At 47.4% G+C, this 72,089-nt stretch overlaps 1 protein-coding gene across 2 annotated transcripts; it reads left to right on the top strand.

Moving 5' to 3' along the window:
* The first annotated feature begins 20,108 nt into the window (after positions 1-20,108).
* On the top strand, positions 20,109-55,192 carry LOC138251428 (uncharacterized). Of its 2 annotated transcripts, none has more exons than XM_069205649.1 (3): positions 20,109-20,194; positions 31,451-31,574; positions 52,588-55,192. In XM_069205649.1, exons 2-3 carry the CDS (start codon positions 31,490-31,492, stop codon positions 54,675-54,677), a joined length of 2,175 nt encoding a protein of 724 aa, XP_069061750.1. In that variant the 5' UTR covers positions 20,109-20,194; positions 31,451-31,489; the 3' UTR covers positions 54,678-55,192. The 2 variants fall into 2 exon arrangements, with proteins under 2 accessions (XP_069061750.1, XP_069061751.1); XM_069205650.1 differs by lacking the exon at positions 20,109-20,194 and adding an exon at positions 20,214-20,795.
* The last annotated feature ends 16,897 nt before the right edge of the window (positions 55,193-72,089 follow it).

The following is a 72,089-nucleotide window of genomic DNA, read 5'->3' on the forward strand; positions in this document are numbered from 1 at the left end:
GAATCGACAAAACGTGCGATTCATTTCTCGTGTGTAATTCATGTTATTCATTGTGCGCTACCATTTCTTGGCATTTACATGGTGGCATTCAAATCGGCAAAACGCGCAATTCATTTCTCGTATGTAAATCATGTTATTCATTGTGCACTAACTTTTTCTGGCATTTTCATGGTGATCTTTGAATCGGCAAGAAGCGCAATTCTTTCCTCGTGTTTTAATATCACGGCGTTCATAATGAGCTCCCTCCTCAAGGCATTTACGAGGTGGCTTTCTAGTCAGCAAGACGCATGATTTATTTCTCGAGTCTAACTTATGTTATTCAGGGTGCACAATCATTCTATGGTATTTACAACCTTTGTGAAAGTATACAATGTGCACAATTCATGTTTCCTACAATTTTGAGAAAACAAAATGCTAGAGTTCTAGATGTGATGTAGTGTGTATATAATAAGTTCCTCAAAACCGATTCATATGATGTTCTAGAAATTATGCAAATGTTTTTTCCCGGTCCTCATGCAAAAGATAATGTTTGAATCTGAACATTGTATTTAATCTTCCTTGATTCCTTTTCAGGTATCCAGTAATCTAGTAATCTTGAAGCCTAGTCATTTCAGAACAACAATGCTTAGAGTTATAATCTAGCACTGATTAATGTGGTATAGTTTCGATATTGTGTGTTTTAACCTTTTCTGCTTCCTACAGGTCTCCTTCCCAGGCGTTCCCTTCCTAATCCCCTTTTCCCCACTTGCACCCTCTTAGACTCTGTGATAATTCTAATCAGAGTATTGGAGCTGTCTTGTGGTGGAAGTGTTGGGAATGTGCACAGACCCTGAGGATCTGGTGACTCTGACAACTACACTTTAATCATATTTAAAGGTAGCCCCCATGTTAACCTATGAGAGGGATAGGCCTTGCAACAGTGAAAACCAAATTTAGCAGTATTTCACTGTTAGGACATATAAAATACATTAGAATATGTCCCACCTTAAACATACACTACACCCTGCCCATGGTGTACCTAGGGCCTACCTTAGGGGTGTCTGACATGTAAAAAAAGGGAAGGTTTAGGCCTGGCAAGTGGGTACACTTGCCAAGTCGAATTGGCAGTATAAAACTGCACACAACTGTACACACAGACACTGCAGTGGCAGGTGTGAGCCATGTTTACAGAGCTACTAATGTGGGTGACACAACCAGTGCTGCAGGCCCAGTAGTAGCATTTGATTTACAGGCCCTGGGCGTCTCTAGTGCACTGTACTAGGGACTTACCAGTAAATCAAATATGCTAATCATGGATGAACCAATTACATACACATTTTGTATAGGAGCACTTGCACTTTAGGACTGGGTAGCAGAGTAGCAAAAACAGCAAAGTCTTGCATACATCAACAACCTGGGAAACAGAGGCAAAAAGTTAAGGGAGACCACGCCAAGGATGCAAAGTCTAACAGGTATTAAATCCCACTTACCACCACACTGACTGCTGCCAACTTACCGTCGCCGTGGCTGATATCCGTTCACCATATTATGACACACATACACCAATCTCTTAGTATTCAGCCACATATACATATCCGCCACACCAAAGATCAGTGATGAAGTGGCGGTATCAAAACCCACACCGTTACGGCAACAGAAAAATGCCCATCACATTATGATCCACAAATCACCATGGAGGACATTCAACGGCGGTAAACTATTGGCGATACATACCGCTGCGCTCAAAATGGGCACACACAAACAAAACAACACCACACTGGACAATTCAAACAACACACACTTGACACCCATACACAAACCATACCCCTCACCCACACCACTATAAAACACACACACACATTTCCCACATCCCTTCATAAATACAAACCACTGCCAACAGAGAGACATCAAGACCACAGACACAACCAGGGCCACACACTACTCACACCCATACACCACTCAAGCACCCCACATTACACCCCCCAACACATTACCCAACACACCGTCACCTACACACCTCACACAATGCCCATGGTACCACAAAGACACCCCTGCTTCACAGAGGAGGAGCTACAGGTCATGGTGGAGGAAATCATCAGGGTAGAGCCACAGTTATTTGGAGCACTGGTGCAGCAGATATCGACAGCTAGGAAGATGGAGCTATGGCGGAGAATGGTGGACAGGGTCAACACAGAGGGACAGCACCCAAGAACTAGGGATGACATCAGAAAGAGGTGGAACGACTGATGGGGGAAGGTATGTTCCATCGCTGTACAGACTACTGGAGGTGGACCCCCCCTTCCTCCCCCACAACTAACAGCATGGGAGGAGCAAATCTTGGCAACCCTGCATCCTGAGGGCCTGGCCGGAGTAGGAGGACTGCACTCTGGTAAGTAAACTCTCTACTACTACTACCCCCTACCTGCATGCCATCACATACCCCCACCCTCAATCCCATAACTCCACTACATCCCACACACCCCAACATCACATCTTACTCCTCCCAATGCCAAGCCCTGCATGCTCTAACAATGCATGGACACCACTCACAGCCCTGCATGGACACCGATCACTAAAGCATGCACACCATAGAGAACTAACAATCCCACCATACACCAACATACACAAGTGAAAGCTGCCAGGGCAAATACAACCAAAGAGGCCAAGCCACGGATGCACAATATGTCAGACACAGAAACCATAACACATCATTTACATCCCCACAGGTACCCCATCCAATGTCAGCGGAGAGGAGGTGCCAGCAATATCCAGTCCCCCAACTGAAGAGGCCCACAGTGATGACAGCAACTCTGATCTTCAGGATCTGGATGACCAACCTTTCCCATCAGGGACCTCTGGACAGCTGGTTACCCAGGCCCAGTCACACACAACAACAGAGCCTCCCCCATCAGGAAACACCACCATAGCACCCACCCAGCATACCCATACCTCTGTCCCCAGCACACGTCTATCAGCAATGTGCCCACCTCTACAGGGACCCCAGGCCACACCTCATACCCATGACAATCAGGGACCTGAGGTCAGTGGCAGTTGGCCCATGGTTCAGGGGACAGAGGCACAGGCCACCAGAGACACTGGGAGGACTGCTGTGCACCAGGGGGAGGACAGGCCCAGGGAACCGACTCTCCAGGAGGCAATTGCAGAGATCCTGGGAGCATATCAACATTCCCAGGACACTATGGGCCAGATCCTGGACAATGTGCAGGAGAACATGCGGCTGTAGGAGGGACAGTACCAGGGGATCAGGAAGGACTTGCAGACCATCAACAACACACTGATCTCCAAAGCAGGGGTGCAGGCAGACATGGCCAACATCATGAGGGAAGCAACAGCACACCAGCGGGCCCCTACCACTAGCCAGTCATCTGAACAGCCCTCCACTTCCGCTAGTGGCCAGGAGGCCCCGCCACAGGACCTATAGCCCACCAACACCCCTCCCACTGCAGAAGGTGAACCACCTCACAAACATTTCCTGTGAACCAGACAGAAGTCATAGACACTTGCCAAGACCACCGTCAGGAAATGAAAGTCTCCAGATTGTACCCTTGTGTCCCACACTATCACCTTGTCCACCTTGAACTGCCATTGCTCCCCTTCCTATGTCCCCATTGTCAATGCACCTGTGCCTCAAACAGACTGGAACAATACTCTGGAATTTCCTCCATCATCACCCCATTACATTGCACTTTCCCCTCAATATATTAGCACAACAATAAAAACCCTTGGATAAAATTTGACTACTATTATTTAATGAATTGCAAATTTGTATGGATTGAAACAGCTACAACCATTGCAAATGAACTGTATGTAGTATGAGCATAGAATTATTGACCTGTAGCTGGCAGTTGTGATCACACCAGGAGAATGTTGCCATATCACCAACATCTGCAAAATGAACATAACAATAAGTAGGGCAAAGAAGTGTGTAATGCCAGCATTCCAGTGCCACACAGAAAACACCAATACTCATAGAAATGTGAAGTTGCACCATCTCACCTGTGTGTCATTGGAAGTACTGATGTATCACTGATGTTCTGCTGTCAACATCCTCATCCTCTACCTCCTGATCCTCACTGTCCTCAGGGGCCACTGCTGCCAAAGGGGCATCTTCGGTCTCCTCCTGCAGAAAAGGTACATGTCGTCTGAGGGCCAGGTTGTGCAGGTTGTGCAACATGCAGCATGCCACTACTATCTGGCAGACCTTCTTGGGTGAGTAGCACAGGGATCTACCTGTCAGATGGAGGCACCTAAACCTGGCCTTCAGTAGGCCAAAGGTCCTTTCAATGATCCTTCTGGGACACCCATGTGCCTCATTATAACATTCTTCTGCCATTGTCCTGGCATTCCTCACAGGGGTCAGCAGCCATGATAGGTTCGGGTAACCAGAGTCACCTGCAAATATTGAGGGAAAACATTTAGCCACACACTATCCTATATGGCCAACACCATAGGCATACACCAACATATACTGGGTGGGAACCATTGCTCACTTATTAGCAACACCCCGTTCCTCTGTAGTTGCACCATCACATTGGGGATGCTGCTATTCCTCAGGACAAAGGCATCATGCACCGACCCAGGATATATAGCATTGACGTGGGAGATGTACTGGTCCACCAAGCACACCACCTGCACAATCATGGAGTGGAAACTCTTACGATTCCTGAACATCTGTTCATTCTGGCGGGGGGTAAAAATGCAATATGTGTTCCGTCAATTGCCCCAATTATATTGGGGATATGTCCAATTCAATAAAACCCAGCTTTCACAGTGGACAAATCCTCAAAAGCAATGTAGCTGCATGCATGTTTTATCAGGGCAGACAAGACTCTTGTTAGCACAATTGAGAACATCAGCTGTGACATTCCTACTGCCAAGCCCACTGTCACTTGGAAAGAACCAGTTGCCAAGAAATGGAGCACTGATAGTACTTGCACAAGAGGGGGGATCTCAGTCGAATGACGGATAGCAGATATCTGGCCAGGCTCCAATTGGGAACACAGCTCTGTAATTGTGGCCCTTTCCAGTCTACAGGTGAGGATAATGTGCCTGTCCTCCAGTGTAGCTAGATCCACAAGGGGTCTGTACATGGGGGTATGTCTCTTTCTTCTATTCATCCGCAGCGGTAGGTATCCAAGGGATACAAGAGTGAGCAGGCTTTCACAAACTGAACAATGGAGCCACAACAGCAGTCCACAATGTGCAAACATGTTATGGGACAGTGTAATTCATGAAGTATGTGCCTATAGATCCTGTGATGCAGGAATAATCAATAGGCCTGTTCACCCCCCCTGAAATGGTGACCGCCTGTCCTGTGTGGAGGGACAGATGGAAGTGAGGTAATGCCTCCGACATTGTGCGATGTGGCGGTCGTGAATCGCAGTGCAATTCATCATTGATTAATATTGGACCCTATGGGGTACAGTGGGCAATGGGGATCTATGGAGACGGTGACGGTATGCACCGCCGCGAACGTGATGGCTATTTTCTATCTGATTCCTCACCTGTTTCGTAACTTTCCATAGAAGAGGACCTACACTGCACGTGCTGCTGTGACCTGTGTCTGGAACCTACCATGGCCCGTTTGACTGGGGAAAGGGCCCCAGCCTTCACTTCAGAGGAGTTGGAGCAACTGGTAGATGGGGTCCTACCCCAGTACGGACTGCTGTACGGGCCTCCAGACCAACAGGTGAGTACACTGTGGGCATGATGCATGTGGCATGAATGCATGGCAATGTGTGTGAAGGCATCGTGTAAGGATGGTGGGTGGATGTCCTCTTGGCGGGGTGGATGTGCTCTTGGCGGTGTACATGTTGTGGGCTGGGCTATGTGTGTGACAATGGTGATGCAAACGGGGTATGGTGGCAATTTGTGTGACAGGCTGGACTGTTTGTCTAATGGTGTTCACCTGTCTGTATTGCCTCTGCAAGTCAGCGGCCATCAAATGAAGGGAATATGGCATGCCATCGCCAAGGAGGTGCGGACCCTGGGAGTCTATGGCAGGCGGAGCACCCACTGTCTGAAACGGTGGGAGGACCTGGGACGCTGGGCACGGAAGACCGCGGAGGCCCAGCTGGGGATGTTCTCCCAATGAGGAAGGGGTGCCCATCGGATGCTGACCCCCCCTTTTGGCCCGCATACTAGTGGTGGCCTAACTAGAGCTGGATGGACGCTTGAGGGAATCACAACTGCCACAAGGGAATGAGTACAGTTTCTATCTTGACAACCTACAGCTTGTGGGGTGGTATTCGGGTGGTGGTTGTGTGTCCATGGGTGCCCCTAGGCCAGGGCAGACATAGCAGCGCAGGTCCTCTGGTGGCTAAGGGTTTGAATGTAAAATAGTGCTTACCTAGCTTGTTCGTATTCACTTCTGGTCAGGGCTGCGTGGGTTCCAGGTGTGCTGCAGTTGGCGGTGTGTGCCCCTCCTTATTCCTTGGTGACTAGCCATTTCACTGGTAGTGCCAGGCATAGTGCGTAGGCCTGTTCCCTGTGTGTGAGGGTGCTATATACAGCAACAGTGGTGTTGGTGCAGTCACTGACCCTGTGTATCCTTTGTCTCTCTTACCCCCTTTCTTGTTTTGTCATCCTGTCCTTTTTTGCATTAGCATCATCTGGTGGAGGAACAGAGGCACCGGCGACAGAGGGAGCTGCATCCCACAGGACCCTGGAGGCATAGTCCACCAATGCTGAGGGTACCAATGAGACGAAGGGTGAGGGGAGCACCACGACGGAGACGGGAGGGGACAACACAGACACTGATACCTCCTCCGATGGGAGCTCCCTGGTGGTGGCGGACACCTCTGTGACCACCCCAGCTGCAGGTACAACCACCACCCTCCGTACCAGCACCGCCCTCCCAGTAGCCCCTCAGCGAATTGCCCATGCCCGCTCACCCAGGAGGGTGGGCATCTCCTTCGCCCCAGGCACCTCAGGCCTTGCCCCAGTCTGCCCTGCTGCCCTGAGTGAGGAGGCTATTGAGCTCCTGAGATCCATCTCTGTAGGGCAATCAACCATAGTGAACGCCATAAAGGGGCTGGCATCCCAGATGCAGCAATGCAATGCATTCCTGGAGGGCATTCACAGTTGACTGGCGGCCCAACAGAGATCGATTCACGCTCTGGCCTCCTCTCTGATGCCAGCCATTGTCCCTGTTTCAGCGGTCCCCCTCCAACTTCCACTTCCCAGACCCATTCTCCTCAACCCCAACCCATTCCAAGCACACAGACAGACATGCATGCTCATAAGATAACACCCAAGAGTGGCACAGGCAAACACAAGCACCACACTTCGTCCCACAGGCGCTCACACAAACACCATTCATTTGCAGACACAACAACATTCCCTGTCTCCACTGTCTCCCCCTCCTCCTTCTCCTCCACCTCCCACCCAGTTATGTCCACACTCACACCTGCATGCACTACATCAATATCCACTACCACCATCATCATCACACCAAGCAGAACAAACACCTCACTGGCAGACACCTCTACAACATCCATGTACACGTCCCCTGTGTCCTCTCTCACCGTGTCTGTCCCTCCCCTCCTAAAGGACACAAATGCAAGCACTCAGACACCCAATAGCCATCCGCCTCACAACAGCATACAGCCCATGCATCTGCACCCAAATCCAGCAGACACACACCTCCGACGACCACTCCCTCATCCTCCACTCCAATTACTCCTCCCTCTTCCCACCCCAATGTACCTAAAAAGCTTTTCCTTGCCCAACTTGACCTCTTCCCTACCCCTCCCCCCATCCTGCATGTATTGGCAGGGTAGCAAGGACCCAGCCCAGCACCTCAGCCAAATAGTCCACGGGTCAGTGGTAGACCAACAGTACTGAAGGGGAAGGAGGCAGCACAACCTATGATGAAAGAGAAGAGTCTGGCACCAGCTGCGAAGAAGGGGAAGGAGCCTGCACAAGCTGCGAGTAGGGGAAGTAGCCTGCACCAGCTGGAAAGAAGGGGAAGGAGCCTGCACCAGCTGTGAAGAAGCGGAAGGAGCCTGCACCACCAGGCAGAGGGGGGAAGAGCCCATCCACCCCTGCCAGGAAGGTTAAAGGAACCCCAACCCATGACCAGGAGGAGAGGAGGCAATCTACGCCAGCGGAAGCTGTCAGCCAAACACCGCCACCACCATCAGCTGTCACAAGGCCCTCACCGCCAGCCGTGGTTGTGCAGCCTACAGAGAGTGCAGGGGCTGACCAGGAGCCTCCCCCAACCACCACCACAGTGCAGCATACAGAGAGGGCAGGGGCTGACCAGGAGCCTCCCTCAAACACCACTACCATGCAGCCATCACTGCTGGCGGTTGCCATGTAGTCCAGCCTCCAGGGGCTACTGTACGGCCTGCCCCCTCCAGAACCAGTGGGGAAGACACTCACTCGAGAACCTGTGGCCTTGCACTCCCCAGGACAAAGCACAGTGCATGTTGCCCCCTCCAGAACCAGTGGGGAAGTCACCCACTCCAGAGACTGTGGCCTTGCACTCCCCAGGAGAAAGCACAGGGCATGTTGTGAGTATGTGTCACTCTCTTTTTCCTCCCACCCTCCCTTGTGGGCTAGGCGGCTGTACTCACCATCATCGTCTTCGCCGATGTTGGTGTTCCAGGTGGAGCATAATGTAGAAGATCATCAGGAAGACTTGCATGGCGGCGTAGTTCTTCCCAGTGTCTCCAATGGTGAGTCCTGTGACTTTTGTGCTCTGTTTCCGCCAGGCTTTTGATGGCGTTGGTACCGCCCCGGAAAAGGTGGCGGATTCTTGTGTCTAATCAATGGTGTTCAGGCTGAGGCCTACAAGGACAGAGGTGCCAGTGTCACCATGGTGAGTGAAAAACTGGTGTCCCCTGAGCAACACCCACTTTGTCACCAGTACCAAGTGATTGACACCCACAACAATACTGTGAGCCCCCCCATGGCAGTTGTTGATCTCAGCTGGGGGGGGGGTTACTGGTCCTAATAAAGTTGTAGTTTCCACAGACCTGCCTGTGGAGTATCTACTAGGGATGACTTGGAGACTTCAACTTGGGCTGAAGTAGAGTTGGAAGCCCATGCAGCAATGCTGGGCATTCCTGGGCATATCATTGCTTTGACCAGGGCTCGGGCCAAAAAGCAAAGAGATCAGTGAAACTTGGATCCTGAAAGTATGGACCAAGAGCTTCCCAAAAGCAGGGGTGGAAGGGGTAAGAAAGTATCCCCTATCCCTCCCTCCACTGAAGATTTCCCCTTTGAGGAGGAGGAATCTACTCCTTGGACAGAACCTACACCTGAAGAACTCCAAGGTGACACAGCTGAGCTCTTAGGTGCGGGTGGGCTGCAGGGAGGAGTTAAGTGTGGCTCAAAACACTTGTCCCACACTTGAGGGTTTGACACAGTAAGCTGTCAAACAGGAGTCAGGGGATATCAGTGAAACCCACAAGGTGTACTGGGAGGACAACCTCCTATATTCAGAACCTAGGGAACCCAAACCTGGTGCCACCAGGAGATTAGTAATACCTCTGCAATACAGAGGGTTTTTGTTAACCTTGGCACATGACATTCCCCTAGCTGGTCACCTGGGGCAAAGCAAAACCTGGCACAGATTGGTCCCTCACTTTAACTGGCCCCATATGTCTGAAGACTCAAAGGGGTTTTGTTGCTCCTGTGTCACCTGTCAAGCCATTGACAAGACAGGTGACACCCCAAAGGCCGCCTTAATTCTACTCCCAGTGGTTGGCATACCCTCAGAAAGGGTAGGGGTTGACATTGTTGGCCCCTAGACCCTTCCTCAGCTTCTGGAAACAGATTCATTCTGATGGTGGTGGGCCATACCACCAGGTATCCAGATGCCATACCTCTTAGAACCACTACAGCTCCTACAGTGGCTAAAGCCCTCCTGACAATCTTTTCCAGGGTGGGTTTTCCAAAAGAGGTGGTATCAGGCAGAGATAGCAACTTTATGTCTGCATACTTAAAAGCTATGTGGAAAGAGTGTGGTGGAACTTAGAAATTCACCACCACTTACCATCCCCAAACAAATGGGTTGGTTGAGTGCTTTAACAAATCACCCAAAGGCATGATTATGGGACTCTCTGGAAAACTCAGGAGGAGATGGGATGCCTTATTGCCATGCCTTCTCTTTGCCTACAGGGAGATACCCCAGAAGAGAGTGGGCTACAGTCCCTTTGAACTTCTTTTTGGTCACCCTGTTAGGGGTCCACTTGCTCTTGTGAAGGAGGGATGGGAGCAACCTGTTAAGCCCCCTAAACAAGACATAGTGGATTATGTACTTAGCCTTAGATCAAGTATGGCTGAATACATGAAAAAGGTCAGTAAAAACCTTTAGGCCAGCTAAGAATTGCAAAAGCAATAGCATGACCAGAAGCTATCCTAACTGTGTACCAAACAGGACAGAAAGTGTTGGGTTCTGGAGTCTGTGGCTCCCAGTGAACTCCAAGACAAATGGAGTAGACCACATACCATAGTGGAAAAAAGGGTGAGGTCACTTATTTAGTAGAGCTTGGCACTCCAAGAAGTCCCCTGAGGGTACTTCATGTGAACCGCCTAAAGCCCTACTATGACAGGTCTGATTTAACCCTGCTCATGGCCACTGAAGAGGGACAGGAAGAAGAGAGTGCCCTTCTCCCTGATCTCTTTTCAAACTCTTCAGCTGATGGCTGAATGGAGGGGGCAGACTTAGCAGATTGCCTCTCTAAATCTCAAAAAGAAGCCTGCAGAAATTTCCTAGGACAGTTCTCTGAACTGTTTTCACATACACCTGGTCAAACCGCAAGGTGTGAACACACCATTGACACAGGGGACATCCTACCCATGAAGAGAAAAGTCTACAGGCAGCCTGACCATGTAAGGGATTGCATCAAAGCAAAGGTGCAGAAGATGCTCGACCTAGGAGTGATTGAGCACTCAGATAGCCCCTGGGCTGGTCCAGTGCTGCTGGTCCCAAAACCACACTCTCAGAATGGGTAAATAGAGATGAGGTTTTGTGTTGACTATAGGGGGCTCAATACAGTAACCAAGACTGATGCTCATCAAATCCCCAGGGGAGATGAGCTCATAGATACACTGGCATCTGCCAAGTATCTCAGCACTTTTGACCTTACTGCAGGCTATTGGCAGATTAAGTTGTCAGAAGATGTTAAACCTAAAATCGCATTTTGAGCCATTGGAGGGTACTACCATTTCACAGTAATGCCCTTTGGTCTGAAGAATGCAGCTGCCACTTTTCAGAGGTTGGTGAATACAGTCCTCCAAGGTCTGGAAGCCTTCAGTGCTGGATATCTAGATTAAATAGCTGTCTTTAGCTCCACCTGGGATGACCACCTGGTCCACCTAGGGAAAGTTTTGGAGGCTCTGCAAAAAGCAGGCCTTACTATCAAGGCTTCAAAGTGCCAGAGAGGGCAGGGGAAAGTGGTTTATCTGGGACACCTAGTAGGTGTGGAACAGATTCAGCCACTACAGGGGAAGATTCAAACCATTTTGGATTGGACTCCCCCTACCAGACAAACCCAGGTCAGAGCCTTTCTAGGTCTCGCTGGTTATTACAGGAGGTTATTTAAGAACTATAGCTCCATTTTTGCCCCTCTTAGCAAATGCCCAATAAAGTATTATGGACAGCCAGCTGTCAAAAAAGCTTTTGAGATAGTTAAACAGGCCACATACTGGGCACCTGTTTTAAAAGCCCAAACTACTCTAAGAAGTTCATAGTTCAGACTGATGCTTCAGAGGTAGGGTTGGGGGCAGTTCTTTCACAGCTTAATACTGAGGGCCAGGATAAATCAGCAGATTTTATCAGCAGATCGTGACCCCAAGAGAAAAGGTTTGGTCAGTCATAGAGAGGGAGGCCTTTGCTGTGGTAAGGCCCTTGAAGAAGTTGAGACCATACATCTTTGGGACTCACTTCATTGTTCATACAGACCACAATCACCTCTTATGGCTTAAGCAAATGAAAGGAGAAAACCCACAATTGTTGAGGTGGTCCATTTCCATACAGGGTATGGACTTTACAGTGGAACATAGACCTGGGAGTAACCACTCCAATGCAGATGGACTCTCCAGATATTTCCACAAAAACAAGGAAGACTCATCTGGGCAGGGTTAGCCTTCTTGCCCCTCATTTGGTGGGGGTAGTTGTATAGAAAAGTACCCTTTTCCTTGGCACAGTTACCCCCATTTTCTGCCTGATGTCAGTGTGCTTGACTGTGTTCACTGGGATCCTGCTAACCAGGACCCCAGTGATTATGTCTCTCCCTCCCAAAACTCTGTATCTCATCTACAATTGGCATACTGGTGTCCCCTTAAAAGTTCCAAGTATATGTTACCTAGGTAGCCAGGGCATTGAGGTTCCAGGGGATCCCGAGGGGCTGCAGCATATATTTAGCCACCCATGCAAAGGCTTCTGCAGGACTGCCATTGCATCCTACGCGAAAAGGTGCAAGCACCCTTTAACTGTCATTTTCACTGCACCAGGTCGCTTATAACTCACCCCTATAGCAGGCCCTCACCCGTGTGTGAGGGCACCCCTGCACTAGCAGAGGTGCCCCATCGACCTCCAGGACCATTTTCCCAGACTCCAGCAGGAATCCTCTGCATCCTCCATTTTGGCTTCTTACAGAAGAAACTGCATCTGGACCCTCTACAAGCTGCAACAAAGTAGCAAGATGCCTTCTGCAACTGTGTATCTGTGGCTCCTGCCAGCAACTGCAACTGTTTCCCAGTCATGCATCCTCTGAAGACAGCCCATCTTCAGCCTGCATCAGAAGAGCGAAGGAATCTCCCTTGGTGTGATGGAGTCACTCCCCTGTTTCTGCAGGCACCAACTGCGATGACCACCGGCTGCATGGATCCCCTCTCCTGCTGAGCTGCTTGGATCCTGCATCACAGGTCGTGGACTGAAGTGGTCCCGACGGTCCTGACGTCCTGCTGTCCAGCTTCGGTGGAGGTAAGAGCTTGCCTCTCCATGCAAGACAGTACCCGCCTGCAATGCGTGTTTTGCAGTTGCCAAGGCTTGTTGGCATCCTTTCACGAAGTTCTTCATGCACCATGCAGCTCCGGCCCACAGCACTCTATCCTGCAACGCACATCTTCCTGAGTGGTTCTCTGGCGGCATGGGGTCCTTTGTCCTATTGCTACATGGGCCTCATTTTGGTTCTTCTTTTGCACCTCTATCCGGAGAAGCAGGGGCTCCTGTTCTCCCTGGACTCTTCAGTGCTTCTTGGATTTGGTCCCCTTCTTCCACAGGTCTTCAGGTCCAGGAATCCATAGTTGGTGTCTTGCAGTGTCTTCTGGTTCTTGCATAATCTTCTTTCTTGTGCCACCAACAGTGGCTTCCTGGACCTGAAGACCTGTGGAAGAAGGGGACCAAGTCTGTGAAGCACAGAAGAGTCCGGGGAGAACAGGAGCCCCTGCTAACCCGGATGAAGGTGAAAAAGAGGAACCACCGGTGAAGAACAACAGTCAGTTCTACAACCAAGAAGATGGATGCGGGTTCCTGGTTGGGACAGATGATGTCCCAAGCCGGATGGAAGATTGCAGTCTGGTTTGCGTCGCTGGATTCCGCCAACAAGCCTTGGCACACGCAAAGCTTGCAGTTAGTGGAAAATGGCGCTGCCTGCAACCAGGAGGGACCTGGTGGACTCTACCCAGGAGGGGAAGTCTGAGGGGGCTCTCAGCAATTTAGAGAGTCCACAGAAGGCCAGGCAGCATGCACTGGAGTCCCACAGAATGGGGACAAAGGAGGTGCAAAAGAAGTCCCACTCAGCACTACAACAAAGGATCCCAGGCCGCCGGAGAACCACACAGGAAGCAGTGCATCCCAGGAAAGAGTGCTGGGGGCCGGAGCTGCATAGTGCATGAAGAACTTCTTAGAAGGATACCAACAAGCCTTGGCATCTGCAAAACATGTGGTGCATAGGGGAACTGTCTTGCATGGGGAGGCAAGCTATTACCTCCACCAAAGTTGGACAGTAGGATTTCAGGACCGTCCGGACCACTTCAGTCTACCACCCGTGATGCAGGATCCACGCAACTCGTCAGGAGAGGGGACCCATGCACCCTTTTGTCTTTGCAGAGAGGTGCCTGCTGAAGAAGGGGAGTGACTCCTTCACTCCAAGGGAGATTCCTTCGTTCTTCTTGTGCAGGCTGAAGACAGGCTGTCCTCTCAGGATGCACAACCAGGAAACAGTTGCAGTTACTGGCAGGAGCTGAAGATACAATGTTGTAGAAGTCACCTTTGCTTCTTTGTTGCAGTTTGTAGAGTTTCTGGAGGGTCCAGATGCAGTTTCTTCAGTGAGAAGGTGAAGTAAAGGATGCAGAGGATTCCTGTTGGAGTCGTGCAATCCGAATCTGAGGAAACACCCAGAGTAGAGACCCTAAGGAGCTCTGAGAGGGGGATTGGTCAGCTAAACAGGTCAGCACCTATCAGGGAGGGCTCTGACATCACCTGCTGGCTCTGGCCACTCCGATGCACCCAGAGTTCCCTGCCAACTTGTAATCCAAAATGGCAAAACCCAGGGACCCTCTGGAGGAAGTCTGAGCACCACCCCTGGGGTGGTGATGGACAGGTGGAGTGTTCATTCCCCTTTCCTTTGTCCAGTTTCGTGCCAGAGCAGGGACTGGGGGGGTCCCTGTACCGATGTAGATAGGATTATGCAAGGAGGGCACCAAATCTGCCCTTCAAAGCATGTCCAGTGGCTTTCGGAGGCAACCCCTCTCAAGCCTGTAACACCTATTTCCAAAGGGAGAGGGTGTAATACCCCTCTCCCAAAGAAAATGCTTTGTTCTGATATTCTGGGCTGGAGCTGTTTGAGCAACAGTAGGGCACAAATCTGTCTGAGAGGTGGCAGCAGCTGGGGGCGGCGTGGAAAATCTCAGAAGACTGTGATGGCAGTACAGGGGGTCCTCTAAGGAGCCCCCAGAGTGCATGGAATCATACAACCAATGCTTGCAAAAGCATTAGAGTAGGATTCCAACATGTTTGAGACCAAACATGCCTATGTTTGGAGTTACCATTATGTTGCTGGACATAGGTAGTGACCTATGTCCAGTACACGAGTAAAATGGCGTCCCCGCACTCATGAAGTCTGGGAAAATGGTCCTGGAGGTGGTGGGGGCACCTCTGCTAGTGCAGGGGGGCCCTCACCCACAGGTACTCTGCACCCTGCCCTCAGGGCTGGAGGGCCTGCTATAGAGGTGGCTTATAAGTGACCTGGTGCAGTGTAAATGGCAGTGAAAATCTGCATGCACCTTTTCACACAGACTGCAATGGCAGTCCTGTAGAAGCCTTTGCATGGGCCCCCTATGGGTGGCAAAAGATATGCTGCACCCCAGAGAGATCCCCTGGAAACCCAATGGCCTGGGTACCTAAGTACCATGTACTAGCGACTTATAAAGGGGCACTAGTATGCCAATTGTGGGTGAAATGCTGGGTTACCAGTAACCATAATTTAAGTGAGAGAGCATAACTACTGGGCTCCTGATTAGCAGGATCCCAGTAGACACAGTCAAACACACGGACAAACAGGCCAAAGTGGAGGTAACCAAGCTAGAAAGAGGCTACTTTCCTACACACTCAAACGAGTTGAAGACTGTATTGTGAGAGGTCAGGCACAGCCCTTTCAAGAGCAAGTGTCAGCTCCTCCCTCCCACTCTAGCCCAGAAAGACTCATCATGGTATGCCGGACAAACCTCAGCTCCCTTTATGTCTCTGTTTAGAATCAATTCACAAACAGCCCAACTGTCAGTCTGACCCAGATGTAGATTCAGCGGGCACGTAGAGGGACAGAATGGTTAAGCAAGAAAATGCCAACTTTATAAAAGTGGCATTTTCAAACAGGCAATCTAAAAACCAACTTTACCAAAAGATGTATTCTTAAATTGTGAGTTCAGAGACCCCAAATACCAGGTCTCTATCTGCTCCCAATGGGAAACTGCACTTAAAAGATATTTAAAGGTAGTCCCCATGTTAATCTGTGAGAGAGATAGGCCTTACAACCGTGAAAACAGAATTTGGCAGTATTTCATTGCCAGGACATGTAAAACACATCAATACATGTCCTACCTTAAAGATACACTGCAACCTGTCCATGAGGCTACATAGGGCCTACCTTAGGGGTACCTTAAATGTACAAAAAGGGAAGGTTTTGGCCTGGCAAGTGGGTACACTTGCCTGGTCGAATTGGGAGTTTAAAACTGCCCACACAGACACTGCGCAGGTCTGAGCCATGTTTACAGGGCTACTAATGTGGGTGACACAACCAGGGATGCAGGCCCACTAGTGGCATTTGATTTTCAGGCTCTGGACACCTCATGGGCACTTTACTAGGGACTTACTAGTAAACCAAAATATGTCAATCATGGAAAAACCAACTGCCAATACAATTTACACAGACAGCTTATGCACTTTAGCACTGGTTAGCAGTAGTAAAGTGCCCAGAGTCCCAAAGCCAACAATAACTGGTCAGAAAAATAGAAGGAAGGAGGCAAAAAGTTTGAGGATGACCCTGCAAAAAGGGCCAGGTCCAACAGGAAGGGCGGTGGCGCTGCACAAAAAAAGACTAGTGCTGCCACCTCCTCACCCCTTGGTGCTAGAGTGTGAAAGATAAGCAGCTAGCAGCCTCACCGGTGCTGCACTTCCTCTGCCGTCCTGCTCTGCTCTGCCATGGCACTGGGTGGAAAAAACAAAGGGGACGAAATGGAAGGAAAGAAGGAGGAAAAATAAAGAAGTAAAGGGAAAAGCATAAAAAATAAAGTATTCAAAAACCTCACAAAAAACACCCAAATAAATTGACAGAAAAAGCATACAAAATAGAGATTTAAAAAAAGATACACTCTGATGAAATAAAGGAAAATAAGGGGTGGATAATTTAGAAAACAAGGGATTGAAAAGATTGAGGGTGGATTAAATTTAGGCCGAGCACCATGCACAAAGAGACAGAGAAAACAAAATGGCAAAGCCCATGCGAACAACGTGGCGCCGTTCATGCAATATTTGAGCAGAAGAACATGCATAGCATTCCTGAATGTGAAAAATGTAGTGCAAATGGGCACGTCGAGCAATCCCTCTGGCTGGCACAATTCCACTGAGTTTGTGGAGTTTTTTAACCACTCTGCGGAATTCAGTGTAATAGAACTCCGCGATTTCCACCCACCCCTACATGGGAGCCTCTCCACTGACAATCATTGCTTAGATAATAGTTGTGAACACTAGGATATGAGCAGGGACGACACTCTCCTTTTAAAGCTCCCTTTCAGATGACAGATATGCATAGTAGGGTGTGAACATGGACTGACATCTCCTATCAGATCTCTCTCTCAGATGATCGGTGTGCATAGTAGAGAGCAGAGATGGACTATCCTCTCCTGATAGACCTTTCTCTCAGATGATGGGTGTGCACAGCAGGATGCGTGGGAAGAGACTATCCTCTCCACAGAGACCCCTGTCTCAGATGATAGGTGTACGTAGTAGGGTATGAGGAAAGAGAATGTCCTCTCTACTGAGACCTCTGTCACAGATGATGGGTGTATGTATTTATGAGTGGAGAGAAACTGCCCTTTCCTCTCAGAACTCTTTATCATGCGTGGTTGGGTATACACATGGACTGCCCACTCTTATCAGACCTCTCTCTCATATGATGAGTGTGCATAGTAGGATGTGTGGGGAGAGACTGGACTCTGCACTGAGACCTCTATCTCAGATGGAGGGTATGTGTAGCAGGGTTTGTGAAGAGAGACTACACTCTGTGCTGAAAGAGCACTCGCAGATCATGGGCTTATGTAGTAGTGAGTGGAAAGGCATTGACATTTTCTCTCAGACCTCTCTCTCTGGTAATTTGGGTGCATAGTATGGTAAGTACATGGGCTAACCTTTCTTTGGATGCCTAGCTCTCAGACGACAAATGTACATAGTAGCGTGTGTGGAGAGAGGTTGGCCCCTCCACTAATTCCTCTCTCAGATCACAGTTGTGATTGAAGAGGGACTACCCTTTCCTCTCAGAACTCTCGCTGAGATGACAGGTATGCATATTGAGGTGTATACATGGACTAGCCTCTCCTGTCAGACCTCTTTCTCAAATGACGGATGTTTGTAGTATGGTGGGGGAACAAATACTGGCCTCTCTGCTGAGACATTCCTCTCAGATGATGGGTGTGCACAGTAGTGAGTGGAGAGGGGCTGCCGTTTCCTCTCAGAGATGACAGATATAGGTATGTACATAGACTGTCCTCTCCTGTCAGACCTCTGTCTCAGATGAGGGATGTGCATAATAAGCTGCTTGCATGGACAGGCCTCTCCTTTCAGATCTCCCTCTCAAATGATAATTGTGTGTAGTCGGCTGTGTAAGGAGAGACTGGCTTCTCCACTGAGACCATTCTCTCAGATGATGGGTGTGCATAGTATGCTCTGTCCAGGGGCTCTCATATGGGGTGGGAATAGCAGGGTGTGGGAACAGACTTTACTCTACTCACAACTCTTACCATACCAATGGGCATAAGTATTACACTATGATAAACACCATCTCCAGTAAGACTCCTTCCCACAGAAGCAAATGTGCATAGTACAGTATATTCAAAGATAACCTACTCTTTTCTACTTTTCATGGTCCAGCAAACTTCTCGTGGGCTGCCACATTTTTCTAAAACATGAATTAACCATCTACCCATCACAGTACTTATCTCTTACACACTTTCTTCCAAAACAAGCACTACAAAATCCATTCCTTCTACTAAAGTGTATTGAGAATTCATCTACTTATTTTTACTATTCATGATTCTGTGAAAGTCCCAGTAGATCATAAAAAGTAGTTAAAAACAATATAAATGTATTTTCTTTGCAGTAGTCATTCCTTTGACACCTCCTCTCTAAATCTAGGGGGACAGCATGCCTTTTTGCTGTGCCCTCATGTAGATTTTTTACTTCATTTCCACAACAACTCCAATTTTTCACAGTAAACAAAAATGACACCCATTCCATTTCTAACATTCGAAACAGCCAGCCAATCAGAGCACTCACACTTGTGGACTCGTGGGAGCCTTGCGCTCCAGTGAGAGTGTGAAAGTTCACAGTAAAAATGTGCCTCTTGACCAATCAGAGGGCTCCATTTTTGATTTTGCCCTCTCACTGGAGGCTCACAGGACTCTTGCAAGCCCAACCGCCAGAGTGTAGATCTATTCTTCACCCTTAATTTCTCAAACTTACTGAACAGATTAACACCAAACAACAAAAAGCACAATCCGCAGTCCAAAATCTATACTTTCCGCTGAGTATGGTGTAATTCCATTGAGCAGTATTTTTCTAAAATATGTGTCAAACTTGAAAAAAAGTCTATAGAAAATGCATGGGGATGGCGCTAAGGTGGACAAACTTTTTTTTTTTAAGTTTCATGAAGAGTCATCAAACGGGGCCAAAGTTATTAGTAAACCAAAAAATGTTCTTCCCATGTCAAAGCAGACCAAACTATAACTACCTAGTTATTCTTAAGGCTTGATGCTAGCCTCCTTAAAAAATAGCCAAAAGTAATAATGAAATACATTATTGCATAAATATATAACTGAATAAACAAGCAAACAAAATAAACAAGCAAACAAACAAATAAATAAAGATTTAAAGGGGTGGACATATTAAGTAGCTTTGTTTTGTAGATGATGTAGATGGTAAGTTTCATCTGTGGGTGCATGGCAGATAGTGCTTGGGTTCCACTTTGGTATTCATCAGAGCTGTCCATGTCCAGGGCTTGAGTCTACAATGTGAACCTCCCTTGTGCGAGGGACGTGAGATTCCTGCATTATGGGACTCGTTCTTGGAGTGCATGCATGAGTAATGCGATGGATATCAGTCAGTTTACATATGTACTTAGGGCTAGAGCTGGCTTGGTAGTGTTTATTGTGTTTAACAAGGTGTGCCGACGTGATAGGATCTGAGAAGCACGAACCACACCCTAGGGCTTCACAGCACACAACTAAAAGTAAGAAATATTTGCTCACAGCTGCTTGCCGAGATTCTTCGCCCTCTGGTGAGTGGTTGCAGGACAAGAATTTCCTGCTGGTGATTGATTTCTTTGGTTCTGTGGAAACCATTTTTTCTTTAAGACCTTCCTGCTAATTTGCATTGCAGGTTCTATATCTAGAGAAATCTCTACTTTAACATCACTCACTGAGTGTGGGAGATCCCACCTGAGGTGACAGAAGAGAGAAGCATTCACAGGTGAGTCCTGACACCATCACTCACTGAGTCTGGGAGATCCAACCTGAGCTGACTGATGGCAGCAGCAGGTGGTGGTGAGACCTCACAGCATCACTCACTGAGTCTGGGAGATCCCACCGGAGCTGTCAGGAGGAGGCAGGAGAGAGACCTGGCACCATTGCTCACTGAGCGTTGGAGATTCGACTCGAGCTGACTGATGGCATCAGCAGGCAGTGGTGAGACCTGACACCATCACTCACTGAGTGTGGGAGATTCTACTGGAGGTTAGGGAAGAGGGATGAGAGGGCCCTGGCACCATCACTCACTGAGTGTGGGAGATTCTACTGGAGGTTAGGGAAGAGGGATGAGAGGACCCTGGCACCATCACTCACTGAGGGTGGGAGATTCCACCTGAGCTGACTGATGGCAGCAGCAGGTGGTGGTGAGACCTGACACCATCACTCACCCGGTGTGGGAGATCTCACTGGAGCTGAGGCAGAGGGCAGCAGCAGGCAGCGGTGAGACCTGACACCATCACTCACCCAGTGTGGGAGATCTCACTGGAGCTGAGGACAGAGGGCAGCAGCAGGCATCGGTGAGACCCAGAGTCACTAAACTCAAGGTAAGCCGAAGGGATGGCCATGGTCAGAAGGTTCTTGATCTCTGTAACTTCATGAACGTTCATTATGTAAATAGCATTTTGAATGTCTCAATAACAGTGAACATTCTCTTTTGCAGAAAAATTGTGTTATGAGAAACGTGTATTACAGAACATACTTCTGAGTGGAAAACTCATGCACGAAAGTTGAGTGAAGAGGTTTAGGCCGCTCTTCCCAGGCAGACGCCTACCATGCGCCCTCCGCGCTGCCTGTGAGATGCTCAGACTGAGCCCCCTCCCTTGCCAAATGTCCTGGTCCCAGGATCCCACGCACATCAGTGCTCTGAATGAGTGTTGGGGGGAGCGGAGGGTGCAGGAGTCACTGTGTCAGGGTGGCTGCTGTCGTCTTCTGTGGAGCACTGTTAAGGTCTATGTGCTGTATCCCCCCTCCCCTTAGTATCCCCCCTGACACTGCACCGATATCACTGGTACATCTGCTGTGAGAAGGTCCCGGCGCCATCCTGAAGCCAGACCCAGATTCCCCTTTAGGCGCTCGAGCGCTTCGCTGCACTTCCAGTGAGGTGTGACACTGCCCGCTAGTGACGTCACGCGGCTAACCTGATGAGAAATGATGGAGCGTGGAAGTGACGTCTGCACCTCTCCCTGTGGGGTTGTGCCCATCTCAAGGTGCCAGGTCTGTCTCTGCTGCAGTGCATGGTCCACAAGTTACTTCTCGGCAGGAAATACGCTTTTGTGAAGAACAAAACTAAGACTGCCGTGATTAGCAATGATTGTGAATTTTGCATGTTAATTGACAGAGCTTTGTTTACCGTTTATTTCCATGTGTTTTTGAAGCAATGATGAGGTTAGCCCTCATTTCACTGCTGCCCAGTCCACATCACTCTGCGATCACGAAAGATAATCCGGATGCAGGTCACGTCATCCTATATTAAAGTAGATTTCTAAAGCTCTCCAGACGTTCATGGGTTTCTTGGCGCTATGGTTTAGTAAGTGACAATGAAAAATGTTATTTAGCAAACATCATTTGCTCAAATGGTGTGAAACAAGATATTTTCTATTGTCCAGGTCCAAAGAATTCCATACTCGAGGGGCAAGTACCCCATCTTCTACAATAACTTGAAACTTCTGGCTTTTATTGACTATCAGCCAAACATGTCAATACATGGTTGTTTACAAAGTATGGTTTTTCTTGACAAAATCGCACTGCTGGCGATCAAACGCACTGCTGTGGTATAGGAAAGTACCATCTTGCCTGGCATGTTACCCCCATTTTTACATGTATGTAAGTGTGTTTTTGCATGTCTCACTGGGATCATGCTAGCCAGGACCACAGTGCTCATAGTTTGTGGCCTGAATGTGTATACCTGCATAGTGACTAACTGTGTCACTAAGGCTCTGCTAACCAGAACCTCAGTGCTTATGCTCTCTCTGCCTTTAAATTTGTCACTATAGGCTAGTGACCACTTTTATCAATTTCAATTGGCACACTGGAACACCCTTATAATTCCCTAGTATATGGTATCTAGGTACCCAGGGTATTGGGGTTCCAGGAGATCCCTATGGGCTTCAGCATTTCTTTTGCCACCCATAGGGAGCTCAGACAAACCTTTACACAGGACTGCCATTGCAGACTGAGTGAAATAAAGCACACGTTATTTCACAGCCATTTTCACTGCACTTAAGTAACTTATAAGTCACCTATATGTCTAACCTTCACTGAAGGTTAGGTGCAATGCTACTAAGTGTGAGGGCACCCTTGCACTAGCAAAGGTGCCCCCACATAGTTAAGGGTAATTTCCCCGACTTTGTAAGTGTGGGGACACCATTACATGCGTGCACTACATATAGGTCAATACCTATATGTAGCTTCACAATGGTAACTCCGAATATGGCCATGTAACATGTCTAAGATCATGGAATTGTCCCCCCCATGCCAAATTTGGTATTGGAATGCCAAATCCATGCTTCCCTGGGGCTCCACTATGGACCCCGGGTACTGCAAACCAGCTCTCTGGGCAGCCCAGTCCAAGGAAGGCAGAACAAAGAATGTATTCTCCCTTTGGAAATAGGTTTTAAAGGCTGGGAGGGGTAGCCTCTCCTAGCATCTGGAAATGCTTTGAAGGGCACAGATGGTGCCCTCCTTGCATAAGCCAGTCTACTCTGGTTCAGGGAACCCCCAGTTCCTGCTCTGGCGCGAAACTGGACAATGGAAAGGGGAGTGACCAATCCCCTGTCCATCACCACCCCAGGGGTGGTGCCCTGAGCTCCTCCAGTGTGTTCCAGACCTCTGCCATCTTGGATCCAAAGGTGTGAGGGCACGCTGGATACCACTGAGTGGCCAGTGCCAGTAAGTGACATCAGAGACCCCTCCTGATAGGTGCTTACCTCACTAGGTGGCCAATCCTCCTCTGAGGGCTATTTAGGGTCTCTCCTGTGGGCTTTTCCTCAGATAACGACTTGCAAGAATTCACCAGAGTTCCTCTGCACCTCTCTCTTTGACTTCTGCCAAGGATTGACCTCTGACTGCTCCAGGACGCCTGCAAAACTGCAACAAAGTAGCAAGAAGACTACCAGCGACATTGTAGCGCCTAATCCTGCCGGCTTTCTCGACTGTTTCCTGGTGGTGCATGCTTTGGGGGCTGCCAGCCTTCATCCTGCACTGGAAGCCATGAAGAAATCTTCCGTGGGTTGACGGAATATTCCCCCTGCTCCAGCAGGCACCAAACTTCAGCGTCACCTGTACTCTGGGACCCCTCTCATCCTGACAAGCATGGCCCCTGGAACACAGATGGTAGACCCAAGTGACCCAGACTGTCCAGTGGTCCAACTGTCCAAATTTGGAGGAAGTAAGTCCTTCCCTCCCCTCTCCAGACAGTAATCCTGTACACCATGTGAACTGCAGATACAAGGTCTTCTAAGAGGTGTCTGGTAGCAGATAAAAGAGGCATGAGGTGGATACAAGGCAGCACAGTCTTGGAATTTGCCTTCCCTGGTATTTGTAGAATCGACGTGCTGGATTCTGCCCAAATCAATCGACTTATTTGTTTACAATGTTGACCTAGGCTTATGACCATGTCTAACGTCATATTTATGAATGCAGGGGCAGATTTACTGACATTTTGCATCAGGCTTGTGTCACAGAAGTGATGCATACCAGTGCAAATGTTTACATATAATTTACTTTCACACCTGTTAGAAATGGCGTCTTTGGAAGGCAGTCAGGTTATTCCTGTCCAAGCAAGGACCCTCATTCTAGTCGGGGCAAAGGAGAAACACAACTGGTTAACCCCCACTTACCCCCTTGGTCGCTTGGCACAAGCAGGTAGGCTTAAATTAGAAGCAATGTGTAAAGTATTTGTACAAATACACAAGCTATACAGTGAAAGCCCTATAAAATGAACACCACACCAGTTTGGATTTAAATCAAAAAAGATCAAAACGACAAAAATTCAACATACACAAATCAAGATATGAATTTTCAAAAGAATAAGAGCCTTACTCCATAGAAAACAATGGAAACGATGATTTAGCACAAAGTACCTGGTCAGCATCAAAAATAAAGCCGCATGGGCAAGCATGCATCAGAAAAGGCAGCGATGCATCGCTTCATTCCTAGTAAGGGAGGACATGTGTCGTTTCTTCTCTGGTCGGGTCAGCGATGCGTTGTTTTTCTTCCTCGCAATAGGGCGATGTGTCGATTTCCAGATGGGGCATCTCGAATCCACGCAGAGTCAGGATAACTTTGACGCCCAGGGATGATGCATGGAAAATCCGGTCGCACTGTGTTACAAAATCGCGCTGTGTGTGTTTTGCGTCATTAGCAGCAGTCGCAAGCAGGTATTGTGTGTCATTTCTCCAGCTGCGATGCAGCGATCTCCCAGCCGTGATGCAGGTGGAGCATCAATATTAGATGCAAAGCCAGCAGCACATCATTTATCAGCCACGTTGCAGATGGTGCATTGAAAATGTCCCCGCACGGTGTTCTGTGCGTGGATTTTCAGCTCTTGTTCTGCCAACTCCACCTTTCAAGGGCACAGTGACTGGATAGGGCACCACTTAGCAGGGCAGGAGTCTCAGCAGAGAGTCCAGGTGCTGGCAGAGGAAGCCTTTGATGGCCCTGAGACTTCAAAACAGGAGGCAAGCTCGTTTCAAGCCCTTGGAGATTCTTCACAAGCAGGAATATCCCACAAAGTCCAGCCTTTGTCCCCTTTCACAGGCAGAAACAGCAACTGCTGGATAGCCCAACAAAGCATAGACACAGGCAGGGGCAGCACTTCTCCTCAGCTCTTCAGTTCTTCTCCTTGAGAGTTTCCTCTTGGTTCCGGAAGCAATCTTGAAGACATCTAAAGTCTGGGGTTTTGGGTCCACTACTTATAGCCATTTCTGCCTTTGAATTTGGTAAACTTCAAAGGGAAGCCTATTTTGCTTATAGGATCCTGCCTTGCCCACGCGAGGCCCCAGACACACACCAGGGGGTTGGAGACTGCATTGTGAGAGGGCAGGAACAGAGCATTCAGGTGCAAGTGACCACTCCTCCCTCCACTCTAGCACAGATGGCTCATCAGGATATGTAGGCTACACCTCAGCTCCCTTTGTCTCACTATATAGAGGGGATTCACAAACAGTCCAACTGTCAAAGTGACCCAGACAGGGAATCCACAAACAGACAGAGTCGCAGAATAGTTGAAGCAAGAAAGTGCCTACTTTATAAAGGTGGCATTTTCAAACTTACAATAAAAAAAAACAACTTCACTAACAGATGTATTTTTAAATTGTGAGTTCAGAGACCTCACACTCCATATTTCTATCTGCTCTCAAAGGGAATCTGCACTTTAATGATATTTAAAGGCAGCCCCCATTCTAACCTATTAGAGGAATAAGACTTGCAACAGTGAAGACTGAATTTAGCAGTATTTCCCTGTTAGGGCATGTAACACACATCAGTACATGTTCTACCTTTAACATACACTGCACCCTACCCATGGGGCCACCTAGGGCCTGCCTTAGGGGTGCCTTAAATGTAAAAAAAGGGAAGGTTTAGGCCTGGCAAGTGGGTACACTTGCCAAGTCGAATAGGCAGTTTAAAACTGCAAACACAGACACTACAGTGGCAGGCCTGAGCCATGTTTACAGGGCTACTAATGTGGGTGGCACGACCAGTGCTTCAGGCCCACTAGTAGTATTTGATTTACAGGCCCTGGGCACCCCTAGTGCACTTTACTAGGGACTTACTAGTTAATCAAATATGCCAATCATGGGAAAGCCAATCACCAATACAATTTACACAGAGAGCATATGCACTTTAGCACTGGTTAGCAGTGATACAGTGCCCAGAATCCTAAAGCCAACATAAACTGGTCAAAAGAAAAAGGAGGAAGGAGGCAAAAAGTTTAGGGATGACCCTGCAGAAAGGGCCATTCCCAACAAGGCCCAACACTTGTTTTGTGCTGGAAAGTTGACAAGAGAGTAATGCAAAGCTTTGTGCCCCATACCTGTTCAATTTCTTTTCCACAGAGCAAAACGCTAGAACACAATCAATGCAAAAAGTTCAAGATGGTGAAAACACTTTTAAGAGCCCTTATTCCGCTAATCACATTTCTTAAAGAATTCAAGATGTGATTGTCCAGAATTGTGAGTCTTGAATCTTGATTTAAAATGGCACAGATATCCAAAAGTGTTAACCCTTTAAAACCTTCTCTGCAACTTTTAAAAATGCAAATAGCAAATAATTAGTGAACAAATTTACACTAAACTTAAAAAAGCTTGCTTTTTAAAAATATTAAAAATACATTTAAAAAAAAATGGTAATAAAAAACTTCTGAACTTTTTCACACTGAACAGCTTTCTGAGTAAAGTTCTATTTTCTTACCATGTTTGGTGTAAACAGTGGTGCAGGCTGCATTCATATCAAATTACCTACAGAAGCATGAATGAGAAATTACTTCTTTTTTTACCTCTAAACTGTTTTTCACCTGTGAGTATCTACATTTCTGCCGGAAAATTGCTGGACCTAAGCTGACTAAGCTAGTTATTTACCCAATTTTGTGTAAATCCATCCACAGAGCAAATTAAAATACACCTTTATTATTTATTTATTTTTTCACTGAAAAAACGAAAAGGTTAAAGTAACAGTATAGTTAAGTCAATATGTTAGTGCCAACATAGCGTTTTGAACAACAAAAACCATAGAAAATTAATAGCTATAGTTCTCAGAGGTAACTGTAACTTGCGCCCCCGCCATGCACTGCTTATGACCTCACATATTATGTCATGTATTACGTGTTCAATAACATCATATATGATATCACTGATGACATTTCAAATGACATCATTGACAGCTTCCAGCAAGGCTCTGTGTCCAACACCCTGCAGGCAGCCAACCCCAAGGTGTGAAAAGCCTTTGGCCATGGGCAGCGGGGGGGTTGTGCCCAAGGCAGCCAACCACATGCTGCACATGGCCTTTGGCCGTGTGCAGCAGGGAGTTGGCTATAGAGCCTGGCCTATGGCCAGGACCTGTTCCCATTCCCCCACCTGGGGCGACATGCAGTTGGCCTTCGGGCCATTGAAAGCCCATTCCGATGGGCTTTTTTTTTTTTTAAAGGAAGGGGGCACAGCACTGTTCCCTAAGCCTTATTAGGCCTCAGGGACACCATACCCCAGGGCCAAATTCAATAATTAAGGGTTGGTTGGAGTGCACCCCCTAAGCCTTCTTGACTGGGGCCAATTTCCAATAAACAAGAGAGGGGGCTGCATGGTCCTCCTTATTATGCCCCAGGAACCCCATGCATTGGGACCAAATTAGATAAAAAAGGAGAAGGTGGGCCACACTGCTGAGCCTTATTATGCACTGGGAACTCCATCTCCCAGGGCAGAATTTCATAAAATAGGGGAGAGGTCCATGCAGCCTCCCTCCCCAAGCCTTATTAGGTCCCAGGGAACCTATCCCCCAGGGCCAAAGGTGATTAAAAAGGGGAGCAGGGCCCCTCAGCCTTGCTGCCCAACCCTTATTCGGCTCCATGGACCCCATCTTCCTGAGCCAAATTAAGTGGAGGTGGGAGTAACTCCCCTCTCTGGGCCAAATTCATTAAAAGGGGAGGGAGGCTGTGTACCCCCCCACAAGCCTTATAAGGCCCCGGGAACTCTATCGCCCGGTGCCAAAACCAATTGAAAAGGGTAAGGGGTTTGTGCAGCCCCAAACACCCTAAGCCTTATTAGGCATTAGGGACCCCATTTCCTAGGACCAAAGTACATAATTAAGGGGAAGGGGTGTGAGTCCCCCTCCCTGACTCTTCCATGGGCCCGGACCCCGTCCTCCAGGTTTGAATACAATAAAAAAGGGGAGGGGGAACCACATAGCCACCCTTCCAGAGTCTTAGTAGGATCCCATCCCCTGGGACCAAAACCAATTAAAAAGGGGAGAGGGGTTGTGCAGCCCCCAACTCCCCTAGACTTATTAGGCACCAGGGACCCCATCTCCCAGGGCCAAAGTGCATAATTAAGGGGAAAGTACCCTCTTTCTTGGTATGGTTACCCCCTTTTTCTGGCTGATGTCAGTGTGTTTGATTGTGTTCACTGGGATCCTGCTAACCAGGACCCAGTGATTATGCCCTCTCCCAAAACTCTGTATTTCGTCCCACAATTGGCACACTGGTGCTCCTGGTATATGGTACCTAGGTACCCAGGGCATTGGGGTTCCAGAGGATCCCTATGGGTTGCATCATATATTTTGCCACCCATAGGGTGCCCAAGCAAAGGTTTTGGCAGGACTGCCATTGCAGCCTGCGTGAAAAGGTGCAAGCACCGTTTCAATGCCACGTTTCACTGCACCAAGTCAGTTATAAGTCCCCCCTATGGTAGGCCTCCTAGCCCAGAGTGCAGCGTGGGGGCACCCCTGCACTAGCAGAGGTGCCCCCACGAACTCCAGGCCCATTTTCGCGGACTTTGTGAATGAGGGGACGCCATTTTTACGCGTGTACTGGACATAGGTCAATACCTATGTCCTGCTACATAATGGTAACTCAGGACATAGGCATGTTTGGTATCAAATGTGTTGGAATCATACCCCAATGCTTTTGCTAGCATTGGCTGCATGATTCCATGCACTCTGGGGGCTCCTTAGAGAACCCCAGTATTACCATTACAGCCTTCTGAGGTTCTCCAGGCAGCCCAAGCTGCTGCCATCTCACAGACAGGTTTCTGCCCTCCAGTTGCTTGAGCAGCTCAAGTCCAGGAAGGCATAACAAAAGATTGTGTTTGGGAGAGGGGTGTTACACCCCCTCCCTTTGGAAAAAGGTGTCACAGGCTAGGGAAGGGTAGCCTCCCCAAGCCACTGGTAATAGTTTGAAGGGCACATTTGGTGCTCTCCTTGCATAAACCAGTCTACAACAATTCAGGGACCACCCGTCCCTGTTCTGGTGCAAAACTGGACAAAAGAAAGGGGAGTGACCACTCCCCTGTCCATTACCACCGCAGGGGTGGTGCTCAGAGCTCCTCCAGAGGGTCCCTGGGTTTTGCCATCTTGGATTCAAGGTTGGCAGGGAACTCTGTGAGCATCTGAATGGCCAGTGCCAGCAGGTGACGTTAGAGCCCCCTCCTGATAGGTGGTCATCCAGCTAGGTGACCAATCCCCCTTTCAGGGCTATTTAGGGTCTCTCGCTTGGGTGGTTCCTCAGATTCTGCAAGACTCCATCAGAATTCTTCTGCAACCTCCACTTTGACTTCTGACCAAGGAAACTGCATCTGGATGCCCCAGGACCTGGCAAGCTGCAACATACAAGAAAGACACACTCTGCAACATTGTATCCATGGCTCCTTCCAGCAACTGCAATATTTCCCTGGTCGTGCATCCTCTGAGGACAGTACATCTTCAGCCTCCACCAGAAAGAAGAAGGAATCTCCCTTGGGGTGAAGGACTCACTCTCCTGCATCTGCAGGCACCAACTGCAATGACGACCAGCTGTGTGGGTCCCCTCTCCTGCTGAGCTGCATGGATCCTGCATCACAGGTGGTAGACTGAAGTGGTCCCGATGGTCCTCTCTTCTAGCTTTCCAACTTGGGTAGAGGTGAGCCCTTGCCTGGCCACGCAGGACAGTACCCTCATGCACACATCACTTGCAGTTGCCGAGGCTTGTTGGCATCTTTTCCAAGGGATCTTCAGGCATCTTGAAGCTCCAGCCCCCGGTACCTGACGGATCATCCCAAAACTTCCCAGAAAGCAGCTAAAGTAAATATGCTTTTTTATTTTAGAAAGGTTCATGAAATTTAGTCAAATGGCACCAAAGTTGTTAGCAATTGAAAAAACATCTTGTCTATGGAAAAGCAATCCTAACTATAACTATCTAGATATATACAGCTATAGAGAGCTATATTTTTCTCAATAAATACATTTGCAGCTGCATTTGCATTTCTGAGAATTTGTTTTAAAAACAAGCACACATAAACGTCTTAATGGATGATAAACACAATTAACATGATTAAAAGCTGTAATTCCATTATTACATAGAGTACAAATACATTCATGTATTCTAGTCTTGCCAATGCCTCAGTTACATATACTTTACCTTGTACAGTAAGGTTGCACCTTTCAACCACAGCAGAACCCATGATTATTTTGTATTTATTTAAACACACTGTTTGAGGATGTAACAATCAGAGTCACCCTTACAGTGTGAATGTATGAGGCAGGCCTGAATGAGGTTTTCATTTTCCCAGTGAAAACCTTTGAATTCTTGAATTTTGTGTCACATGAAATTGGCAAAATAGGTCCTTTTTCAATTTGGCATTAGTTTCACTCATGGGAGACTTATCCATGAAGAAATTCTCTTTTCCAGGGTTCTCGTGAGTCTTTTAATGCAAAGTGTAAGCTCATAAGAAGAAAAGTCATGTGTGATACCATCAAACCAATAAGTCTGTTAAATTGTACCGGAAAGTTGGCAAATTATGTGCAGACCACTGGAATATGTATCTGCATTTAAAAAAAGATATTTATTTATTTGAGATTTTTAGAAAGATAGATAGATAGATAGATAGATACATATTTGACACTTGCAATCTGTTTAGATGTGACAATCCAACAGTGATCCCTAATGAGGGATGTATGATGTGAACATCTAGAAGTCATGCCGCATGCTCCTTTAATTAATTCCCCTACACAATCCGTATATTGATGTTTTTTCCCCTACAACAGTAAGAAAGTACAGATAGCTGATCAGTCCAAGCAGTCACTATGGAATTACCTGCACCCTTCATGCTGTGGTGACAGATACCCATCTTCTAAAGCAAAACAATCACATGCACATAGGTTAGTAGGTGGTACACACAGTACTCTAAGTGATAGATAGATAGATAGATAGATAGATAGATAGATAGACAGACAGATAGACATACAGACAGATAGTTAGATAGATAGATAGATAGATAGATAGATAGATAGATAGATAGATAGATAGATAGATAGATAGATAGATAGATAGATAGATAGATAGATAATCCTTAAACTTTGTTTAAAATTAATTAGCACTGATGAGGGTGCACCAGGAGTACCACCACCATGTGAGGAGTAAACAGCAGTAGAAGTCATCCCACATGGTTCTTTACTTCATTCTCCTACACACGTCTGTATCTTCTGTAAAATGATGTGTCTCTTTCCCTCACCACAGGAAGAAGGTAAAGATAGCTGATCAGTCCCAGCAAGCACCATGGAATTCAACATACTCTTTTACATACTGGTTATCTTGTTCTCCATCCTGGAATGTTCTAATTCTGGACCAGTTTCCATTTACAGTAAGTGATTTGATTCAGTGGGCTGAATTGCAATGCCTACTAGTGACTCAAGGCAGCAACAGCCAATAATTATTTTACAGTGATATTCAGATCAAAAAAACAAAGAGATGAAAACCATGCCAGCCTTAAAGAGAGCAAAGGGAACAGACAACAACAAACCTAACTTTCTATTGTTCTTGTGAACTCACTGCCACATACAAGCAGCTCTCAATTTTAGGGGTGTCTCCTGGTAAATTAAGTTGCCCTTTGATCCTATGGGAAGTACGTTTTGTAAGAATTAATTGATGCAGGGCTACAATCAATTCATTGAAACCTAAACCCTGATTACAAATACAGGGATAATCATGATTGCACAAGCTAGAATGGAAATCCAATGCACAAACCTTGGAGGATGACCAAGAATTTCATTATATGTCCTAAATTTCCTAACAAAAAGCTCAACTTATAAGTGAAGCAGAGTGTCACATTTCCTTAATTCTCATGAACATGTTGAGTTTCAATGTCATTTAGAGGCTGCCTATTTGAAAGATGCTTTGTTTGATCTGACAATTGTGACTCTGTATTTACAATCATAGACGCTAAGGCAGGAATGCTCCATATTATATGGAGTAATCATGTCCTCTCCTTGCAATGGTGCAATAGATGCTGCCTAGCGCCTATCATGGTAGGATTGTTTTTGTGCAGGACGCGACACCTTCCTGCACAAAAACAAGCCTCTGTAGCTTTTTCCTCTTTCTATGTGTGCTGCATTCTTTCACACATTTATCCAACCATCTATCCATCCATTCTACATCCCCCTTTCATTCATTCATCCATCCATGTACTCATCCATCCATCCTTTCACTCACCCATCCATCCACCCTTTTACTCACACATCCATCCATTCTTTCACTCATTCATTCACCTTTGTCTGCCAAGTCATAGACAGAAGAAGCCCATCAAGAACTACACCCTTGCTTCAGCTACTAAAATTGGGGTTCAGTATGCCACAACTCCATCCTTTCACTCATCCATCCATCCATCCACCCACCCACACATCCATCCATTCTTACACTCATCAATCCAGCCATCCTTTTGCTCATCCATCTACCCACCCTTTCATTCTGTCCATCCATCTACACTTTCATCCACCCATACATCCAGCCACCCTTTTGGCCATTCATCCTTTCTCATTATCCACCCACCTTTTCACTAATCAATCGATTCACCCTTTCATCCATCCATTCACCCTCCCTTTCATTCATCCATTAGTTCTTACATTTATCCACCCACTCTTTAATTAATCTATCCACCCTCCCTATCACTAATCCATCTATTCTTCTACTCATTCATCCTTACGTCCATCATTTCATTCACTCATTCATCCCTCCATCTGTCCATCTACCCATCCACCCTTTCACTCATCCATCCAGCCTTTCACTACAACACATTTCTATCCGCACTTTCAATCACTGACTCACCCACCCACCCTTTCATGTTATTTGAGTCTTTGTCTGCTGTGTGGCAGATAGAAGAGGCCCATCATGAACTTCACGCAGCTATAACTACTAAAGCAGAGGGGAGTGGATTACACCCCATACTAAACCTTGGGTGAACCTGAAATTCAAATGTCATCTACATCTTAAAAAAATCACCCTCAAATTTAACCCACTACATCAGCCACCTAAACCGATACTTACTGTGTGACCCTGCATGGCTTGGTACATCTGAAGTTAGGCAAGGCAGCACAAGTTGTTGACGTGCTTTACTCTGCCTCAGGGAAGCATTTCATGGGTGGAGTGTGGGTATTCCCACACATTCACCCCTGGACTTTAGCGCATTCCCAGATTTACCAAGACTGGTAAACCTCAGAATAATTCAAAATGCAACACCTTCCCAGGGGAGGCATAACGAAGAGAACTATTCTTTCCTCTTTCTTTGTGTGCTGCACGAGAGGGTGTAAGGGAGGGTGTATGTGTGGATGAAAGGATAGATAGATGAGTGAATAGATGGATGGATGGAGTGAAAGGATGGATAAATGGAGTGAAAGGGTGGATGGATGAATGAGCAAAAGGATGGATGGATGACTGAAAGAGAGGGTGAATGAATGGATGAATGAAGGCATGGATGGGTCTGTGAATGGATGGATGGATGAATGAGTGGGTGGATGGGCGGATGAGTGAAAGGGTAAATTGATGGATGGATGAATGTATATAGGGATGGATGAGTGAAAGAATGAATGGATGGATGATTTGACAGGGTGTATGGATAGATGGATGCAGTAAAAGGATGGATGGATAGATGAATGACTGAAAGGATGGATGGATGAGTGAAAGGGTAGATGGAGAAATGGATGAGTGAAAGGGTGGATAGTGTGAGAGAGGGCCTCTTTTTGGCATGGTTTTTCCCCCACGTTTTGCTTGATGTTGATGTGTTCTAGAAATTCTAGTGCCCAGGGCCCCTGCTAACCAGGTTCCTTGGGCCAGAGCTCTTTCCCTAAATCTGTTTTTATGCATTGGCACAAATGGATAAACCTTTAGCTATCACTATCAGTCCCTAGTAAAGGGCACCTAGGTGCCCAAGGGCATGGGTTACTATGGGTAGGCCACCGTTGGCAGCAGCACTGATTGTGCCACCCTCTAGGGCCAAATACACCCAGCACTGCCATCACAGTTGAGTGTCTTTGTGCAAAACTAAAATACAAACTTGGCATGGCACACTGCCTGTGTGCCCTGTCCACCATACACTGCATTTAGTATGGGTAAGTCACCCCTCTGACAGGCTTTACAGCCCTAAGGCAGGGTGCTCCATATTACATGTGAGGGCATAACTGCATGAGCAATATGCCCCCACTGTGTCCCTGCCAAACCTGGGACATCGTGAGTGAATAGAGCAGCCATTTGTATCTATGTGCTGGACACTGTTCAACACAAGTTTCCCAGTTACATGATGGCCACTCTGATCCGTGGGTTGTTTGGTATCAAACAACTCAGAATGATAAATCCAAACTGGTGCCAGTATTGGATTTATTCCTAAATGTACCCAGGGGCCACCTTAGAGATGCCCCCCACAAAAGCTAACTACCTTGGCATGGCTGCTGACCGGTCTTATCCAGCTGCTACCTCCAGACAGCCAATATACAAACCTTGGGGGAGAGGCTTGCCTCCCCGGTTTGTAAGACAATGCCCTTTCTGGGTGGAGCAGCTGACACCCCCTCCCTCAGGAATGTGTACTGTCCTGGCGGTGAGCTTCAAAAGGCTTACCGCCCTTGAAACTCAACCTCCAAGCCTGCTGCTAGCAGCAGCTGGCTCCCCTCTTTGCAAAACCCTACTTCTGGTGGGAGCAAAGGCAGGAAACCTAACAAAGGGTAGAAGGAGTGGCCTCTCCTGGCATGCACCACCCCTAAGGTGTTGCCTGCGAGGTGGACCCTCAAATTCAGTTTCCTTCATCTTGGAAAGGAGGAAAATAGCCAATTAGGTTCAGGGCATTGACCCTTCCCACAGGAAGTGGTCACTACAGTGGGTGTAAACACCCAAAGGCAAGTGTCCCATTGGACACTACCAGGTTCCCCCTAAAACAACCACTAAATTCAGTATTTAATGGAGATCCCTAGACCAAGAAATCCGATTCAAAAGGAAAAAGAAGACCAGCTCCAAACAAGCTCCAAAGCAAGAGAACCATGGACCTGCTGCATCAAGAAAAGGTGCCAAACCCTGCCTGCTGCACCTAGGACCCAAAAATCACCACTGTGGAGGGGCTGGACACTGGACTGACCCCAAGAAACCCAGGCTTCACAAATCACCCTTGATCTCCCTTCTGAGTGGAGGCACCACTCTACAAACCAACAAAGACCAACAAGCCAGTGAGGGTTACATCACTGACCAGCTGATGTGAGAAAGTAGCCTCTTTCTAGCATGGTTACCCCCACATTTAGCCTGTTTGTGAGTCTGTTTTTACTGTGTCACTGGGATCCTGCTAGCCAGAACCCCAGTGCTCATAGTGAAAACCCTACATGTCAGTGTGTTTTTCTTGTCTCACTGGGATCCTGCTAGCCAGGACCCCAATGCTCATAGTTTGTGGCCTAATGTGTGTGCTGTCAGTAGTGCTTAACTGTGTCACTGAGGCTCTGCTAACCAGAACCTCAGTGCTTATGCTCTCTCTGCTTTTAAATTTGTCACTATAGGCTAGTGACTTCATTTACCAATTTCAATTGGCACACTGGACCCCCCCTTATAAGTCCCTAGTATATGGTACCTAGGTACCCAAGGCATTGGGGTTCCAGGAGATCCTTATGGGCTGCAGCATTTCTTTTTCCACCCATAGGGAGTTCAGACAAACCCTTTCACAGGACTGCCACTGCAGCCTGGGTGAAGGAATGCACACATTATTTCACAGGCATTTTCACTGCACTTACATAACTTATAAGTCACATATATGTCTAACCTTCATGTAATGAGGGCTAGGTGCAAAGTTACTAAGTGTGAGGGCACGAGTGCACTATTAAAGGTGTCCCCACATAGTTCAGGGTCAATTCCTGGTACTTTGTGAGTGTGGGATGCCATTACACGTGTGCACTACATAAAGGTCAATACTTATATGTAGCTTCACAATGGTAACTTCGAATCTGGCCATGTAAGGTTTCTAAGTTCATGGAATTGTCCCCCCATTCCATATCTGTTATTGAGGAGCCAATTCCATGCATCCTGGGGGGTGCACTATGGACCCCCAGTACTGCCAAACCAGCTCTCTGAGGCTTGCACTGCAGCTACAGCTGCTGCCACCTCACAGACAAGGTCTGCCCCTCTGGTGTCTGAGCAGATCAGTCCCAGGAAGGCAGAATAAAGCATTTCCTTTGGGAGCAGGGTGTTACACCCTCTCCCTTTGGAAATAGGTGTTACAGGCTGGGGAGGGGTAGACTCCCCCAGCCTCTAGAAATGCTTTGAAGGGCACAGATGGTGTCCTTCTTGTATAAGCCAGTTGACACCGGTTCAGGGACCCCTTGTCCCCTGCTCTGGTGTGAAACTGTGCAAAGGAAAGGGGAGTGACCACTCCCCTGTCCATCACCACCCTAGGGGTGGTGCCTAGAGCTCCTCCAGTGTGTCCCAGACTCCAGCCATCTCGCTTTGCAAGGTGTGGGGGCACTCTGGAAGGCTCTGAGTGGCCAGTGCCAGCAGGTGACGTCAGAGACCCCTCCTGTTAGGTCCTTACCTGATAAGGTAGCCAATCCCCCTCTCAGGGCTATTTAGGGTCTCTCCTGTGAGTTCTCTTCAGATTCTACTTGCAAATTTCCAGCAGGAAACCTCTGCAACTACTACTTCATCCTCTGACCTCGGATCAACCGCAGCCTGCTCCAGGAACTGCTGTAACAGCAACAAAGTATTCAGAAGGGATACTTTTCCTATGCAACTTCAGCTCCAGCCAGCAACTGCAACAGTTTCCACATCATGCACACTCCTAGGACTCCCTGTCTTCACCATGCACCAGAAGGACCGAAGAAATCTCCTCTGGGGGGATGGAGTCACTCCTCAGCTCACTCAGGTACCTTCCAAGTCGACGACTGGTTCTCTTGGACTCCTCTACTGGCAACGAGCATGCTCCTTTGAACACAGAGGGTGGAACCCATCAATACAGACTGTTCTGAGGTCCTGCTGCCGCAAGTTAGAGGAGGTAAGACCTTGCCTTCCCCCAGAACGACAGTACCCCTGTGCACCACGTCTTCTTCACCTCCTGAGGCCTCTGTGAACTATTTGCTAAATTCCTTAATGCACATCCTGGCCCAGGTCCCCAGCACTCTATCCTGCCATGCTCAACCCGCTGAGTTGATCTCCAGCGGCGTGGGACCTTGCTGTGTAGTGCTGCACCAACTGCATTTTGCACCTCCTTTGTCCCCGTGTTGTGGGACTCCCGTGGGTGCTATCTCTTGCTCTAAGGGCTCTTTGAAGTGCTGAGAGCCCCTTTTTCCTCCCCACACAGAGTTGAGGCCCTCAGGTCCCTCTTGGGTCCAGATAGTGCCTAGTTGATGGAAAACGCGACTTTGCCAGAACCAAGGCTTGTTGGAGGAATCCAGTGCCAAAACTCACCTGCATCCAACTTCACGAGATAGGACATAATTTGCATCACCCTAGGGTTCATTTCTGCAGTCTTTGTCCAACCGGGGACTCTTCTTTTGCACCTTCTTCTGGGTTGGAAGGGGCTCCTGTCATTCCTAGAACTTCTTTTAACTTCTGGACTTGGTCTCCTTCTTTTGCAGGTCTTCAGGTTCAGGAATCCACTGTTTGTTGTTTGCAGGCTTGTTTGGTTCTTGCAATAATCTCAATCACGAGGTGTAGTTTGTCCTAAGGAAAATTGCAGTACTTTACTCCTGCTTTTCTGGGCTCTGGGGTGGGGTAATTTACTTACCTTTACTGTATTCTTACTCTCCCAGCGATTCTCCACACACTACACTTGTCTGGGGAGAATTTGTGATTCGCATTCCGCTTTCTTAGTATATTGTTTGTGTTGCCCAAGACCTATTTTCTCCCATTGCATTCTATAGCATTTCCTATTGTTTGCACTATCCTATGTCTAATTAATTGCCTTATTTTGGTGTCTAGTCTATATATTGTGTATAATACTTATCTCCAGAAGGAGTATTGTCTCTAGGATATTTTTGGTACTGTGTCACCCAAATAAATACCTTTATTTTTGGTAACACTGAGTATTGTCTTTACTTGTGTATACGTACTGTGTAACTATAAGTGGTACTGCAGGAGCTTTGAATGTCTCCTAGTTCAGCCTAAGCTGCTCTGCTATAGCTACCTCAATCAGCCTAAGCTGCTAGAACACTACTACATTTCACTAATAAGGGATAACTGGACCTGGTATAAGGTGTAAGTACCCAAGGTTCCCACTACAAACCAAGCCAGCCTCCTACAGCTGATATCTCCTCAACCAAAAGTCACAATTAGACCCGACGAGAAACCAATGACCACCAGGACAAATGCCACTAGTGTGCCAAGTTTGGTGGCACTGCGCTCTCCAGTGGCCAAGTCATGCCAATACCCCAGGAACCAGTCAGTGGACATCGGAAACCTAGTAAAACAGCTCCCCCTGAGTTGCAACTGCACCAGAAGAAATCCCAGTCAAGGGACTTCAGGAATACCCTGGACCTCCCACCAGAGTTCCCCCGTTGTCCTGCAGGCGACCCTGACCGCGACCGGCATCTGGACCAGAGAGGCATCTTTGCTCACAGCCCTAGGATAAAAAAGTCACCCTGCACCCGGCAACCCTGCGCCCTGCAATGAGGAACCAGCTGTGTTCCAAGGGTCCCTCACCCCTTGCAACCACAACACCACAAGGGGACCCCAAGGCACCACCTTTAAACCTGCCCCTGCAACCCTTTTCCAAGTGGTTGCTCTCAGTGGCTCTACACCTGCTCCAAGAGTCTTTCCAACACTGCTCCCGCCGAACCGGGAGCCACCCGAACTTCTCCTGCTGGCACAGCATGCCCACTGATGACTGCGACCAACCTGACTAAACTGAACTTAGTAAAGCAACTGTATGTTTTTATATGCATTTTTATACATGGCCTTCCATTGATTCCTATGGTGCGTAATTACTCACAGAAAGACTGCATTGATTAAAACTTGAAAAATTCATAACTTAAAAAGTACTTAACCAATTTTTGACTATCTTAATCTAAAAAATTGTATAAAAATCTGAAGTATTTTTATAAATTGATCTCAAGATATTCCTTTGTGTGTGTGTGAGTAGCATGATTGATAGTGTGAGTACAACAAATGCTTTGCACTTCTCAAAGATTAGCCTAACAGCTTGACCAAGCTACCTCAAAAATGAGAGCATTAGTTGATCTACTTTTTGCCTCTGGAAACAAACATGTGGTTGCCTGGACCCCTACACAGTGTACCCAGGTTTGTGCACTACATAGAGGGCCAGCCGCCTACAGATGGATGGAAGGATGGATGACTAACAGAGAGATAGATGGATGGATGGGTAGGTTTGATGGAAAGGTTTGGAGATGGATGGATAGGTTTGATATGGGTGGGCAGATGAACAGAATGGTGAAAGACCGACGGATAGATGAAAGAATGAATGTTTGACAGAATGTAAAGGAGGATGGAAGGATGAAAGGATGAATGGATAGATGGTTGGATGAAATAGACAAGAGAGCTATTCTGGGGAGGTGATGACTTGCTCCATTTGCTTGGTGCCATAAGAGCTTTGGTTCAAAGTGGATCAAAGTGGAGGGTATTTACATTTTCTGGCTACTCCCTTGTGGTATTGTTCACCTCCAGTAGTAGCAGCTCTAAATAATTAGATTTTGTATACATTTTCACATTGTGGTAAGTATACTTCTCAAAGCAGAATGGTTCTATTTTTTCCTTCTAGCGTTGCATTTGTTGATGGAGCTATTTCGATAGCTCATAGTCTGTAGATTATAATTATTTGTCACATTATTAAAACAGCATTAGCGATCACAAATAGTAGATGACATGGTACAAGTTTTATCAAGTACTATGAAATATATTATAGCTTAGTTTTCAATCAAATACTGATCTGTGTTTCCCATATCTCTGTTGTGGCTGTGCTGCAAAAAAAGATCATTGAGAGAAAATGTCCCTTTTTGCTTAGTCACACCCATTTTTTGCTGAATTGTATTGCTGGTTTTTAGACTCTTCTAACTGGGGTAAAGGTGTCCAGTGTCCGGTGTATGTACTCTGACAGCTAAAACATGTAACAAATTGGCTAATCTCTGATTGGCCTAGGCAACCCTTCTATAAGGCCACAGTTTATAATGTGGAAACTACACCAATGGCATGGAAAGGTAAATGTCACCTAAACAGCAGCACAATTTGTGCCATTCACTTACGTGACAAGGAAAACATGGCTTCAGGCCTGTCGTAGTAGCCTGACTACTGCAGTTGAAACCTGCAGTCCGACCTTCCAAAATAACCCTTTAGATAGGGGTAAAACATTCCTTTTAAATATTAATAAATCACCCCTATTTGTCACACAAGGTAGGGTGCATGGTATTTAAAAGTGAGATGTAGAAATTTATTGTCACAAAATCCCTACAGTGACTAGCACCCAAAAGCTATTTCTACTGGAGAAGGCTCTAGCTGCCCTAGAGAAACACTGGAAAGCAATCCTAAAATTGAATTCTGTTAGTTTGGGTTTGGATATTATTTGTAATATTTATTAAAAGCCAAATCCTATGGTGAAGTAGTATTTTAATAAATAATTTGCATTAGCTCTCCAACAGTGGTGCCCAGGCAGTGCTTGGCCTTAATGGGGTGTGAAAACTGCTTCCAGAGCAGGGGGAAGCAATGCTCTGGGAGCGAGGAAGTGTTTTTCTTCCCTTTGCAGAAAGACCAGCTAGAGTAAACCCAGGAACCTTATACACTTGTAAAGGGGATGCCCTTTCACAAGCAGATTTAAGGTATGACCTGGAGAAGGCAAATCATTGTTTCCCCAGCTAGGTTTGCTTCAGTTTGGATAACCACAAGGGAGGAGGCTACTCATTTCCTTATGCACACCTCTGTGCAGGCACACAGGCTCTGCACAAGGGTGAAGGGGTTTACCCTGCTTGGACTTTAGAAGCAACCTGCTCTGTGGGATTGTTTTGTCATAGGACTCCCTTTGTAGTAATGAAACTGGTGTGTTTTGGGGGGCAGTACCACTGAATGTAGGGGACTCAGTCCAATCCCACTCTGAATGTAGGGGACTCAGTCCAATCCCACCCTGTTTGACAGCTGCTGGCCTAACCCCTCTGGCCAGCTAGCAGCATCTCACAGATACCGAAGGTAAAATTGATTTGTGACAGCCTATTGCATGATACTCTTCGACTCCTCAGGGAAGTCGTGGTAAAAACAGATCATAGCCCTTTTTCTCAGTTACACAAGTTTCATACAATCAAAGACAAGCAGAGTCATATCTTGGTTCAACATGATTTATTGAAGCAAATGCATTCTGTATAAAAAAGGCATGAAGTGCAATTATGAGGATGATAAAACACACTATTACAATGGTGACCAGTAACGTGAAACACAGAAACAACCCTGCCATATTTGCCACAATAGAGTATCTAATATTCCTACCCACACTACTGGGTTTCTACCTGAGAGCAGATAGCAGTGTTAGTCCTAATTAGCCAATCTAGTCTGAGGAGGGTAGCCCAAGCCCCAAACCTCTGTTGTAGGTAAACAAGAGGTTGGTTAGTCACCTGGAAATCCCCCCCACCATAGAAGAAGAGGAAGCGCAGACTTACAGCTGAAACTGCATAGGCAACGTGCATCATAAGACGGTGGTCTGACTAGAAATTACCCTCTAAGGATGGTGAGGCAGCGTATTATTTTAAAATAAACATTGTGTTGTTCGGAGAACTGCCCAAATGTGACAACACATCTTTTTTGGTGTAAGGTAGACATTGTACTCTCTGGACTGGCAATACCCAGGTAACTATTGTATGTAGCCTTGGCATGAGCACAGAGTGAAATATCAAGCAAAGCAATGAATAACAAAATTCTACAGAGAACAATAGATAAGAATAATAAGACATTGTCACTAGAATAAAGCCTTGCAAAAATAATAAAGGGAATAAAATGACAAGTGACCCAGTAAAGGGTCTCATGCCTCAGATCTAGAGCCATGTCCCTACATCCCTAACACAATAACCTCACAACAGTTTATAGTAAAGCAAATAGGAACTGCTGAAAAAGTAGGGGTAGGGCTGCCTCTGTGAACTTTGACTCCACTTGTTAGGGAGGTGCTGGAGATACCCCCCATCCACTAGCTGGTGCCGACCTTAAATTTGGCACCCTTCTCAGGACAGCTTCTGGACCTGCAGAAGAACAGAAGAAGAACTGCACCTGCTGCTCAAGATCTATGAGGAGACCTGAAGGGCTGGACCTGTTTCCATTTAAACAGGACAAAGAAGTGGACTTCAGTGGTCATTTGGCAGACCTACTGTGCGGCTACATAGATGCAAAAAACTGCAAGGGAAAGGCTTTTTTCCCTGAAAAGTCCACCTGATCAGTTACAACTGAACCTGGACTGGACCTTTTTGTAGGCTTCTGCTGGAGTGAGTCTTGACCCCGGAGTGCTGTCCCTGATGTTCTGGGACCCTTGGCTGTGTCTAACTGGACTTCTCTTACAATCGCTGAAAAACTGTGCAACTGAGAAAAATTCTGATTTCCAACCGCGGGAGGACCGGTAGTAATCAACCAAGTCAATATGGCCTACGTGCAATTTCACTGGGCAGAAGAGACAAGTTTCTCTGTTTGGAGCAAATACGTTTCAGCAGGCCCCCAGTTAGAAGGAGATGTAGAACTCATTGTTTTATACAGCTTGCAGCCGTGTCAGGAATCTGAGCTCTGAAAAAGAGACTAAGGGCCTGATTTAGATATTGGCGGATGGAATACTCTATCACAAACATGAAGGATATCATGTCCGCCGTATTACAATCTCCATAAGCTATAATGGGATCGTGATACCACAATGGGATATGCCTCATGTTTGTGACAGAGTATTCCCCTCCACCAAGATCTAAATCAGGTCCTAAGTCCAAAGGTAGAAATCTTGACCAGGAACAGAGGTATTCCCTGGGTGCAAAATTTAACATTCTTGCTCTGACCTATTGCCGCTAAAACCAACAGCTTCAGTGGTATCTTGCTTAATGTCTGTTAAGAGGGAGGGAGGGACTTCCCCAGGTGGAGGATTTTTACTTCAATTTCAGAGGTTAACTCAGAAGATAAAATGGTTAACAGGCAAAAATCTGCTTGGTGTATCCAACCTACGTTTCCTCACGGTCAGCCTGAAAATGTACCTAGGTACTGGTCACATGCTAACAGTACCTTCTATTAGCACTTTGCTTTTTCTAGGTGATTTCTGTTAAAAAATTAAAAATGTATGTCTGTAGTTCGACAGATTGTATTTTTATATTTGTATGTATTTTAATTTAGTACACTGTACTATATTTTTATAAATTGGAGTAGGAATTTTATTGAGCTGTGTTTTTTACTTTTTAACTGTTTTAGTATTTCTAAGCCCGTCTGTTCAGTGACATAGGGACCAGGGGCTGAGGGCAGGTTTAAATTATTGAAACCCAGAGCCAGATTTATGAAGGGATTGCGCCATGCTTGCCCCATGCAATGTGGTACTTGCATGGGGCAAAGCACTAAGGCCCATATTTATGGTTTTGCCGCTAATGCAGTTTTGAGCCAAAAATATTAATGCCGGCAAATGCCATTCCTTAGGGCCATCTTAATGCCATATTTATACAATGGCGCAAGATGGCACTAAGGAATAGCTAGCGTCTGGAAAAAAGACGCAAGCTGGGCAGGGATGGCATTAGGGAGTATACGCTAGTAGGTCAGAAAGGACATTAGGCTGGTTAGCAGCAAAATATATGCCGCTAACCAGCCTAGTGTCATTTTCTGACGCACAAGCAGCCACAAACATGACTAGACAGGAGTCATGCCCACCACCCCAATGGCCAACACAGGTGACCAGTGTCCCCTGGGCAAGGCCATTAGACCCAGTGCCAGTCAGAGGGCCCCATGCCAGGGGCCCCCAATGGCACACCTAAAAATTATAAAAAATACTTAGCACTACTTGCCTGGGATGGGGTCCCTCATCCTGTGGTGTCCTTCTGGTGTGGGTGTTCCTGGAACTTGGGGTGGGCATCTGTGGGCCCATTCCATGGTGTTTGACCATGTAAATGGGTCCACAGCCACTCTAATGCCTGGTCTGACCCAGGCGTTAGATAATGACGCTAAGCAGGCTTAACACCATTATCTGGGCCCGCCTACTCCTTGCGCGTGGTCTCTGCGCTGGAGTATAGATATGACGGGAGGGGGGGTAGAGTCATTTTGAGGATGGGAACGCCTACCTTGCATCTCATTGACGCAAGGTGGTTTGGCGCATCCTAGAAATAGCTCTAAGCCCAATATTTTGACGCTAGATGTGTCTAGCGTCAAAGTATAAATATGGTGTTAGGTTTGCGTCATTTTAGCATCAAAATAAATCACTCTAAAATGGCGCAAGTAGAGTATAAATATGACCCCAAGTCGTATTTTTGAAGCCACACAAAGCCACTATGCGTGGTTTTGAATGGCTTCACAAATATGGAGTAAGGCAAGGCAGCACAAATTGCTGCATTGCTTTACTCTGCTCAAGGGAGGCGTTCCATTGTAGTTGCCAGGGTGTTTCCATGCATCTCCCATGGTTTTTGATGCATTCCCATATTTACCAACGCTGGTCAACCTGGGAATGCACCAAAATCTCATGCCTACCCTGGTGAGGTGTTACAAGAAGAAATATCTTTATTTCCCCTTGTTATTTTCATTTATATGTGTGCTGCATTCTCCAACACAGAACAGGAGGACAGACCCTCTCGGGAAAATTGTGCAGGAAGTTGAACCTTGAGGCACAAAAACAATCCTGCATGCAATGCAGTCAACCTTGCACCATGGTGCAAGGGTTCCTGCATTGGCGCTAGGCAGCCAAAAGGGCGCCAGTGCAGGGTGAAAGGACGGGAATGCGCTTATTGGTTAAATACAGCACATTCCTGCCCTTTCCCTGTGATGCAGGGCAGTGCAGCAAGGTGACTTTCTGTGCTGCCCTGCACCAGATTTTTATAAATATGGGCCCTGGTGTTTTACTGAACAAGCTGGTGACTTTATTACTTATGGTGGACTACCATCCACACCAGCAGCCGCGGCCCGTCATTTGGGGCTGAGGGGCCAAGCCCCCTCACTTTTTGCCCCTTATGAAGAGTGCCTGTGAGGCTGAGCAATGGTCAAACTGACAGACACTCTTCATTTTCAGATCAGGCAGTCAGGAACGAGACCTGCGCTTTTTGCACAGGCTCTTGGCTGCCTGAGCTGAACTGTGCTGGGCTGAAGAGGTCGCAGATCCTATGGGCGTGACCTCCTCAGATCAGCAAAGGTGCCTCAAGGCCCTCCCCCTCAGTGACGAGGGGAATCGTCACCCATTGACTCTGACCTGGGTGCTTCAGTTTAAAGCCCTGGAGCGCCCAGGGTGAGTGCCAATCAGTGACACCTTGTCACAGAGTGGGGTGGGGTCAGCAGTCTCACTGATCCCATCTCGCTCTGTGACGAAGTTGGGACTGCTGCCTTCCCTCGTTGGCTGACAAAAAGAGGGAAGGCGACAGTCCCAACGCTACTGGGACCTTCGAGGCAGAGCTAAAGGTTAGCGTGTGTGTGTTTTTAAATGAATGGTTCATGCTGGAATGTTTAAAAATTTGATAATGAGTGTTGTGAATGGGTGTGTGTGTGTGCGCATGTGTGAATGAATGAGTGTAAGTGTGAGTGTGCTTCCTCCCAACTTATCCTCCCTCCTAAAATTACCAGCCGCCACTGCACACCAATTAATAATTAACTTTCTTATAGTGATGGTGTAAAACTGATGTTGATGCCATAATGCAGACATAGATGCAGCAGTGAAAACAGCAGATGTGATACCTAGGCTGCTCCAATAACCCTTTTTTTCCAAAATTTCTCCCCTGTGATATTCTTAGTGATCATATTCTTAAGACGCTTTGACACACTGTTGATAGGTAGCATGCACATAGAATAATTAGCTATTTTATTTGTTTGTAGTACATTCCTTCTGTTATCTATCCATCTGTATTGCAATAAAGTAAAATATCCCTTGGAGTTGAATACAAATCATTTGAGAATTAACTTTAGGGAAAACAAAGTAATGCATTTGGGCTGCTAGCAACCTGATGGAAGATCAGAGGTTCCTACTGTAGAAAACTTCAGCAGAGCTATCCTTCCTTGGCCAGCTCACTGTCAAACAATTGTTGAGAATATTCACTAGCACTGAGTTGGAAGTACATACGTAAGAATTCCTTGGGTGCCTATCGTACCTGACCTCACGAATATTCCCACCTTCGGGAATCATTTGTGATTACACTGTGCACAGATCCGTCTGCTTTCAACCACTAATGACTTATTTCATCTCATTCCATTCCTTAGGGTGTGAGGTGAGTCCATGGCCAGGGCACAAACTACTAGGCTTATAAGGCTTCATGTTAACCCAATGGATCTACCCAGATTTAACTTCTTCCACCTTTCACCTATCTCTTTAATACCCTAATAAACATAAATACCCTTCAGATGGGGGGGGGGGATTCCTTGTATGTGATGCTCAGGTTACTAATGGGAATGTTGTTAAAGTTAAAGAGGACAGAGAGAAAGAGAGTGAAGTTAGGCAATTCCACCACACGTTCCATACTTCATGATGATGTGCCAAGCTCTACGAACCCCAAAACCCAAAAGAAAACAAACAACACTGAAACTCCTCTGCCATCTGTCTGCTTTACTGCTTACATAAGGGCTGATTGCAAAACCCCAGCAGTAAATCCACTTGACTGTGACCGTGCCCTTCCTCCTTTGAACAAGCAATAATGAGCCATGTGCAGTCATATGGGCCTTACAGACCGTAATGGAGACTAACTATGAGGAAATGAGGGCCTTATTTAGATCTCGGCGGGTGGGTTACTCTGTCGCAACGATAAGGGATATCCCGTCCGCAAAAATATAAATACTATATGGTATAATTTTGTTTAGATTTCAAGCAGACGGGATATCTGTCACTGTTGTTGATCTAAGTCAGCCTTGTGTTTTTCCGTGTTAGGTTCAGCATGATTTTGTCATTTACAGTCCATTGACACTCATATATTTCACCTGCCTTGAGCAGGTGGTAAATGAGAGTGGAAGTGGCAGTGATGGCTTGCGGGAACGGGCTTGCCAGGGGATGCCCAGTTTTGTAAAATGATGATGCTTCTCATGTCAGGGAGAGTGGAGTGCTCTAAGCCCAGGGCCTGTGCTTCTTTTCCTATGTGGGTACTATTTCTACCCCTATCATTCATGCTGTGATGTGCAAAACATTGTAAGGAGGTAGTCTAGTAGTTGGCCAAGGTTGCAGGCTTGAGGAAGGTGGGGAAGAGAGGCCAAGCTGGAGCATCTGTAGTCCAGAGGGACTATTGTTTTCCCTTGTCAAGCTCGCAAAGCTTAGTTGTGTCCCCTGACCTGTTTTGGCCAGGTGAAACACTCCCCGCGTGCACAGCACCACTGAGCCGTGCCCGTGTCTCCCCCTCCCCGCACTCGCTGCTCCAAGGGATCGAGGCCCTCCTGGGCCCGATCCGCCCTGGTGCCTGGTGAGCGCTAGAGTGCTTTTCTGTTTCTTTGTTTCTCTGTCCATCTTTGTCGATCTTTGGCAATCTTTGTCTATCTTTCTTGCATTCTTGCATTCCTTGTTCTGTTTTTTTCAGCTTTTTCACTTTTTGTCACTTTTCACTTTTTCTGCCCACTGCTCCCCGTATTGCGCCTTTTTTTCCGCTCTCTCTCCGCTCCCCTAATGGGACCTGCTCGACACCACCACCCCGACGTAGCCTTCCTGACCGAAACATGGTGGAACAACTCCTCAGCGCCTGACATCGCCATAGCCGTTCCAGACGGGTACAAGATCTCCCACAGAGACCGCATCAACGGAACCGGAGGAGGCATAGCCATCATCCACAAGGCCACCCTCGAAGTCCACACCCACTTGGACGACTCCCTCAACTCCGCCGAACTCCTACACTTTCAAATCCACACCAACCCCAACACCACCCTCAGAGGAACGCTCGTCTACAGACCTCCTGGACCCAGGGCACTGTTCAGTAACACCATCACCGACCTTGCAGGCACCCACTCACTCGCCTCCATGGATTACATCCTCCTCGGGGACCTAAATTTCCACCTCAGAAACAATAACGACGTCAACTCTACCACCCTAATTAACCAACTCGTCAACCTTGGCCTCAGACAGCTTGTCGATGCACCAACCCACGCCGCAGGTCACACTCTAGACCCCATCTTATCTTCTCCACAAGCGACCACATCACCTTCAACCGCACCACCGAACTCTACTGGACCGACCACCACTGCATCCACTTCACCTTCAAGAAACAAACCAAACACCACCACACCGAGCGACCACCCCGTCGATGCTGGAGCAAAGTCACCGAAGATCAGCTGACCAACGCCCACAACCTCAGGCTATGGATCAACGACTGCGCCAACTGCCTCGCACCACTCATAAAGCCCTCCAACAACCAAACCAATAAGAAAGCCACCTGGTTCACCAACGACCTCCAAGCCTCCAAACGCAACTGCCGTAACCTCAAGAAGAAATGGCTCCACGAACACACACCTGACAGCCACACAGCACTCAAGAATGCCACATGCAGACATCACCAACTCCTCAGGCTAGCAAAAAGATCCTCCTTCAAAACCCGCCTGGAAAACAACCCTCACAACTGCAAAGAACTCTTCAACATTGTGAAGGAGCTCTCCAACCCCAGCGCCACCGTCAACGACATCCCTTCCTCCCAAGAACTGTGCGACACCCTAGCCACCACTTTCCACCGAAAGATCGCTGACATCCACAACAGCTTCAACACCCCTACTACCTCAAACACGCCAGTCTCCCCTCCACGAACTCCACCCGCACCAACAGCCTGACCTCCTGGACCAGCATCAACAAAGACGAGACTCGCAAGACCATGAATTCCATCCACTCTGGATCACCGTCAGACCTGTGCCCACACCACATACACAACAAAGCAGACACAGCCATTGCACCACACCTACAGAAGGTCATCAACATCTCCTTCGAAACAGCAAGATTCCCGGAAAGCTGGAAACCCGCCGAAATCAACGCTCTACTCAAAAAACCGAAGGCGGACCCCAAAGACCTTAAGAATTTCCAGCCCATCTCCCTGCTCCCATTCCCGGCGAAGGTCATTGAGAAAATCGTCAACACACAACTTACCCGATACCTCGAAGACACCAACATCCTCGACCCCTCCCAGTCCGGATTCAGACAGAACCACAGCACCGAGACCGCTCTCCTCGCCACCACAGACGACATCAGAAGCCAACTCGACAATGGAGAAACATCAGCCCTCATCCTCCTAGACCTGTCAGCCGCCTTCGACACAGTCTGCCACCACACTCTGAAAATCCGTCTCCACGAAGCAGAGATCCAAGAGAAAGCCCTTGACTGGACCACATCCTTCCTCTCCGGCAGAACCCAGAGAATCCGCCTCCCCCCTTTCCAATCCGAAGCCACCAACATCATCTGCGGTGTACCCCAGGGCTCAGCCCGACGCTGTTCAACATCTACATGGCCCCCCTCACGCAAGTGGCCCGCCAACACAACCTCAGCATCATCTCCTATGCTGACGACACCCAACCCAACTCATCCTCTCCCTCACCAAGGACCCACACACCGCCAAAACCAACCTCCACGAGGGCATGAAGGCCGTCGCCGACTGGATCAGAGGCAGCCGGCTGAAACTGAACTCGGACAAAATGGAGGTCCTCATCCTTGGGCCCACCCCCTCCGCCTGGGACGACTCGTGGTAGCCAGCCTTGCTGGGAACCCCACCAACAGACCACGCACGCAACCTTGGCTTTATCCTCGACTCATCCCTCTCCATGTCACAACAGGTCAACGCCATCTCCTCCTCCTGCTACAACACCCTCCGCATGCTTCGCAGGATCTACAAATGAATCCCAACCGAAACAAGAAAAACAGTAACACAGGCCCTTGTCAGCAGCAGGCTCGACTACGGCAACGTACTCTACGCAGGCATCCCGTCCAAACACCTGTAACGCCTCCAACGCATCCAAAATGCCTCCACCTGACTCATCCTCAACGTACCCCGACGCAGCCACATGACCCCCCACCTGAGAGACCTGCACTGGCTCCCCTTCGACAAGAGGATCACCTTCAAGCTCCTCCCCAACGCACACAAAGCACTCCACAACACCGGACCAGCCTACCTGAACAACAGACTCAGCTTCTACACGCCCACCCGACAACTCCGCTCTTCCAACCTCGCCCTCGCCTCCATCCCACGCATCTGACGCAAATCATCCGGCGGTAGATCTTTCTCCTACCTCGCTGCAAAGACCTGGAATACCCTCCCTCCCGACCTAAGAAAGATCCAGGACCTGCTCACCTTCAGAAGACACCTCAAGATCTGGCTCTTCGAGCAGTAGCAGCACCCCCCCCCTTTTTTTATCCCCAGCGCCTTGAGACCCTCACGGGTATGTAGTGCGCTTTATAAGTGTATTGATTGATTCATTGATTGATTGAGTTGGAGATGAAGCAGCATCTCTGCTCAGAGATACTCCAATGACTGACTCGTGTTCAGGTCCATTGTGGTATGGTACTATGAAGGTCTACAGTGACCTTGGGTCTGTGTGAGATTTTGCCGGATGGGTTATTCCATCACAAAGGTGACAGATAGCCCGTACAACAGAATATAAATCCAATTATAACCTATGGGATTTATATTTCATCTGACGGACTATCCATCACCGTTGTGACAGAGTAAACCGTCTGCCGAAACCTTGTCAATCTGATTTTTTAGATTATGTTACGTGACATTACATTATGCAATGCTATGTTACATAGATTTGAAAAACTCTCTCTTGTGGGTGGCAGGTCATTCTACACTTTAGGAGCGATGCAGAAGAAGGCTTAACTGCTGGATCTGGTTTTCCAAGAACATCAGATGTGTGCAAGTAGGAGTCTGGTTGAGCAAAGGTATCTGAAAGTACACCCGACTGCTGATGTATGCTGGGCCAGAGTTATGTAGTGTTTAGACCATGTGGGAGAGGAGTTTGAATTGTGTTTGTTTGCGTCTAGGTAGCAAGTGTAGCTCCTTGAGGTGAGGGCAGTTATTTGCATGGTGTGTGAGATTTAGAGTGATTCTGACCTCCATGTGCTAATTGATCTGCAGCCTTCTGGTGAGGTCTTTGTTGATCCCAGTTTACAGGGTTTTTCCATAGTCCAGGTTTAGGATGATGATGGTATGAATGACGGTTTTCGGGATGTTTGGTTTGGAAGTATGGGAAAGTGATGGTCTTGACTTGGGTGGTCATCTCGTCTTTGCAGACTATGATCATCCAGAGGATTTTTGCCTGGGTTGTGAGAGTGGAAGTTGGACTTAGGCCTGTCGAACATCAGGTGTAGTTCCACAGTGAGTTGCTCGACCCGAAGATTACAACTTTGGTCTTGTTGTGTATTGTTGGTATAGGAGAGGACGTTGATATTGTGAGAGCCGATGATGCTGGTCAGAGGGATTATGTAAGCGTTCAAGAGGGCCGGACTGAGGGAGGCTCTTTGTGGGACTCCGCATATGTGATCACTGGCGTCTGAGGTAAAGGGTGCTAGGCTGACTAACTCTATCCTGCCAGTCAGGAAGGAGCAGGTTCAGCATTTCTTATTGGCATTTTTGTCATGTTATAAATTTCACATTGTACTTTAAAATATTATATCACACTGGGTGATGAAGTGTGCATACAACAACCTAGTAAAACCCACCTAGTAAAACCTACAGTACGTAACATATATTGTATATGTATTGACAAAAATGGCTTTTTATTGAATTAATTTCAAAGTTCATGTAAATCCTTTTGATTAACACATTGTATAGCCCTCAAAAGTACTCAAAAGTTCTTACAGTTGACTGAACATTTCTTGTATGATGTTTTGAAACAAGCCTCTCTTTGTATGGAACATAAGCCTTATCTAAATAAAGCTAAATAAAGAAATGGAATATAAACTAAGGAAGTATGATATCAGAGAGAGGGCATTGGTTGGCAGCTCCCACTGGACGGGATCAGAACTCTTGACATCTGGTAGAGGTGACCCTTCTCCTTCATTGTTCCTCAAAGAATTCACAGGTATTGTCTCCTCTCTGCCCTATCATTAAATTGGGTAGAAGCGGGCCACAGATTTAACTTTCAAAATGGGAGGATGAACTTTGTGTAAGATGCTCTACTGGCACGTCTGGTTGTGTCTACTAACAAAGCAGCATGTACAGAAAGTTAGGTGTACAGAGATATAAGGCAGCCTCAGTGAGTCTTACCTTTGCCACTTGTCAAACTTTTTTGTTAATTTATATTTTACCTTCCTCAACATATTTATAAAACTGTATTATCTCTAGGACGCAGGAGAGAAGTGGACTGTACATCAACAGCTGCTAATCTCGATGATGCAGTTAGAAGTGTCAGCAAAGCCCAGGACGTGAGGCTGGATACTGAGCTGATGATGAAACCCTACGCCAACTGGGAAGAGTTCCTGATGCCCGCCCCCATCTCCATCGCTATCCTAGGAGAGCTGGCAGCCATTTCATCAGCTGGAGGGGACTTCTCTATCAACCTGAATCCACCAAAAGGTGGCTTCCAGTTAATGAAATACCCAGATTCCTTTGCTGCATCCTTAATGCAGGTTTGTAATTCAGCCTGGTTTGCCTTCAACACAGCAAACAAAAACATGGACCAGATCAGGCTCCTCTCAGGTTTCATCCCGAGGGCCAATGCAGAAATTGTTAAGATTCTGTTCATGCCGACTGTCACTGTTAATGCCCTCCTCCCAAAGAAGCTGAACAGTTTGCTCCGTGTGTCCAAGGAGTGCACGTCCTTAGCTCAGTCTGTGGAGGGAAGCTTTAATGAGACAATATATCTAATCCAGGAGGTGCTTGAAGCTTGTGTGAACTCCAAGAAGGGCTACGAGAACAAGCTGACCGATGTGAAGATCGCACTGGAGCAGCTCACCATGAGAGAAGCATCCACAGTGAAATCTTTACAGATGGCCGAAGCATTTAAGAGTGCTACTGAAACCCAACTAAATAATTCAATAAACTCCTACAAGGATGCAATGGACAAATTGCCCTCTGTGATGGAAACTGTTGGTGCTGATATTCTAGGAAGCATTCTTAACCCGCCATCTTTCACTGGAAACAAAGCTGTAAAACAAGAGTCAGAGGCAGATGGTCCTGCAGATGGTAATGGTGACAAGGATGATGTGAAGTCCTACACTTGCACCAGCAAAGTCTGTGCCACATCCAATCAGGTGACATCACTTGCAAACAGTCTTTACAATGTCGTAGACAGTAAAAAGGAAACCATTACCATGAAAATGGTTTATAATGAGAGAGACCATACAATCACAACAGACTATCAGAAAAAGCATTTATTGGGCTTACAAAAGGATATAAATGATGAAGGCACATGTAAAGCAAAAAAACAAATGGATCATTTTCTGCAAAGTGGCATTGCTATTTGTGAGGCCTTGCAGAGAGCAGCCACATCTGAGTCGTTGGATGAGAAGCACTTGAAGCTCATTGCTGAAAAGATAAGATCCCTAAGGGACATCTCATTAAGCATCGATTCATATTGTAAAAAAGTGACGGATGCCCCTCCTATGCAGATAAGGCCCCCAAATCTGTCTGCAGCTGCAAGCAGTGGCGGGATTGGATCTCAGGCTGCACAGATGGCCTGGGCCAGAGTGGAACAGGCCAGACTACAATTAAACAATACCCAGGTCATGTATATGAAGACATTTGAGAATCTCAAAAAAGAAAACAGAATTCTAACAGAAATCCTGGTAGAAATGAGGAGCCACAAGCTGGACAAGATTGATTTTGACACAGCCAAGAACATGCTCATTAAAGGTTTGGATGCTCTGTCAAAACTCAAGGAGCAGTGGGAGAAGATGATATACTTCTTCCAGATGATATCCAGCCTCATTGAGTCCTGCCTTGTGAAGTCTGTCAATGACTTAGTGGAATCTGCCCAATCGGTGCAGAGCATTACCGGTTATTCTGCGGATGCCTTCGTGAAAGACATGTTATTCATGCGGGTATCCCATGCAAGCAACATAGGCTACCTGGTCAACATGATATCAAGTACTTACTATGAAGTGTCTGAACGCTACCTGATGGACCGTGTGAGTGCTTTAGGAATATTCCTCACCATGAATCCCTCAAACCCAGAGTTCAATCTAGAGCGCCTGAAGTTACAAACTGGCTGCAAAGATGCTCAAACAGCAATCCAGAACTTGGTAATTTCAAAGAAAAAAGAGTTTGACATGAGTCTAGAGGCACGAGTCGAAGTAATCAATTGCCAGCTGGGAGCAGCAATTCCACCCATGTCAGAAGCAGAAAGGAAGAGCATTAGTGAGGCTGTACTGGCAGGGGCAAGTGCTGCTGGAAATTCCAGAAATAACAATCTAAACATGGATGACTTTTTTTAGTTTTTCTAGCACATTTTGTTCTATTCATGCTTATTTTATCATTCTTCGCTTAGACAGGTATGATTTGGAGTTAGAGGGTAAGGGCTGTTTGTTGAGGATATTTGGTGTGTGTAGTTTTTTTAACTAAATGTATGTTGTACATTATCTGAAATTGTGATGGAACCGCAGGCAATCATCACACAATGCTGATCCACTTACATATGATATCTGACCTGGAACTCAAAGGTATTACCAATAGTCAGGTTAGTCAATTTTAAGTCAATAACAATTATTTGATGACATAAAACAGGAGGTGTCTGGGCACCGGCTACATGTCCTGTAATGCTACCTACAAAAAAATAAACATTTAAGTTCAACCTAAATGAGGAAGGTACTTAGGGGGTCATTCTGACCCCGGCGGTCAGAGACCGCCGGGGCCAGGGTCGGCGGGAGCACCGCCGACAGGCCGGCGGTGCCCCGCAGGGCATTCTGACCGCGGCGGTTCAGCCGCGGTCAGATGCGGAAAACCGGCGGTCTCCCGCCGGTTTTCCGCTGCCCTTGTGAATCCTCCATGGCAGCGGAGCGCGCTCCGCCGCCATGGGGATTCTGACACCCGCCATCCGCCATCCGCCATCCTGTTCCTGGCGGGTCTCCCGCCAGGAACAGGATGGCGATAGGGGGTGCCGCGGGGCCCCTGGGGGCCCCTGCAGTGCCCATGCCAATTGCATGGGCACTGCAGGGGCCCCCGTAAGAGGGCCCCACTTTGTATTTCAGTGTCTGCTATGCAGACACTGAAATACGCGAGGGGTGCCACTGCACCCGTCGCACATACCCACTCTGCCGGCTCCATTCGGAGCCGGCTTCCTCGTGGGGAGGGGTTTCCCGCTGGGCTGGCGGGCGGCCTTCTGGCGGTCGCCCGCCAGCCCAGCGGGAAAGCCAGAATGGCCTCCGCGGTCTTTCGACCGCGGAGCGGCCATATGGCGGCTCCCTCCACGCGGGCGGCGACCGCCGCCCGCGGGGGTCAGAATGACCCCCTTAATGTCTTCTCAACATTTCCTATACAAAGTAATTTCCTGATCTCAAATGGAAGATCATTGCACAGTTTTAGATCAGTGGCTTGCAACAGTGTCTCTTCCAGATTCTTTGACTATACTTGCAGGAATTAAACCAGTCTATAGCTTGGAATTTGAAAAGTTGCAGGGCATATATGCTTTCATCTTTTGTCTCCAATGGTCCAAATATGAACAGTAGACATTCTATAAATTATTGTGGAGACACATCCTCAATAAGGGTCAAAAGCCTTTCTCTGCCCTTCACTGAGAATGACTCCCACAAAAGAGAGCCCCAGTGCTGATGACCTATCCTCCAAATTTGTCAGGCCCTCTCAAAGACCGCAACCATTTATCAACATCATCACCATCAATAAACTTTGGGACAATCTCTTTGGGGATCCTAGAGTCAAATGTTTTTTCTTCTTCCCCATGAACATTGCTGCTACAATTATCTTATGCTTCAAGCCCATCTTGACCCTTCTTTCTTCAGGGGCTAGTCTCCTTTCCTCAAGTTCAAATCTTTTCTCCCCTAGTCAGAGGAGGTCAAGCTCATCCTCAAGGCTACCTATAACCTTACTAGTAGGGGGGCCTGCTAGAGTGACTTCTGTCACTGCTCACCTGTGAAAGGGATCTAGGAGAGGGTAGGGAGTTTTGTTTGTTTCCTTCTTCTCCATAATTTTGTTTGGGCTAGGGAATCTTCCTCACCTTTTTCAAGGTCTTCCTCTGAGGACAGATCCTCCCTCGCTAGCCTTTCTTTCCCACAAGAGCTGAGGGTCTTTTGAAGGTCCTCCCTTCAAGGACTGAAATGTGCTCTATAGCTAATGCCCCCAGCTTGGCCGATCACTCTTAGATCATTAATTGTCAGAGCTCAGATGACAGTCAAGTCAAGATGTTTGCCAGATTCCATCATGCACTAACTTTTACTGCATGCTGGGACCTTTTTAAAACTTTTAAAACTTGTGTCTTGTGTATTACTTTTCAGAATGGGGACTACACAGTGCCCAATCAGTTCCAATTAAAAACATGTTTTAAAAAATTAGGAAAAAAAATTTGGGTCAAATATCAATTGAGGATTTCTCGTGCAAAAAAACCAAACACTTGTGACCAAAGTGTAGTGCGAAATAAAAGTTCAGGCTCCTACCACTGTAACACCAATGTAGGAAAGTGGAGTATAATACAGTGAGGATGCTTAGGTCTCATTATGTATTACTCACAAATGCCCCAAACTGGGTCCTTTCACAATAATAAATCCATAGGTCAGTCCTGGTAGTATGGCACAGAGCAGTCAGGCTTTTTTTTGTTGTTGTTCTTTTTATTAGATTTTTGCATATACAACAACTACAAACTAACTTCTTGGGGTACAATGGAGACATTGATATGTGTTCGTCGACCTCTGGCACCATTGCATGCATTTGCTTGCCAATAAAACATGTTACTCAGATACCAGTGGAGATATCTTGATTCTTGTTGCATTATTACTGCAGCTAGTGGATGGAACCTGGATATCGTGCACCTATCATTTGTGCCCCTCTTGAGGTGTGGTAGTATGCAAGATAGGGATCTTATGACATAACTTTAGTTATCGTATGTGAGGTGTGCGGTTATCGTGTATGTATTTTTGCCTATCCCTCCATCTCCTAAATGGCAGTGAGTGTTTCAACCTTAATGTACTCAGCTAAATAATACCTATTTTTCTAAACCTGCGTGATGCATTTTTGTGGTGGTTTCACTATGTTACTGTATGATTTATTGCACAAATACTTTACACATTGCCTTCTAAGTTAAGGCTGACTGCTCAGTGCCAAGCCACTAGAGGGTGGCCACAGGATAATTTGGATTGTGTGTGACTTACCCTGAGTAGGATTGTGATCCCTATTCGGACAAAGGTGTATACCTCTGCCAACTAGAGACCCTATTTCTAACAGGCCCCTTAGCACAGAAACTGCTACTTGTGAAAACTTCCAATGTGAATTTCTAGTGGACCTAATTCTTTGAGCTACAGTGAACGCCAGCCATTTACCTTCAATCCAAGAGCCACAATAGGTGCTACATCAACAATGACCTGTGTTAATCACAAACTTGAAGCTCCAGCAATGATCATCTGTGACACCCGACCAGTCTCCATGCTAAATCTCAACAAACCTGCGGTACCCGACCTGCTCTTCGTGCTTCAGTGACAACCGTCTGTGATTCTCTGCCTGCTACTCGTGGCCTCCTCCACAGCAAATTGAACTTATCATGCTGGGCTTTGAGAAGGTAACTTTTTCAGCAGGGCTAACCTTATTTCTGGATCGGACCACTTTCCATCGCAGTCTGTTTGAACTTGTGGCTTTTCCCCAGTTCAGCACAACCAGATAAAGTGGCTCTTTGTGTTTGAGCCATTACAGTTTGAAATTCTAAATTGATCTCTGGTTCTACTGATTGGATTTTTGTTGTGTTGTTCTGCTTATTTTATGAATTTAAATATATATTTTTTTCTTTGGTTTGGGATTTTTCTTGTGGGGTGTGTTCATTTTTCTACTCTGTGTGTGCAGCATAACTATTTCACACGTTTCCTTTATATGAAGTTTGGGTGTTTTTGTGCCAATGTAGGAAAGTAGCCTCCATTTTTGGCCTGTTTACAAAAAACAAAGGCCCTCATTCTGACCTTGGCGGGCGGCGGAGGCCGCCCGCCAAAGTCCCGCCGTCAGGTTACCGTTCCGCGGTCGAAAGACCGCGGCGGTAATTCTGACTTTCCCGCTGGGCTGGCGGGCGGTCTCCTTCAGACCGCCAGCCAGCCCAGCGGGAAAGAGGCTTCCACGATGAAGCCGGCTCGGAATCGAGCCGGCGGAGTGCAAGCTGTGCGACGGGTGCAGTTGCACCCGTCGCGTATTTCACTGTCTGCGCAGCAGACAGTGAAATACATGTAGGGGCCCTCTTACGGGGGCCCCTGCAATGCCCATGCCAGTGGCATGGGCACTGCAGGGGCCCCCAGGGGCCCCGTGACCCCCCCTACCGCCATCCGGATCTCGGCGGTCCGACCGCCGGGATCTGGATGGCGGTAGGGGGGGTCGGAATCCCCGCGGCGGTGCAGCAAGCTGCGCCGCCGCGGAGGATTCAATGGGGCCGCGGTACACTGGCGGGACCCCGCCAGTGGTGCCGGTCCGACCGCGGCTTTACCGCCGCGGTCGGAATCCCCATTGGAGCACCGCCGGCCTGTCGGCGGTGCTCCCGCGGTCCTCCGCCCTGGCGGTCAAAGACCGCCAGGGTCAGAATGAGGGCCAAAGTATGGTGCCAAATACCACCTCCCCAAATACAACGTCTCTCTGGACAGGCTGTGCAAAGATAAGCAAATCCACCACAATTGTAAAGAGACGAGGCGACGTAACTGAAAGGCTGCTGTAGCAGCAAAGAAAGAGAGCTGTGGGACTATATTGGAGAGACATATGATTGGTTGTTCTGTTGTTCTGCTTTCCTTGGGTTTATGGGAAAGGTAGTTTGGTTTGACACCTTGCCCTCTTTACATCTCATTTTCTCCTAGGATATTGGTGATTCTCTCTATAGTGTTCCTATATATCTTGGCTCTCAGTTTACAGGCCAATAATTTCCCATCTCTAATGCCCCCTTTCTAGCAATGTTCACAAAGACGCAGCGTGGCATACTCTCCCCTGTCCATATTTCAGGCCTTAAGGTGTTGTCAGGTTTGTGTGAGTTGGTGTCCTGTTTTCTGTGAGCTTGCGGTGAGCCTCTAGTTCTCCCACTCTGCCCTCCAGCTCCAGGCTTTTATCTTGCCTCTTCGCATTATATTTAGCTGCAAGTAAAATCAGCTTACTCCTTGTCCCTCCACCCACCCTTATGACTGACCTAAGGTTGTCCCACAGGACACCAGTGTGGGAAACAGACCCCTAATGCTCCTGCAGAAAATTGAAGATTCTCTCCACTTTTCAGAAGATTATCATTTAAATGTCACATTCAGTTGGATGTAAGGGTGTAATGATCCTGTAATGTTATAGTGATACGTGAGTGATCTAACAGAGCCAGTGCACTGATATTTGTGTGGAATGTATTGGTGAGTATCTGTGTGAGGTGCTTATGAAGTATTCAAGCCAAACATTGGTTTGGTGTGAGCCAGAGTAGAATGTGTATGTACGATTTCCATATGTCTGACATCCTGAATCCTTCATTCTCTCCCATCCCCCTTGAATAGAGCACCTAATTGTACCATCCATTGGGCAGAGTGCTCTAGAGCAGAGTTAATTACTGTGTTCAAATCACCTCCCAATAGTACCTCAGAGTCTGAAAGTGTGGGTCACAATAGAGATCGCTTTTCCTAGCATATGTGTGTGGATTTCTGTATGTGTCTTCAGAACCTTTCCTTTGAATTTATTTGCCTGAAAAATGGCCAAATCTCAACCCTTGTGTTGGGTCCTGACCAAAGAAATTGTCAGGAAAACCAATAGGATCTGAACCTTCTACATTCTCTCCTCATAAGGTGGTTCTCATACACAAACTATATATCACAGTTGGACCCCTTCAACATATTCAGTAAAGTTAGACACTTGGCTGGGTCACTAAGTCCTTAGCCATTAAGGGTCATCATTTTCATCCTTGGTGACTGTCACTACGATGCAGGTCTGAGTGGGCTGGGGGATCTCCTTTGGACTCCCATCAAGCGCTGCAGGTCACGTAGTGTGTGTTGGGTTAGTGTCCATAGTACCTGCTAACCTGAAAATAATAACAGTAAAAAAACAAACCCCTGCCAAACTTTCCATCATCAAATGTTGTCCCCAGTGTCTGAACAAGGTATGTTGTCCCAGTCCATCTTGTCTATTGTCCTTCAAAACGTGTCCTACAGTGTTCACTGCAGTGTTCAAAAGTTTTCCCTCCCAACACTCATGCTACCTGCAAATCTCTTCCAGATTCTTTGACTATACTTGCAGGAGTTAAACCAGTCTATAGCTTGGAATCTGAAAAGTGACATGGCGTATATATTCTTTCATCTTTTGTCTCCAATGGTCCAAATATGAACAGTCAACATTATATAAATTATTGTGGAGCCCAGAATATAATTCTAATGAGAATGGGAATCTCATGGCTGGCCTACATGCTGAGGATATCTCCATCCAGCAACCACCTGTTCATTAGAATTTGTTAGGGCTGATTTAGAGTATGATAGAGAGCGTACTCTTGTCTCAAAGGTGACAGAGTACCCTCTCTGACAATGCTATGTTCCTTTGACAACCGTTTAGAGGCAGGTGCAACTTCAGTGTGTAAATGGCAGAGACTACTCTGTCACCACCACTTATGTGCTCCTCCAATGGCCAGATAGAGTAACGGCTATGAGAGGTTTCAGCCATGTATCCTCTCACCCTAGAGTGGGCAGACAAAAGGCCAGTTTTCACTGTCCGTCACCTCCAGGTAAAACATGATGATAATGGGCAGTGAAAACTGCAAATGATCCCCTCAACCATGGAAGAAATCTTTGAGGGGGTCATTGTTATTTTTTTGCTTTTTACTTTCAAAGAGTGTGTGTAGGAAAGTACCATCTTGCCTAGCATGTTACCCCCATATTTCACTGTATATATGTTGTTTTAGTTGTATGTGTCACTGGGACCCTGCCAGCCAGGGCCCCAGTGCCCATAAGTGTGCCCTGTATGTGTTACCTGTGTTATGACTAACTGTCTCACTGAGGCTCTGCTAACCAGAACCTCAGTGGTTATGCTCTCTCATTTCTTTCCAAATTGTCACTAACAGGCTAGTGACCAATTTCACCAATTTACATTGGCATACTGGAACACCCTTATAATTCCCTAGTATATGGTACTGAGGTACCCAGGGTATTAGGGTTCCAGGAGATCCCTATGGGCTGCAGCATTTATTTTGCCACCCATAGGGAGCTCTGAAAATTCTTACACAGGCCTGCCATTGCAGCCTGAGTGAAATAACGTCCACGTTATTTCACAGCCATTTACCACCGCACTTAAGTAACTTATGAGTCACCTATATGTCTAACCTTTACCTGGTAAAGGTTGGGTGCTAAGTTACTTACTATGTGGGCACCCTGGCACTAGCCAAGGTGCCCCACATTGTTCAGGGCAAATTCCCCAGACTTTGTGATTCCGGGGACACCATTACATGCGTGCACTATACATATGTCACGACATATGTATGGCGTCACAATGGTAACTCCGAACATGGCCATGTAACATGTCTAAGATCATGGAATTGTCACCCCAATGCCATTCTGGCATTGGGGAGACAATTCCATGATCCCCCGAGTCTCTAGCACAGACCCGGGCACTGCCAAACTGCCTTTCCCGGGGTTTCACTGCACCTGCTGCTGCTGCCAACCCCTCAGACAGGTTTCTGCCCTCCTGGGGTCCAGCCAGGCTTGGCCCAGGAAGGCAGAACAAAGGAATTCCTCAGAGAGAGGGTGTTACACCCTCTCCCTTTGGAAAAAAGTGTTAGGGCTGGGGAGGAGTAGCCTCCCCCAGCCTCTGGAAATGCTTTCATGGGCACAGATGGTGCCCATTTCTGCATAAGCCAGTCTACACCGGTTCAGGGATCCCTCAGCCCTGCTCTGGCGCGAAACTGGACAAAGGAAAGGGGAGTGACCACTCCCCTGACCTGCACCTCCCCTGGGAGGTGCCCAGAGCTCCTCCAGTGTGCTCCAAACCTCTGCCATCTTGGAAACAGAGGTGCTGCTGGCACACTGGACTGCTCTGAGTGGCCAGGGCCAGCAGGTGACATCAGAGACTCCTTCTGATAGGCTCCTCCAGGTGTTGCTAGCCTATCCTCTCTCCTAAGTAGCCAAACCTCCTTTTCTGGCTATTTAGGGTCTCTGCTTTGGGGAATTCTTTAGATAACGAATGCAAGAGCTCATCAGAGTTCCTCTGCATCTCTCTCTTCACCTTCTGCCAAGGAATCGACTGATGACTACTCTGGACGCCTGCAAAACTGCAACAAAGTAGCAAAGACGAATACTGCAACCTTGTATCGCTGATCCTGCGGCCTTCTCAACTGTTTTCCTGGTGGTGCATGCTGTGGGGGTAGTCTGCCTCCTCTCTGCACTAGAAGCTCCGAAGAAATCTCCCGTGGGTCGACGGAATCTTCCCCCTGCAACCACAGGCACCAAAAGACTGCATCACCGGTCCTCTGGGTCTCCTCTCAGCAGAACGAGCGAGGTCCCTTGAACTCAGCAGCTCTGTCCAAGTGACTCCCACAGTCCAGTGACTCTTCAGTCCAAGTTTGGTGAAGGTAAGTCCTTGCCTCCCCACGCTAGACTGCATTACTGGGAACCACGTGATTTGCAGCTGCTCCGGCTCCTGTGCACTCTTCCAGGATTTCCTTTGTGCACAGCCAAGCCTGGGTCCCCAACACTCTAACCTGCAGTGCACAACCTCCTGAGTTGCCCTCCGGCGTCGTGGGACCTTCTTTTGTGACTTCGGGTGAGCTCCGGCTCACTCTTCTTCGTAGTGCCTGTTCCGGCACTTCTGCGGGTGCTGCTTGCTTCTGAGTGGGCTCCTTGTCTTACTGAACGCCCCTCTGTCTCCTTACGCAATTGGCGACATCTTGGTCCCTTCTGGGCCACAGCAGCATCCAAAAACCCTAACCGCAACCGTTGCATCTAGCAAGGCTTGTTTGCGGTCTTTCTGCACGGAAACACCTCTGCAAGCTTCTTTACGACGTGGGACATCTATCCTCCAAAGGGGAAATTCCTAGTCCTCTTATTTCTTGCAGAATCCACAGCTTCTACCATCCACTGGCAGCTTTTTTGCACCCACAGCTGGCATTTCCTGGGCATCTGTCCACTCCTGACTTGAGTGTGACTCTTGGACTTGGTCCCCTTCTTCCACAGGTTCTCTCATCTGGAAATCCATCATTGTTGCATTGCTGGTGTTGGTCTTCCTTGCAGAATTCCCCTATCACTACTTCTGTGCTCTTTGGGGAACTTAGGTGCACTTTGCACCTACTTTTCAGGGTCTTGGGGTGGGCTATTTTTCTAACCCTCACTGTTTTCTTACAGTCCCAGCGACCCTCTACAAGGTCACATAGGTTTGGGGTCCATTCGTGGTTCGCATTCCACTTCTAGAGTATATGGTTTGTGTTGCCCCTGTCCCTATGTGCTCTCATTGCAATCTATTGTGACTGTACATTGCTTGCATTGCTTTCTATTGCTATTACTGCATATTTTTGGTATTGTGTACATATTTATTGTGTATATTTGCTATCCTCATACTGAGGGTACTCACTGAGATACTTTTGGCATATTGTCATAAAAATAAAGTACCTTTATTTTTAGTATATCTGTGTATTGTGTTTTCTTATGATATTGTGCATATGACACTAGTGGTATAGTAGGAGCTTTACACGCCTCCAAGTTCAGCCTAAGCTGCTCTGCTAAGCTACCTTTTCTATCAGCCTAAACTGCTAGACACCCCTCTACACTAATAAGGGATACCTGGACCTGGTGCAAGGTGTAAGTACCCGTTGGTACCCACTACAAACCAGGCCGGCCTCCTACATTGGTTGTGCAGCTGTGGGATAAGTACTTGCAACTACTTACCACTTTGTCATTTTGTACTTTTCATAAGAGAAAAATATACAAAACAAGTTCAGTGTATGTACACCTAACCAAAAAGTTTTGCTTTTCTTCTCTTACTCTATTGCTAAGTGCTGAAAAGTACCTCAAAACTTTCAAAAAGTTTCTTAAAAGTTGAAAAAGTTTTTTTCTGTTCCTTAAAAAGTTCTGAAACTTTTTCTTTCTTTTTCTGTCCCTTAAACCTTTTGCTATCATGTCTGGTACAGGTCAAACTCTGGATCTGGCCAGCACAGCTTCTGACCACCTTAACTGGAAAGGTGTAAGGAGTCTCTGCGTTGATAGAGGTTTAGGGGTAGGGAAGAATCCCTCTAGAGAATTGTTGGTTAATATGCTCATTGAAAATGATAAGACCATAGCTGGCACATCTGGTGAGAAATTAACTGATGGTTCACACTCTGATTCTGAAGTAGCCTCAGCAAGAGTGTTAGATGGGAACCTTCCCAACCTGCCCCTTCGCAGGCCACCTAGCAGGGCTGGTACTGATGTGAGTTCTCATCATGGTATAGAAGTTGCTCCTTTAGGCCAGGTTGTTAGAGTGCCATCTGTTAGGGACAGGTCTCCCTCTGTTCCTTCTCACCATTCTTCTGTGTCAAGGCATGCCCAACCCACCCACCCTGATGACAGAGTGTTAGAAAGGGAACTCAATAGATTGAGAGTGGAAGAATCCAGACTGAAGCTCAAGAAGCAACAGCTGGATTTAGATAGGCAAACATTTGACTTAGAAAAAGAAAGACAGAGGTTGGGGTTTGGACCCCATGGTGACAGCAGCAGTATTACAGATAGTAATCCTGTAAAAGAGCATGATTCTAGGAATCTGCACAAGATAGTTCCCCCTTACAAGGAGGGGGATGACATTAACAAGTGGTTTGCTGCACTTGAGACGGTATTTAATGTATTGGGGGTCCCTCAAAGGAAGTGGGCTGCTATCCTATGGCTATCTTTCAGTGGAAAGGGTAGGGATAGGCTCCTTACTGTTAAGGAAAGTAATGCCAATGATTTTACAGTTCTTAAGAATGCACTCCTTGATGGTTATGGCTTAACCACTGAACAGTACAGGATCAAGTTCAGAGAAACCAAAAAGGAGTCTGCACAAGACTGGGTAGACTTTGTTGACCATTCAGTGAAGGCCTTGGAGGGGTGGTTACATGGCAGTAAAGTTTCTGACTATGAAAGCCTGTATAACTTAATCCTGAGAGAGCATATTCTTAATAATTGTGTGTCTGATTTGTTGCACCAGTATCTAGTGGACTCAGATCTGACCTCTCCCCAAGAATTGGGAAAGAAGGCAGACAAATGGGTCAGAACAAGAGTGAACAGAAAAGTTAATACAGGGGGTGACAAAGATGGCAAGAAGAAGGATGGTAAGTCTTCAGATAAGGGTGGGGACAAATATAAAAATGAGTCTTCATCAGGCCCACAAAAACACTCTGGTGGGGGTGGTGGGCCCAAATCCTCTTCAAATCAAGTAAAGAAACCATGGTGCTATTTATGTAAAGTAAAAGGCCATTGGACAACTGATCCCAGTTGTCCAAAGAAAAGCACCAAGCCTCCCACTACCACAACTCCTACTGCTACACCTAGTGCCCCTAGTAATAGCAGTGGTGGTGGGAGAAAACCTACTAATAGCCAATCCAAGGGAGTAGCTGGGCTCAATATTGGTAATTTAGTTGGGGTTGGTCTTGTTAGGGAGACCACAGAGGCTGTGTTAGTCTCTGAAGGTGCCACTGATTTGGCCACTTTGGTTGCTTGTCCCCTTAACATGGATAAGTACAAGCAACTACCCCTAATAAATGGCGTTGAGGTTCAGGCCTACAGGGACACAGGTGCCAGTGTTACAATGGTAATAGAGAAACTGGTCCACCCTGAACAACACCTACTTGGTCACCAGTACCAAGTGACTGATGCTCATAACAACACTCTTAGACACCCCATGGCTGTTGTGAATCTCAACTGGGGGGGGGGTTACTGGGCCAAAGAAAGTTGTGGTTGCCTCAGATTTACCTGTAGACTGTCTACTAGGGAACGATTTAGAGACATCAGCTTGGGCAGAAGTGGAGTTGGAGGCTCATGCAGCAATGCTGGGCATTCCAGGGCATATTTTTGCTTTGACAAGGGCTCAGTCCAAAAAGCAAAAAGGACAGGGTGGCTTGGATCCTGGAAAAATGGACCAAGTGCTCCCTAAAGCTAGGGTTAGTGAAGGTAACACACTACCTACTATCCCTCCCTCTACAGTGGATTCATCTTCTGAGGAAGAAGAATTTCCACCCTGTGCAGAACCTATACCAGAGGAGCTTGAAGCAGATGCTGCTAAGCTTTTGGGTGGAGGGGGGCCTGCCAGGGAGGAGCTGAGTGTGGCACAGCAGACCTGTCCCACACTAGGGGGTCTAAGACAGCAAGCTGTCAAACAAGCAAATTGGGATGTCAGTGACTCTCACAGAGTTTACTGGGAGGACAACCTCTTGTATACTGAGGCAAGGGACCCTAAACCTGTAGCAGCCAGGAGATTGGTCATTCCCTTGCAATACAGAGAGTTCCTCCTAACTCTAGCCCACGACATTCCCTTAGCTGGACATTTGGGACAAATGAAAACTTGGGACAGGCTTGTTCCCTTGTTTCATTGGCCAAGAATGTCAGAGGACACAAAGAAATATTGTAAGTCCTGTGTCACCTGTCAAGCCAGTGGCAAAACAGGTGGCACCCCAAAGGCACCCCTTATTCCACTACCTGTGGTTGGGGTTCCCTTTGAAAGGGTAGGGGTTGACATAGTTAACCCCCTTGACCCTCCTACTGCTTCAGGCAATAGATTTATTTTGGTGGTAGTGGACCATGCCACCAGATATCCTGAAGCAATTCCTCTAAGGACCACTACAGCTCCTGCAGTGGCAAAGGCTCTCCTGGGAATCTTTTCCAGGGTGGGCTTCCCAAAAGAGGTGGTATCAGACAGGGGAAGCAATTTCATGTCTGCTTACTTAAAGGCCATGTGGAAGTAATGTGGTGTAACATACAAGTTCACCACACCCTATCATCCACAAACAAATGGATTGGCTGAGAGGTTTAATAAAACTCTCAAAGGAATGATAATGGGACTCCCTGAAAAACTCCGGAGGAGATGGGATGTCCTGTTACCTTGCCTCCTTTTTGCTTACAGGGAGGTACCCCAAAAAGGAGTGGGCTTTAGCCCCTTTGAACTCCTATTTGGACACCCTGTAAGAGGTCCTCTAACACTTGTGAAAGAGGGTTGGGAACAACCTTTAAAAGCTCCTAAGCAAGACATAGTGGATTATGTACTTGTCCTATGATCTAGGATGGCTGAGTACATGAGAAAGGCCAGTAAAACCTTCATGCCAGCCAAGAGCTCCAAAAGCAATGGCATGAACAGAAGGCTGTTCTGATTCAGTACCAACCAGGGAAGAAAGTGTGGGTCTTGGAGCCTGTGGCCCCAAGAGCACTCCAAGACAAATGGAGTGGACCCCACATTATTGTTGAGAAAAAGGGAAAGTCACCTACTTGGTTGACTTAGGCACTGCCAGGAGTCCCCTTAGGGTGCTTCATGTCAATCGCCTCAAACCCTACTATGACAGGGCTGATCTCACCCTGCTCATGGCAACAGATGAAGGACAGGAAGAAGAGAGTGACCCTCTCCCTGATCTCTTCTCTTCCACAGAACAAGATGCTCTAGTGGAAGGTGTAGTTCTGGCAGATTGTCTTACTGCTGAGCAGAAAGCCCACTGCATAAATCTCCTGGGTCAGTTTTCTGAACTCTTCTCTACTGTGCCAGGCACCACGTCTTGGTGTGAGCACACTATAGATACTGGAGACAGCTTGCCTGTCAAAAGTAAGATCTATAGGCAGCCTGACCATGTCAGAGACTGCATAAAACAAGAAGTGCAGAAAATGCTTGAACTGGGAGTGGTTGAACACTCTGAAAGTCCATGGGCCTCTCCTGTGGTACTTGTACCAAAACCTCATTCCAAAGATGGTAAAAGGGAAATTAGATTTTGTGTAGATTACAGAGGTCTCAACCAGGTAACTAAAACTGATGCTCACCCTATACCCAGGGCAGATGAGCTAATTGATACACTTTCATCTGCCAAGTATCTAAGCACCTTTGATTTGACTGCAGGGTATTGGCAGATCAAGTTATCAGAGGATGCGAAAGCAAAAACTTCATTTTCCACCATTGGAGGGCACTACCAATTCACAGTAATGTCCTCTGGTTTGAAAAATGCACCTGCCGCTTTTCAGAGGTTGGTGAATACAGTCCTGCAAGGGTTGGAGGATTTTAGTGCAGCATATCTGGATGATATAGCTGTCTTTAGCTCCACCAGGGATGATCACCTGGTCCACCAGTGCAAAGTTTTGGAGGCCCTGCAAAAGGCAGGCCTCACTATCAAGGCTTCAAAGTGCCAGATAGGGCAGGGGAAAGTGGTTTATCTGGGACACCTGGTAGGTGGAGAACAGATTGCACCACTTCAGGGGAAAATCCAAACTATCATAGATTGGGTTCCCCCTACAACTCAGACCCAGGTGAGAGCCTTTTTAGGCCTCACTGGGTACTACAGGAGGTTCATAAAGAACTATGGCTCCATAGCAGCCCCTCTTAATGACCTCACTTCAAAGAAGATGCCTAAAAAGTTATTATGGACAGCAAACTGTCAGAAATCTTTTGAGGAGCTGAAGCAGGCCATGTGCTCTGCACCTGTCCTGAAAAGCCCCTGTTACTCCAAAAAATTAATTGTCCAAACTGATGCATCTGAATTAGGGGTAGGGGCAGTCTTATCACAACTTAATTCTGAGGGCCAGGATCAACCTGTTGCTTTTATCAGCAGGAGGTTGACCCCTAGAGAAAAGCGTTGGTCTGCCATAGAGAGGGAGGCCTTTGCTGAGGTCTGGGCACTGAAGAAGTTGAGGCCATACCTGTTTGGCACTCACTTCATTGTTCAGACAGACCACAAACCTCTACTTTGGCTAAAACAAATGAAAAGTGAAAATACTAAATTGTTGAGGTGGTCCATATCCCTACAGGGAATGGACTATACGTTGGAACATAGACCTGGGAGTACCCACTCCAATGCAGATGGACTCTCCAGATATTTCCACTTAGACAATGAAGACTCATCAGGTCATGGCTAGTCTTATTGTCCTTCGTTTGGGGGGGGGGTTGTGTAGGAACGTACCATCTTGCCTAGCATGTTACCCCCATATTTCACTGTATATATGTTGTTTTAGTTGTATGTGTCACTGGGACCCTGCCAGCCAGGGCCACAGTGCTCATAGGTGTGCCCTGTATTTGTTACCTGTGTTATGACTAACTGTCTCACTGATGCTCTGCTAACCAGAACCTCAGTGGTTATGCTCTCTCATTTCTTTCCAAATTGTCACTAAGAGGCTAGTGACCAATTTCACCAATTTACATTGGCATACTGGAACACCCTTATAATTCCCTAGTAAATGGTACTGAGGTACCCAGGGTATTGGGGGTTCCAGGAGATCCCTATGGGCTGCAGCATTTATTTTGCCACCCATAGGGAGCTCTGAAAATTCTTACACAGGCATGCCATTGCAGCCTGAGTGAAATAACGTCCACGTTATTTCAAAGCCATTTACCACTGCACTTAAGTAACTTATAAGTCACCTATATGTCTAACCTTTACCTAGTAATGGTTGGGTGCTACGTTACTTAGTGTGTGGGCACCCTGGCACTAGCCAAGGTGCCCCCACATTGTTCAGGGCAAATTCCCCGGACTTTGTGAGTGCGGGGACACCATTACACGCGTGCATTATACATATGTCACGACATATGTATGGCGTCACAATGGTAACTCCGAACATGGCCATGTAACATGTCTAAGATCATGGAATTGTCACCCCAATGCCATCCCCCGAGTCTCTAGCACAGACCCGGGTACTGCCAAACTGCCTTTCCCGGGGTTTCACTGCAGCTGCTGCTGCTGCCAACCCCTCAGACAGGTTTCTGCCCTCCTGGGGTCCAGCCAAGCTTGGCCCAGGAAGGCAGAACAAAGGACTTCCTCAGAGAGAGGGTGTTACGCTCTCTCCCTTTGGAAAAAGGTGTTAGGGCTGGGGAGGAGTAGCCTCCCCCAGCCTCTGAAAATGCTTTCATGGGCACAGATGGTGCCCATTTCTGCATAAGCCAGTCTACACCGGTTCAGGGATTCCCCAGCCCTGCTCTGGCGCGAAACTGGACAAAGGAAAGGGGAGTGTCCACTCCCCTGACCTGCACCTCCCCTGAGAGGTGCCCAGAGCTCCTCCAGTGTGCTCCAGACCTCTGCCATCTTGGAAAAAGAGGTGCTGCTGGCACACTGGACTGCTCTGAGTGGCCAGGGCCAGCACGTGACGTCAGAGACTCCTTCTGATAGGCTCCTCCAGGTGTTGCTAGCCTATCCTCTCTCCTAAGTAGCCAAACCTCCTTTTCTGGCTATTTAGGGTCTCTGCTTTGGGGAATTCTTTAGATAACGAATGCAAGAGCTCATCAGAGTTCCTCTGCATCTCTCTCTTCACCTTCTGCCAAGGAATTGACCGCTGACTGCTCTGGACGCCTGCAAAACTGCAACAAAGTAGCAAAGACGACTACTGCAACCTTGTATCGCTGATCCTGCGGCCTTCTCGACTGTTTTCCTGGTGGTGCATACTGTGGGGGTAGTCTGCCTCCTCTCTGCACTAGAAGCTCTGAAGAAATCTCCAGTGGGTCGACGGAATCTTCCCCCTGCAACCGCAGGCACCAAAAGACTGCATCACCGGTCCTCTGGGTCTCCTCTCAGAACGACGAGCGAGGTCCCTTGAACTCAGCCACTCTGTCCAAGTGACTCCCACAGTTCAGTGACTCTTCAGTCCAAGTTTGGTGGAGGTAAGTCCTTGCCTCCCCACGCTAGACTGCATTGCTGGGAACCGCGTGATTTGCAGCTGCTCCGGCTCCTGTGCAATCTTCCAGGATTTCCTTTGTGCACAGCCAAGCCTGGGTCCCTGACACTCTAATCTGCAGTGCTCGGCCTCCTGAGTTGTCCTCCGGCGTCGTGGGACCTTCTTTTGTGACTTCAGGTGAGCTCCGGTTCACTCTTCTTCGTAGTGCCTGTTCCGGCACTTCTGCGGGTGCTGCTTACTTCTGCGTGGGCTCCTTGTCTTGCTCGATGCCCCCTCTGTCTCCTCACGCAATTGGCGACATCTTGGTCCCTTCCTGGCCACAGCAGCATCCAAAAACCCTAACTGCGACCCTTGCAGCTAGCAAGGCTTGTTTGTTGTCTTTCTGCACGGAAATACCTCTGCAAGCTTTTTCACGACGTGGGACATCCACCCTCCAAAGGGGAAGTTCCTAGTCCTCTTTGTTCTTGCAGAATCCACAGCTTCTACCATCCTCTGGCAGCTTCTTTGCACCCACAGCTGGCATTTCCTGGGCATCTACCCACTCCCGACTTGAGTGTGACTCTTGGACTTGGTTTCCTTGTTCCACAGGTTCTCTCGTCTGGAAATCCATTGTTGTTGCATTGCTGGTGTTGGTCTTCTTTGCAGAATTCCCCTATCACGACTTCTGTGCTCTTTGGGAAACTTAGATGCACTTTGAACCCACTTTTCAGGGTCTTGGGGTGGGCTATTTTTCTAACCCTCACTGTTTTCTTACAGTCCGAGCGACCTTCTACAAGGTCACATAGGTTTGGGGTCCATTCGTGGTTCGCATTCCACTTCTAGAGTATATGGTTTGTGTTGCCCCTGTCCCTATGTGCTCTCATTGTAATCTATTGTGACTGTACATTGCTTGCATTGCTTTCTATTGCTATTACTGCATAT

This window comes from Pleurodeles waltl, chromosome 1_2 (genome assembly GCF_031143425.1).
Source record: "Pleurodeles waltl isolate 20211129_DDA chromosome 1_2, aPleWal1.hap1.20221129, whole genome shotgun sequence".
Taxonomy (NCBI): domain Eukaryota; kingdom Metazoa; phylum Chordata; class Amphibia; order Caudata; family Salamandridae; genus Pleurodeles; species Pleurodeles waltl.

Coding starts and splice junctions, on each gene's coding strand:
- LOC138251428 (XM_069205649.1), top strand. CDS start 31,490: ATGGAATTCAACATACTCTTTTACATACTGGTTATCTTGTTCTCCATC. Junction 31,575..52,587: donor TGGACCAGTTTCCATTTACA/GTAAGTGATTTG, acceptor TATTATCTCTAG/GACGCAGGAGAGAAGTGGAC.